This window comes from Colossoma macropomum, unplaced genomic scaffold (genome assembly GCF_904425465.1).
Source record: "Colossoma macropomum unplaced genomic scaffold, Colossoma_macropomum, whole genome shotgun sequence".
In the NCBI taxonomy this organism is placed as follows: Eukaryota; Metazoa; Chordata; class Actinopteri; order Characiformes; family Serrasalmidae; genus Colossoma; species Colossoma macropomum.
The window spans coordinates 26,889,880-26,958,781 of record NW_023494803.1 but is presented as its reverse complement, the minus strand read 5'-3'; the positions used below and the strand labels follow the sequence as shown (position 1 = coordinate 26,958,781).

The following is a 68,902-nucleotide window of genomic DNA, read 5'->3' as shown; positions in this document are numbered from 1 at the left end:
GGTGTATTCTGGATGATCCTCAAATCAGAATCAGAGAAGCAGAGGTCATGGGGCCAGTAATTCAGAAAAGAATACATGTGAAACTGCATAGACAGAAGAATTGTATTGAACACTGAAAAGGGTCCATTGGGAAGTCTGAAATATGGCACTTGGGTCACAACTCTTATTGTGTAATGGTGTGAGAAAGACAAACGCTCATACAGCCAGTGACTGAGAAGAGAAAATGAGCTCAGTTGCAGATAAAACAAAACAACAGCCTGGAAACAGATGATTATCTAATCTATATGACACATCACAAGACAGTCATGTGCAAAGGGTGAGACCACCCTCCAGTCAAAACAGCTGTTAAGTACAAGTTATTTATTTTTTTAGGAGATATGTTTGAGATGATTAGATATTATTTGCATACTGAAAAAGAAAGTAAATACACAAAGAAGATACATTAAAAAGTGGAATTCAATAAATGATTAAATAGATACAGAGAAAGAGCCCAACAACTGTGCAGGATCTGGTAGACCACCAAAACTGTCACCTTCAGATAAACTGTACTTAAAGCTTTCATTTTTGAGAGATCTGAGAAAACCAAGCTCCGCTCTTGCTTCAGCACTGAAAATTCAAAGAATCAAAGAAGAAAATTTGCAGATTAAAAGAAGCTGCTGGTGTTCTAAGAACAATGGACTGACCACCACAGAGCTCAACATCACTGAATTTGTTTGGGTTTACTTGGATTGCGAGAAGCAGAAAATGCAACCAAGTTCTAAAAAATCCCTGAAGATTTATTTGGAAAAACAAAGAAAGTCTCCTGAAAGGAATGAAATGTTTAATAAAGGCAAATGGTGGGAATGTAATTATTAAAAAATCATATTTAGTTATTGAGGCTTCTGTGTAACTTTCTGTTAAATGTTTTCTTTCCTGCTGTTGAAAATGAATAACTAGAAATACTGAGACTAAACAGACTCTTGGATCACTGGGTCCAGAAACAGATGACTCATTTTTGACACATACAACACTATCTAAAACCCAATCTTTCTTAAGAAGGGTTAGACCACAGGGGTGAACTGTTTCTATATCTTTGTGATTTGGTTTTGTGCTTAATCAAACCGAAGAATCCATTTTATTTTTCTCTCTCTCTTTCTCTTCACTGTTTCAACAGTGATGAACGACTGATAGGCAGATTATTTTTGGAGTATACCAGAGCCATCATGAGGAAACTACTAACAGCTTAAATGAACATAATTAGATTCAGTTGAATCTCCATAGACAGGTTCAGACAGGCTATCTAAACAGTCAACTTCCCACGGCCACACACCTGGCAACCTGAGCAACCACAAGACAGTTTCGTGTAATAATATTTGATTGTGTACCAATTTTATATTTGTAACAAAACCTTAAAGTGCTTTACACAGGAATATTAGTAAAACACTGGAAAGAAAAAACTTTACACTCAACACGACAGGTGTGTGAATTGACCTGCAGTGGTAAAAATGCTCTTGACAAAATCTGTAATGCTAGTATTTTGTGGGAAAGCAATAGTAGTGAGTGATACACTAGTTGGAATTCTTCCTAAGGGATTAGTTTCACAGATACACCATATGTAAGTCAGATAATGCAACATATACACAGTGCAAAACACGATACACTGATGCTAATAGATGTGAGCTTGAGTGTATGTGATGCATGTGAAAAATGACTTGATAAATTTGTGGGGAGGGGGGTGTGAAACAACATTTAGCACCTTTTTTTTGCAGTTGGAGAGACCGCTGCACATTATTTATATATTGTTCAGTTCTATTTTCATATTACAAATTGTATACACACACACACACACACACATGCAAAAAGACACAAGAGCACACACAAACCCACTTCCAAAACACCCTGAAAACCCCTGTGGGATTTTAATAAAAATGTTTCCTTGAATTATTATTTTAAATCACTAAGCAAATTATAATCATGCACCTAAAAGATTGATTAACAAAGTGTATTAATCCTCTCACTAAGGATAGGCCTTGCTATGTGTAAGTTAGGGGATTTTGGCATTGGAGAGTCCCTGAAATTCAGAAGTATCTAGAAGCCAGTGAACACTGTTGAAAGGGCAAGCTGACCCTCAAAGAGTGAGGTATACTGATAAGGAACCAGTCAAAGTCAGTTTTGAAGCCAGTTAATAAAGCAAGAGTTTAATTAATAGCCTTGAGAGGATGGGACGGCTTGGTACAGCCAAGCCGGGAAAGTTGTGATAATGTAAGAGGGAGGGGGCGATTACTTCATCACCCCCAAACAGGATATAAAAATGGATGTTTTGTGATGTTCATTGCATTTGGTTGTCCGGGAACCATCTTGCCACCTGAAGCTTAATAAAGAAGAAGGCCTTTTCCTTCCTTCCACAAGAACTCAGCGGCTGAAGTCTTTTATTTCATCTACTTTTATTTTTGGCCTTTTATTTTCAGTTGAACTTAGTGTGAGTATTTAGACTATGCTTAGAACCATTGCACAGAATAGTTTAATTCTAACCTCGTATGTCTGGGGCCTTGGGCAAGGAGAAGGTAGCTCTTGGTCCCGACACCCCCTTAACTGGTTGTTACCTTGAAGGTTAAGATGAGTCAAAGGTCGCCGGGCCTCCCTAAGAGCACTGAGGAGGCTGTGGAGTCCCTCTGAAGTCACAGCAGGATTGGCTGACAGATCCAAAGACACCAGGGAGGGACAGAGAAGTAGACATCTAAAAAAATCCACAGACCATTGGTTGATCACTGTCACACAATGTTGTTTCTATACAGAAAAATAAATAAACAAATAAATTAATAATTGAGCTTCGCTGAACTGTACCAAAGAACTGCTGTGCCTGATTTTACATAACGACAACACAATATTATTAAAATAACGCTAATAAAGTCTCTCTTTCTCCTTCTTTAATTTGTGATGTAATCTGTAATACTGGTGGCTGTAAGTCAAAATAATGCACCATATCTATATATGCAAGAAGCAAGCCTGAATGTAACAGACTCTCTAAGACTAAGTCTATGACTTCACCTGGTGAGTGAGCGATGTTCTGATCTGTCAGTCCATTTGCAGCCAGGCTCAGATGTGTGAGTGAGCAGTCAGCCTGGAACACAGAGCATGTATACACGTTACTAACCGCACATACTTACAGTGAGGTGCCTGTTTATTAGCTACAACTTCCTTGTATCTGCCCTCCTTGGCTACTTTATCACATCAATGCATTACATTCTCTGATGGTACATCTACATTAACAGTAGCCAGTAAGTGTACTTAGTGTTAAAAAACCCAGCATCCCTGCTGTGCCTGATACATACATACTAGCATGACATACACTAACATGCTACTACCGTGTCAATCACTGCTGTGCTGAGAATGGTGCACCACTTAAATAGTATCTGATCAGTAGTGAGGAGATAGGCTGCAGTCAGTAAATGGAAACCTACAAAGAAACCTACAAGGTAGCTGTAACTGGTGAAATGGCCCATGAGTGTAGAAACAAGATACAGTACTACTCAAACATCAGAGACCACCTTTTCGTTTATTCAAGTACTTCATATTTTTTGTTAGAAACATAAGCTCTTCAGACAAAAATTAGTCACAAGTATTTCTTCCCTAAAACTTTATTTGTGTCCCCTTGCCTTAACAGTAGCATGATTCATGCGTGGTAAGAACCAATTTCTTACCAATTTCTTACTTTTCTGACAATTTTAGCCCACTCTTTCACAATCTGGGTGTACATTTCAGCCAGAGTTTCTGTGTGTCTATGTACGAATTTCTCCTGCTGTTTCAAACTGAGAACTGCGACTGAGGTCTGGTGATTTTGCTCATCAGTCAAACGTGCCAGTGTTCTGTCAAGTCTGTTGCACTAAAGTCACACATAGACACCCAAAGGCTGACATCCTGGAATGTGGGAGTATCAATGCTGTGTTCTGCTTGGACATTAGGCACAAAGGTAGTGGAAGAGTGGGCTAAAATGAACAGAGACTGGTGTAATCCTTTGTCCTGGGAGTTTATATTTTACTCAAAGTTACACAAAAGCCTCTAACACTAAACATAATATCAAATCTTTTGGCTACTTTAACTATCCCAACATACCATTTTGCCATGCAAATGTAACTATCGTGTGCATCTAAAACAGATTAAGGAGGTATTTCTGAGGAGATTAGATATGAGACAGCTCATTTGAATAAGGAAGGGGAAAGTCAAAGGAAAAAACAGAAAAAAAAAGTTTAAATGTAGAGATAATGGACTCATATAGTGCACAAGACCAACCAGACCACCAAAACTGTCACCATCAGATAAACAGCACTTTAAGCTTTAATATTTGAAAGATACAAGAAACTCAAAACTCTCTGTAATGCTATGGGTTTGAACGGATGTATAGCTGTAACATTAGACTAGGAAGTAAACAAAAAAGAAATTTGTAATTGGGATAACTTGGACTGCGAGAACAAAAACAACAACAAAAAAAATCCCACAACACCAACTTCTAAGACCTTGAAGGTGAAAAATATCCCTGCAGATTTCCATGAAAAACTGAATGCAAGTATGTGAAAAAACACCTTGGCGACAATGCAAAGGCGGTGAGTGTTAACGATCACACTACATAGCTAAAACCCCAAATTTTTCATCTTTAAGCAGTTCTCATATGGCTTTACCACAGGAAGAGATTAAACAGAAACTGCTCAAAGTCTGCAATGGTATTGGCTTCCTGAAGGATTTGTATAAGAAAATGATTGATAAATCCCTCGGCGTTTTGATTGAGGAGCTCTCTACTTCTGATGGTCCGGCAACTGTCAATAACAATAACAATAGAAGAACCCTTTTTGGTGCTACATAGAACCATCTACAGCACATTCTCCGCAAGTTTAATCAGCACTTTTGCAAACAAATCCAAACGGCCACAGTCTACAAGCACGGAAATAACTAAAGGGGTTCTATTCACATCGTATGTTTTCTGGACCCAGATTAAGCTTTATCCTTGACTAAAATGCATCTCAATGTAAATCATTATTGATGTTGCAGTTTAGTCCTAGACTATGTTTAATCCATGTCCACAAAACCAGGCCATACAATGTATGTAGCCTACATTTTGTGCCATTGTTTAATATAGTCATGCAGCAAACATATTCACTTCCAAATAATGCAACAACAGATAAATAACAGGGCAGTGCTTACAGTTGGCCAAATGAATCAATAAAAATCTCAGACTGTGTATAAATTAAATTTTTAACTCTAAATATTAATGGTTGGTAACGTGACAAGTTTAGTTGTGGGTGTGTCTAAAAATACTGACCATTGTTCTCACAAGTTCTACTTATATGAATGTTTAAACATGAGTTTCTCACGACATGTGGTTTGTGTTTGTGAAATAAAAAAGTGTGAAGTTAAGACAGAACTATAAAAGAACCTCAGTCAACCCTGAAGGAACAGTGAGATCTTGGGAATTCATACAGTTTTTCCATTTCTGACGACCATCATGCTTCGAAACATCCTCATCGCCTTTTTACTCATAGACTCAGGTAAGACCAGCAATTATGACCTTTATAACAATACACACCTAAAAAGGTGGTTCCTCAAGGGTTCTTTAGTAAAGAAAAAGGTTCTATATAGAATCATGAACACTCAAAGAACCCTTTGCATGATTAAAGGGTTCTTTGCAGCGTTCTTCAGACTGATGGAGAATGTGCTGTAGATGGTTCAGTATAGAACGTTTCCAAAATAGAACAACACCAAAAAGAGTTGTTCTATTTTTGCAAGCTTGATATCATAACAACCCTTTGCAAAAAGGTTCTATAGGGAACTAAATACAACACATTCTCTATGAGTCTGAAGAATTTTGAGTGTATATGGTTCTATACAGAACCATTTTCTATATAAGAACCCTTGAAGAACTGTCTTTAGCCCAGGGGTATCCAGTCTTATTCGCAATGGGTCAGTGTGGCTGCAGGTTTTTCATTCCAGCAAAGCAGGAGCAATTGTTTACAGACTGAAAGCGCTTAATTATTAAGTGGCATTAAGTGTGCACCTGCTGGTTAAAGAATGAGAATCTGCAGCCACATCGGCCCTCTGCGGATAAGACTGGACACCCCTGCATTAACCTTTTTAAGTTATTATACAAAATAATCAAAGCGTGCAACTCAAATGACTACACCCACTGCAAAATACTAAGAGCTGGGAGGACATATGTAGCCTGTTTGTGTTGCTTTTCCAGGCTGTGCAATGCACCTGGAATACCTGAAAGTGGACTCCGATGAGGAGCTGCTCCATGAGAGCTTGGTACGCTCTTTTACTATTTTTGCAGCCACTAAGACTGACAGTAAAGCATTATGACTAATAAATTGGTGTCCATTCGAGCTGATTTATTCCTGAGTACAATGTATGCCATGTCTCATCAAACTGTACTCTAGACTGTCAGAAAAAAAGGTACTGCGCAGATACATTTTTCATTCATCAAGGTACAAATAATGTAAATGTACTCTCAAAGGTACAGCAGTGGTTTTAAGGTCCAGCTGTGTCTTTGTCCCAGAGAAAGGTACATATTTGTACCTTTTCATAACCCAGTGTTTTAAAGCAACAATAAAATAAAAAGAGAGAAGACAGGGTGTATGGAGTCAATACATCTTAAAAATATATGATTTCAATAGAATATGGTACACTTAATGTTCCCTAACTGAAGGTACTGAAGGCATACCTTTGAGGGTACCAACCCAGTGACAAGGGGGTACCACCGATAGTTTCGTACCTTTTCTTCTGAGAGTGTAGGAGCCACTGTAGTTTCAACAGTTTTGGCCACCTTATGCAAACAGAGGAGTTCTAATTAGGCCCTTTTTCTTGTTATATTCATGTTATATCTGCTCTCTTATTGCACAGGCTGTTGATCAGGCTGAGGACTTGCCTATGCCTGGAGCAGCTTTCCCAGGTAAATGCTGGGCGTGCAAGTGGGCCATGGGGAAGCTGAAACGCAGCCTTAGCAGTGATGCAACTAAGGTGAGTGTATCAGAATCCATAGTGAAAATCACGAAGTACTTCATATGTTGAAAAATTCTTATACAGTTTAAACTTTAACTTTTTAAATTGCAGGACATGATTAGGGAGCAACTGCGAAGTGTCTGTGATAGTATTGGCTTCCTGAGGTTTCTATGTAAGGGCATCATTAACAGATTCTTCGACATTTTGGTTGAGGAACTTTCAACTACAGATAGGCCAGGAACCATCTGTGCTAATATTGGCATTTGCAGGCAAGTTACAAAAAACTTTTCTGATAAAAGTGCATTACACATCAAATTACTCACTGTTTGCAAGTTTTACAAGAGACTAAGTGACTGTCTATTAAGTATTTACTGAGTAACTGTCCAAGTAAAGATACAACTTCCTTTGTATTTTTCCCATCGGAATATTACAGCTCCAAAACCCTGCTGGAATTCATCCAGGCTTTTCCAGAAGTCCCACAGAAGGTCTGAAGGAACAGACAACTCCGCTTTGATGCCTGCATGATAATATGTTGATGAAATAAATAAAACAATCATGCATAATGCAAAAGTGTATTATGTAAAGCTTAAGCTAGCAGTTTTGCTCTAATAAACTGGAATATTCTCAGTAAAACTTTGTTGTCTTCATTTCTTACCACCCAAAGTATTTGATGTGGCTCGAATTAGCATCAAAGACACAGAGGTTTGTTTGGTCATGAAGTCAAAAAAATTGCATGTTTAACTGTCAAGCAAGACTGAACACCTGTTACACAGCGATTTTTATCTAATACTCAAAAATGGTATTTTAAGAATTCTGAAAAAGGTTATTTGGGCCAAAACTCTTATTGTACTATGATGATTGTAGTGTGTGCTGAAGAGGCACGTAGCGCATTTAATGAGCACATTTGCAGACAATACCAATAAAACCACAACCAACAGAAACGGATGACTATCTCATCTTTACAACACAAGATACATGTATATATCTCATCATGTACCTCAACATTCTTAAAATGAATGTTTTTCAAAATGTTCCCCTGAATCAATGGCTAAGATCTAAAAAAGTCATTCCTAGTGGTTTGATTTGAAATGCTCCCTTCTAGAGAAACTTACCAACTCAGAATTGTCTGCAGTGAGGGTGATAGGAACCAGACATCTGAAGAGCTATTTGTTCATATAATAAAGTTATTACATGAAATAGTTCCATTATCTGATGCCTAAAGCATGCCTAAAACATTGTTTCATTATAGGTTTTTGGCTTAAAACTATTTAAAAAGCCATTTATGGTGGTGATGTACATACAGGGTGGAGTTAGGAATAACAGACCCCAAAGAAGGTGTATATATATATATATATATATATATATATATATATATATATATATATATATATATACATACATATATATATATACACACCGATCAGGCATAACATTATGACCACCTCCTTGTTTCTACGCTCATTGTCCATTTTTTCAGCTCCACTTACTAAATGGGTGCACTTTGTAGTTCTACAATTACAGACTGTAGTCCATCTGTTTCTCTGCATACTTTGTTAGCCCCCTTTTACCCTGTTCTTTAGTGGTCTGGACCCCCATGGACCCTCACAGAGCAGGTACTATTTGGGTGGTGGATCATTCTAGAAACAAGGAGGTGGTCACAATGTTATGCCTGATCAGTGTATATCATAATTATTACAGCATCTCATAATCTCTGTCATAATTATGAATTAGCATTTCATGATTATGACTTACTTTCCTAGAATTATAATTAATTACTAAATGACTCTAATTTTTTTTTTCTAGTGGTAGAAACAGGCTTTCATACAAAACTCTCATTGCACCACTGTGTAAGAGCTACTTCGACAGCCGTTCGATGAAGGGAGAGGAAGAGGCATGAGCACATCTGCAGACATTACCAATTAAACCACTGCCAACTAGAATAAGATAACTATCTAATCTTCATGACACATCACAAAATATATGTGATCATGTTCTGTCTGAAACCTCATCTTTCTTAAAAAGAAAGCCTGATAGAAGAAAGCCTGGACTATAGCAGGGAACTATTTCTGAATTGTATCCATTTTTATCATTTGTTTTGAATTCACTTCCAAGTGCTTTTCCTCCATCACTCAGTTTAAACACTAATGAAGCATAGACTGATAGACTCATTTGAGAGTACACTAGAGCTATAATGGGCTTTAGTGAGCATAATATATACAGCTGATGCAGCTAATGTAAGTTAAACAGCTAATACTGATTTAAAAATCAATCAGGTAAGCTTTCTTGTGGATGAAATGTAATGCAGAGGTCTGTTATGTAGACCCTAACCCACGGCATGGGGCCACCATAAGACAGGGGTAGTGCTAAGCAGGTATTTGGAGGTCAGTGTGTATTCTGGATGATCCTTGAATCAGAATCGGAGAAGCAGAGGCCATGGGGCCAGTAATTCAGAATAAACGACATTGCATAGACCTGCTACAGAGGAATTGTATTGAACACTAAAAAGGATCCATTGGGAAGTCTGAAATATGGCACTTGGGTCACAACTCTTATTGTATAATGGTGTGAGAAAGACAAATGCTCAAAAAAATCAGTGACTGAGAAGAGAAAATGAGCACATTTGCAGATAAAACAAAACAACAGCCTGGAAACAGATGATTATCTAATCTATATGACACACCACAAGACAGTTGGGTGCAAAGGGTGAGACCACCCTCCAGTCAAAACACCTGTTAAGTAGAAGTTATTTATTTTTCAGGAGAAATGTATGAGATGATTAGATATTATTTGCATACTGAAAAAGAAAGTAAATAAGCAAAGAAAATACATGGAAAAAAACTGAAGTTCAATAAATGATTAAATAGATAGAGAGAAAGAGCCCAACTGTGCAGGATCTGGTAGACCACCAAAACTGTCACCTTCAGATAAACTGTACATAAAGCTTTCATCTTTGAGAGATCTGAGAAAACCAAGCTCCGCTCTTGCTTCAGATCTGAAAATTCAAAGAATCAAAGAAGAAAATTTGCAGATCAAATGAAGCTGCTGGTGTTCTAAGAACAATGGACTGACAACCACAGACTCCAGAGCTCAACAGCACTGAATTTGTTTGGGTTTACTTGGACTGTGAGAAGCAGAAAATGCAACTAACTTCTAAAAAGTCCTTGCAGATTTGTTTGAAAAATGTAAAGAAAGTCTCATGAAAGGAATGGAAAGTCTAATAAAGGCAAATGGTGGGAATGCAATCATTAAAAAATGATATTTAGTTATTGAGGCTTCTGTGTAACGTTTTGTTAAATGTTTTCTTTCCTGCTGTTAAAAATGAATAACTAGAAATGCTGAGACTAAACAAACTCAACAGCTACTACAGACCAGTTTTAACTTCTACTTTTTTTAAAAAACCTTGAAATATGGCACTTTGGTTATATAGCCAGCCACTGACTATAAGAAATGGGCCTAAAATCATTGGCTGAAGCACATTTAATGGGCACATGTGCAGACTGTACTAGTCAAAACCACAGCCAACCAAAATAGGATGACTCATTTTTGACACATATGACACTATCTAAAACCCCATCTTTCTTAAGAAGCATTAGATCACAGGGGTGAACTATTTCTATATCTTTGTGGATTTGTGCTTAATCTTCTCAAATTGAAGAATCCATTTTAATTTTCAAGGTGCTTTTTCTTCACTGTTTCAACAGTGAAATGTGATATGACTGACAGGCAGATGATTTTTGGAGTATGCCAGAGCCATCATGAGGAAACTACTAACAGCTTAAACGAACATAATTAGATTCAGTGGATGAGCATCTAGTGGAATCTCCAGCCCTGTTGGAAAAAAAGCAAGCGTGATAAACTGAAAACGGACAAATCGACCTAAACATGATGTACAAATCAATTAAATGTTCTTATGAGTAGTGCTTAGGTATGTTTTGTAGACCCACTGTACAATGGATGCTTTCGAATCCAATGACACTGCAGCTGTTCACTTCTCACTGGCAAACATTCACAATGTTTAGGACAGTATTAGAGTTAGGATTTTATTAGTCTATCTAGGCTCCTCATCACTAGATGAACCAGAAAAAAGAGAAAGATCCTTCCTCATCACTTCAATTTCAAGTTCTACAGAATAGACAAAACAGATTTTCAGGAATGCAATATACCAAAAATAGAGCCACTCAATTCTTTCACTCTGTTTAATGCAGAAAAATTACAAAACTGTTGAATCAGGAAGACAGGCTAAGTCTGGAAAGGACACCTTTACTGGTTTCATAGATTAGCATGTATTATTCAGACACACAAATATTTAAATACATCTTACAAATATATGTTTGTACACTAAATCTGTACAATTCCAAGCAAATTCACAATTGAGGCACCATTTATAAACTAGAAGAGTGTCTAAAAAAAAAAAGAAAATCAAACAATGGCACCCATGCATGATGGCCTTGATGTCTGCACAGTTCTGTTCCCCAGCCACTGCACAGACACCAGAGGACAGCATGGGATCACTGCATTGCAGGGGCAGTGCTAAGCAGGCATTTGGAGTTTCGGGTCATGATGTGTCCTGGCCAGTTTTTCTGCAGGATCTCCTGGTCCAGCTTGTTTAGTCGCTGAGAACACAGCTGCAGATTCTGGACCCACTCAGACAGGCCATCCAAACAAGCAACATCCCACGGCCCACACACCTGGCAACCTGGCAAGACGGTTTCATGAAATAATAATCTTTATTTACTTTTCTTTATCACTTTAAATAAAAATAACAGCACAATTTTAAATAGGAGAAAATGAGCCACAATACCTCTGGGCATATGCTAGACTAAACAAATATTCTGAGTCTGGATTTAAAGACATCTACTAAGTTTGCATTTCTATTATTCTCTGGCAATACTGGCACTTAAATGCAGTATGAGTCTTGGCAATAGAGAATATCGATTCCATTAAGCAACTTCTGACATACATGCAGGGATGGAAGAGTAGCATGCTACTTTTTGTAGCTAACTACAAATCTTTGTAGCTAATAGCTGTAGCTGCTACCGTTTTATGAAATGTAGCTAATAGCTATAGCAAAAATTTTCGCTACAAATTTCACTAAAATCTGAACCATAGAATGCGGTCGTTAACTGGGCTGGTGGCAATTGTGCAATCATTTTGTCCTTTCAACAAAAATTAAACCACTTTGGGAGCCACAAAATTTTATGTCCGTTTTACCATCATGGCTGTAAATGTCTCAGTATGTGCTGACGTACTAGTACAGGCTAAAATATAATATAAACGAAAACGCAGACTTACTTTGCTCTGCTTTAAGCTTTAGCTCAGCTGTAGCCGCTTCTCTCGCTTCTCAGGAAACTTCTCCTCGAGTTTCTTGTAAAATGTCTCTCAATGTTCAACAGCTGACAATGCTTTGCACAATACTGTTTGCTTGTATAGTTATTTTTGTTGATTTTTATTAGGAAAAACCTGGAATGATTGACTTTGTCTTTACTTAGTCTAATTTTTGTTGGATATCACGCCTTTGTTGTGTAAGTTTGATTGTTGGTTACACTTAAACTTACTTTTTGCTGATCTTTTTGTATATTTGCAGCTTTTCAATTGCATGTATGTTTCTGGCACATGACTAAATGCAGTGTCTTTTTCACACTATCAGTTGGGCTTGTTTGGTGTGTCAGGTCAAGATTCACAAACATTCTGAAAATCATGGTTTGAAAGTGCACTACTTTTCAAAAAGTAGCTAAAAAATAGCCACTACTTTTTCTGGAGAAGTAGCTAAATTGTAGCTGCTACAAATTTTGGGAAAGTAGCTACAAAGTAGCTAACTACTAATTTTTCAGTAGCTATCTCAACCCTGCATACATGTACACCAGTAGATGGAACTTAATTTAAGTAAGCAACACGACAGGTGTGTGAATTGACCTGCAGTGGTAAAAATGCTCTTGACAAAATCTGTAATGCTAGTATTTTGTGGGAAAGCAATAGTAGTGAGTGATACACTAGTTGGAATTCTTCCTAAGGGATTAGTTTTACAGATACACCATATATAAGCTAGATAATGCAACATATACACAGTGCAAAACACGCCACACTGATGCTTGTAGATGTGAGCTCGAGTGTATGTGATGCATGTGACAAATGGCTTGATAAATTTGGGCTGGGGTGAGAAACAACATTTAGCACCATTTTTTTTTTTTGCAGAGTCGGAGATGCCGCTGCACAACATGTTTATCTTTATATTGTTCTATTTTTCACATATTACAACTTATACACACACACGCAAAATATGAGAGACACAAGAGCACACACAAATCTACTTACAAACACCCCGAAAACCCCCTTAACTGGTTGTTACCTTGAAGGTTAAGATGAGTCAAAGGTCGCCGGGCCTCCCTAAGAGCACTGAGGAGGCTGTGGAGTCCCTCTGAAGTCACAGCAGGATTGGCTGACAGATCCAAAGACACCAGGGAGGGACAGAGAAGTAGACATCTAAAAAAATCCACAGACCATTGGTTGATCACTGTCACACAATGTCGTTTCTATACAGAAAAATAAATAAATTAATTAATAATTTTGCTTCCCTGAACTGTACCCAACAGCTGCCGTGTCTGATTTTACATAACGACAACACAATATTATTAAAATAACGCTAATAAAGTCTCTCTTTCTCCTTCTTTAATTTGTGATGTAATCTGTAATACTGGTGGCTGTAAGTCAAAATAATGCACCATATCTATATATGCAAGAAGCAAGCCTGAATGTAACAGACTCTCTAAGACTAAGTCTATGACTTCACCTGGTGAGTGAGCGGATGTTCTGATCTGTCAGTCCATTTGCAGCCAGGCTCAGATGTGTGAGCGAGCAGTCAGCCTGGAACACAGAGCATGTATACACATTACTAACCGCACATACTTACAGTGAGGTGCCTGTTTATTAGCTACAACTTCCTTGTATCTGCCCTCCTTGGCTACTTTATCACATCAATGCATTACATTCTCTGATGGTACAGCTACATTAACAGTAGCCAGTAAGTGTACTTAGTGTTAAAAACCCAGCATCCCTGCTGTGCCTGATACATACATACTAGCATGACATACACTAACATGCTACTACCGTGTCAATCACTGCTGTGCTGAGAATGGTGCACCACTTAAATAGTATCTGATCAGTAGTGAGGAGATAGGCTGCAGTCAGTAAATGGAAACCTACAAAGAAACCTACAAGGTAGCTGTAACTGGTGAAATGAAATTAGTCAAAAGTATTTCGTCCCTAAAACTTTATTTGTGTCCCCTTGCCTTAACAGTAGCATCACTCCTGCCTGGTAAGAACCAATTTCTTAAGTTCCCACTCCTATTTTAGCCCACTCTACATTTCACAGTCTAGGTGCACATTTTAGCCAGAGTTTGTGTGTCTATTTCTGCATTTCTCCTACTGTTTCAAACTGAGAACTGTGATTGAGGTCTGGTGATTCTGCTGGTCAGTCAAATGTGCCAGTGTTCTGTCATGTATGTTGACCACAGTCACACACAGACACCAAAAGGCACCCTGGAATGTGGGAGTATTAATACTGTGTTCTGCTTGGACATTAGGCACAAAGTTAGTGAAAGAGTGGGCTAAAATAAACAGAGACTGGTGTAATCCTTTCTCCTGGGAGCTTAGGTTTAACTGACAAGTACCCAAAGCCTGCAACACTAAGTATATCAAATGTATTGTCATTAAATTTTTCCACTGCTACTTTAACTATTTAAACACACCATACCGCCATGCAAATGTAACTATCGTGTGCATCTAAAATAGATAAAGGAGATAATTTCTGAGAAGAATAGACATAATATAGCTCATATGAATAAGGAAGGGAAGGTCAAAGGGAAAAAAAAAGTAAAAATAAAAAATGTAGAGATAATGGAGTCGTAACAAGTGCACAAGACCAAGTGGACCACCAAAACCGTCACCATCAGATAAACAGTACTTCAAGCTTTAATATTTGAAAGATACAAAAGAAACTCCAGCTCTTGCTTTAGATCTGGAAAAAAAAAAGTCAGGTGTTCGCCTGTCCACTGTCAGAGGACTCTCTGTAATGCTATCGGTCTGAATGTGTAGCTGTAAAGTTAGACTAGGAAATAGACAAAAAAAAAAAGGAGAAAATTTGCACTAAAACAGCAAAACTGGCATTTGAGAAGTAAGGTTTAATTAGCGGATTAGTCTTGTAATTGGGATAACCTGGACTGCAAGAACCAAAACAAAAAAAACGTCCCACAACACCTGAGAGTACACTATAATAAAGCCAAAGTGTGATCACAGTAAATTCTGAAAAAACAGATTTTATATTAAATTAAGGCTTCTGTGCAATTTTTGGTTAAAAATACAAGCCCTGGAGGTAAAAACAACTAATCTGTTCTTATTGGCTGTCGTGAATTAATGAAGTGTGGTCTGGTCTCTGACTTTTCCACAGTAGCTACTGTACACACACCTAATACCCTGATGGCTCAAGCATGCAGACTTGCCTCTTTCCCAAGGTGAAATATTTAGCTGCCTTTTGTGAATTTGCCACAACATCTTCAGCATAACCAGCCAGTTCTCGGTAAAGGACACAACTTGACAAAATGGGGGAAGGATCAAATTCACACCATATAACCACAACCTAGCACTTAAGTCAACAACTGGTGAGAGGCACTGCAGCTCGTGCAAGTTCTGTTTCACACATCGTCTGAAGTTCTTTTCTCTGACGCATTCCAAACTGCAGTCAATTTCTGTTTCCTACCCACTGGCGTGACTGTTTCTTTCTAAAAAACCCCCTCAATACCTCATGGTCTGCATGGTCTGTTAAAAGGGCTAAGCAATAATACAACACCAATATGTATACTGCCTACTCAAAACTCTAATCATGACCAGAAATTTTAATTTGCCTCCTTTAATGCTATAATGCTGTACAGGCCAAAATTCTATAACTGCATATGCCAGTTCTCACTCTCAGTCACAAGTATTGTACAGGAACACAAGTGAAAAGTCAACGCTTAGACCTTCAGATGTTACAATGTCCAGGTACAACGCCAAAACACAAATATTACTTGGACAAATACAGTGTTCTCATTCAACAGCAACAACAGTGTTATTAATACATGATCTTGGTAAACTGTATTCAAATAGGCTACAGATCTTTCATTTCTAGAGTATATTCCTCTAGTATTGTATAGTAGTATTTTTCTCAGTTTTAAAATAATATGTTTGTACATGTTATGATAAAGACCTGAAGATATACAGCTAAGTGTAGCTATTTGCCCCACCTACCCATCCATCTGCTGACCCTCCAATTCACCCCAAATGTGAAATCTGAACCGGACCTAAATTGTGAAATGACGTCTGACCCTGACGCCTAGATCCCATCAGATTTGGACAAACATTTCAAGCTCTAGTAAGATTGAGATATTTTGGTTTAGGAGTAAATAGCACTCCGTGCACCTGTGTTAGGAGTTTGGTGAGGAGATCCAGCGCAGGCTGCTCTGTGGGCCCTTTACACACTGCATTAAGCTCCAGGTGTGTGAGGCACTGTAGTGGCAATGTCTTCAACACCAACTCAAACCCTGTGGAGCCCAGAGTGTTCTGGGAGAGGCACACTGACCTCAGGTGTCCTGTATCTGCATTAAGAGTACAATGATTAGAACGATTAAGTGAGAATGAACAGCCGCATGGGGACAAAATAAAAAAAGGACAGAGGGCCTCTGATCTAGATCACAAATATAGAAATAGAAATCTTGGCCCATCTTGGTCAGGTGGGAAGCTAGAATGGAACAAAAAAAATTGTACTAGCTGGATATCCTGAAGACCAACTCCCCGTTTCAATACCGGTTTTAACAAGCCTTCGTCCACTTGGACTTCTCATTTCCACTCTGGGAATCCCCAGAGCTATCTTAAGGGCTGTTCAAATACTTTATTAAATTAAGTGAAGGGATTTGCCCAGAAATCATTGCAACTTAATGCATTTCCCTTTTTAAACCTGAAAATAATGGCAGATGAAGCTGTTTATAAGCTGTAACTATAAACTACTTTTAAATGCTTAACATTTCAAAACCGTAATATTCAATTTGTTGGGCTTTAAGTGACAAACTACTCTGTCTGTTATACATAACTGCAAGTAGTGGGCAATATACATTCTATATACTGGTTGAAATTCTTTTTAAGGCATTGGCTTTGTCATCTGCAATTATTTACATACCGGTATGATCGAAATAACGACAAAAACAGTGCAAAACATGCTGATGCCCTCACCTCTCGTGTAGTGAGTTACAGTCTGAGGTAAGTTGGTCGACATTGTTTTTTCCTTTCCTTTAACTCATTAACCTATTACAGTCTCTTGTTGGCCATTAGCCTAGCATGGAGACTAGCTGAATTATGCTACCTTGTCGAAAAATCCTTCTGTATAACATATTTATAGGTAGCTCAGTACATACACTTGCCTTTATCGTGTAAAGGTTAGAAAGCAACACTAACATCTGTCTACCTGTTCATTTCTGTTTTTACTATTTTGCCAATAACAATATTTTAGAATTACTTCAGTTGTTAAACATGGTTCTTAGGGGACGTTGCTAATCTACAAGAGGAGAAGAATACTAATGACTGCTGATACATCTTCATCACTTTACTCTGCAAGCTCGCTTGTTAGCATGCTAAAGGCTACATGGCTAAACAGGAACAACAAAAACAGCATTACACCACGGTTCCACTATAAGCTTATAGCCATACAAAGCAAATCACTCACACGTTTGTTACCTTTCGCTCAAACTTCTTAAAAAATGTTTTGCACTGCAAACTTTGCATGGCTCGCCACTGAGGCTAACCTGCCAAATCTGAGTGTGTTACGTTTGAATAAGCTCTTCACTGTCGCCCCCTCCCCTTCTACCACAAGCGCCTACTTGTCTAACGTAGGTGTGGCGCACGTCTGAGTGGCGAGTTGAAGTGGGTGAGGGCAAGTTCAAAAAGAGAATTGAAACAGGGCTCAAACACATGGTCTTTGCTCTGGCACATCAATGTCTGGCAGTAACGAGGGCAGGACTTGCTTAAACATCATGTCACACCGCATTGGTAAATGTGACACCGAACAGAATATTTACCTGTGAGAGCGCTCGCTAATAGGATGCGGTGTTGCTGCAGGAAGCGGGCTGTGAGGCCACAGGCCTGCAGAGATAGAGTGGTCAATAGGGGGCAGCCTGACAGCAGACAGGCCAGAGCTTGAGACCAGCCATCTCCAAGAGGATTCACACTGAAATTTAACTCCTCCAGGCACTGAGAGAGAGAGAGAGAAAGAGAGATCAGAATTAAACAGCACTTCTTAGCTATCAGTTACATGAATTGTGTTGAATTGTGTGACCACTCAAGCTTAAGAGAACCCCACTCTTCACATTTCTGTTATGTAATGCAAAACAGACGCAAGTTAATTCTGGGTTGGGTAATCGTACTGTCCAGTGGAAAACACATGACCACAGTGTGCTGTACCAACATGTCTCAATTTGACAGCATTTGCTGCTCATCATCTTTCTGAATGACATGGTCACTTTAAAGATGTTTTAAGCTGTCACTTAGTCTAACTTTCACTTGTTTATCTATTGCTCTGTAATGCACTATTTAATGTTACATGTAATGCTCCCAAGTATTTGCATTGTATGTTTGGCTCAGTATTACTGTCTTGCCACAATTCTGTGTCTATTACTATTTAATTTCTGCCCATGTCTCATGTAACACTAACCTGAGGAAACAGGGCTATTATATGCACTTGTGCAATGAATGACAATAAGGATGACTATGACTTGATCCAAACTGGCTGATGTGATGCATATCATAACAGGACAAGGAAGACTCCTCCATGAGCCCTTATCCTCAATAAAGTCACCTGTTTCTTCAGCTATAGTACTTGGACCTGCTTGGTAGTGCTTTTAGCAGGTGCACACTACAGAAGAACGAAGGTCATATTACAAAGCTCAAAAATCCCCAAAGTGTGCATTTCAAAACAGTGGTGTGCTGTAACACACCCGGAGGACACTATCAAACACTTGCGAGCCACTGCATGCATCACACATCTAACAGAGCCATACCACATGAAAGTTAATGCTATAAGCTAAATGCTAAAATTAAAATCACAAACTATAGTCAGACATGCATAAACACACACGACCACAACAGAGCAGTTCTGGTCATGGAAAACTTAAGCCAAACTTACTAAAATGGCTTTCCTTAATAAAAAAAAAAATTACTGATGAGTAGGTTTGACTGCCAGACTGTCACTGTCATCAAAGGCTGGTAATTTTGTTGTGTTTATAAATACTAAATCTGCATTTGGATAGAATGAGTTCTGTTTGATGGCTTATGCTAGCGTAAGCGAACAGCATAGGGAACTAGCAAAACACAAAAGTGTTTTTTTTTTTTCTCTCTCTCTCTCAAACATGCCCAAAATCACACATCTATTGAGCCACATACACGATTTCCTTTACACCACATTCTTTCACACAGTGTGGTATACAAATATGTGTGTGCGGGTGTTAGTACCAATCAGGGTTTCCAGCATACAAGTGAGTGCTCAACAGACCACTAACACATACAGACCATTTTTGAGCACATGAATGGTCCCAACTATCATGAATACAGCTTTACCCTCCATAATGCTCAATTGTAGAACTCGTATCCTCTAAAGCTTTTACTAAGTAAAAAGTATAAAATGCTGTATGACGCAGTAGAAAACAGTCAGTGTCCTGGAGCACAGGGATGTGAATGCTTGCTGGAGGGAGAAAACGTCTCACCAGATCAGACCTAGAAACCTCACTTGTTCTGACCAAGGCTATTCTACCTTAGTAGTGCAAGAATGTGACAGTGGCAAAACAATGACATAAACTATTTTTAAGTTGTTCTTTCAACACTGATAGTTGGTTCTTGTACTCAAAGGGCAATTCTACAACTTTTTTACAGTGAAGTAAGGGGCTGGGCACATGTTGAGCACAGTCTTGGGATTTTCAATATGGGAACTGTGAGCTAACACACATTACTTTTCATGTACATATCTGCTAATGCAGATACACACTTAAAAAAAAATGTAGAAATTGTACCTAAATCCTCCTGGATTAGCATTAAAGGGAAATACAACATTTCTTTCTTTAAGGATGGGCTTATGACAAAAACATCAGAATACTTTAGGACATTTTCACGTTACACAATATGTACCAAAATATTTCAATTTTCTGCAGTTTGAGAAATTTCAGTTAGAAGTGGACAATATGGCAGAAATATGATATAATACTTTTCATAAAACACATTATGTTTACTTATTCAAAAATCTGATCAGTTGGAACTGGAATTCAATCATTTTTATTCAATATTTGGCATACTGTGTTACACTAAAAGTTGAGTGAGATACAACTAAGACTTAAGTCAGTCCTTAAGTCAGCTTGTATTTCTTCATTATGTATTATCTGCTATGTCTGCCTATTTCTGTACATGTTTAGGATGACTGTGACTGCATCATCTTTTCTCTGGTGTAGCCCCTTACCCATAATCTGTGAGTTCTCTAAAGATTCACTTTGCCAAATTAGAGCCACCTCCAGCCAGAACTTCTAGTGTGGAAATAATTCGAAACACATAACTTTCTTGATGATAATGGGAAAGTTATTGTCAGTGTATTAATAAAAAAGGTTACTTTAAATACCGGAAATGCAGGTTCACTCCTTCCCTCTAAAGCACTGACTGCCTTCTTAATGCCCTCTCCTGTAATCTGATTGGCTGAGACGTCAAGAAGTCGTAGGCGGGGCATGGTGGTTGCTGCAGAGACAAGCTCAGGCAGGAGGTCATCACAAAGACGGTTGGCGGAGAGACGAAGCTCAGTCAGACTGTCTTGTAGTTTGAGAGCACGCAGCAGAGGCACCAGACATGCAGGAGCCAGACTGAGACCACACACAGTCACACAAGGAGAGCCATCCTGCACCTCACACAGCCGCAACACACGTCTGTTCACCTCTGCAACATACACATAAGCACATAGTCTCATATATAATTATATTCAGAGACATGTGAACAAAGAGAAAGTGCCAAGCAGACATTTGCATAAGCTTCCATCTTGACCATGTCAACGCAAACACAAAAACGGAGGGCCTAGTCTATTGTATGTGTATGTCTCAGGTCTGTATGTGGAAAGACAGAGCTTAACTAGAGAGCTGAAAACACTCACCCACAGCTAGACTTGTACAGGCTTTCTTATAGCGCTCAGGAAGGGGAGGGAGGTCCCACGAGCAGACCTCTGCAAGAACCTACAAGCAGACCGTTCACACACAACTGCCTTACAATCAAACCATATATTCACATACAATTTCTCTTCATGCATTTACCCTTCAAAATGGCAAAATCAAAAAAAGAAATCTAACTGCTTTTCACAATAAGCATGTGTTACAGTGTATTGACATGAAAAAGTTCAAGCTGTTATTGTTGAACAAAATAAATATCCGCATTATAACCTCTTCATTGGTGTGCAGCACAGCCAGCAGCAGGTCAGTAGGTGAGAGAAGAGCACCCTCTTTCTGCAGGGAGAGACGTGGCAGCAGCCCACAGGTTTGATAATAACGCTGAGCGGCCTGCTCACACAGCCAGGACACAGTGCAAGAGTCTGCCTCACTGGAAACAAATTATACATCTTTATACGCAGCAGCGCAAACGTCAAAGATCACCCATTTTCTGACAAAACTGACATTAAGCGCAACTTATTCATTTTCAAGGAGGAGAATGGTGTTCAACTTAAAAAGAAGTAGAAAATATGGCACTTGAGCCAAAATTCTTATTGTATCAAGCTGTAGGAAAGAGAAATACTCAGACAGCATGTGGCTGAAAAGAGAAAAAAGCACATCTGCAGGCAAAACCAATTAAACCACAGCTGCCTAGAAACAGATGACTGTCTAATTTTTAGGATGCATCACAAGATACACAGCACTGTACAGTACTGCAAAGGTCAGAGCCCTTCAGTTACTTAATTTCCAGTCAAAACTGCCACTTAGCACAAGTTCATTCATTATCAGATGTATATGACAATCTCTCTAGAAAATACAAGCATGCACACACGCACACACACGCACACAAACGCACACAAACGCACACACACACTTCAGACCTGTGTGGTACAGGAATCAGGAAGACATTGTTCTGAACTCTAACTCTCATCCTGATTGGTGCAGGCATGGCAGGTGCTGTGATCTGAGGGGCAGCCTGTGTCTGTAACACACAAACCAAAAACAAACTCAGCCAGCCAGACATCACTGAATAAGTACAGATTATACAAGACAACCGTGGCTAATATCAAAGGACACCACTGTGAGTAAATATCTCACCACTGTCTGTGAGCTGTAAGTTTGCGGGCGTACAGGCTGTGGAGGGTCATCTTCAGGGGTGATAATGGGACTTGGTGACCTGCCGATTTCTCTCCTGCCCAGCATCACCATGCCAGGCAGCTGATTCATCTTCACCTGCCGTGCCTTATTGCTCTTTTTCAGAGAGAGACTCCTGTTGGAGGATGACTGAACTGCAGGGAAAGGTAAGATTGGAAAACTTACTGCCTAGAAAAACATTCTTCTGTTACAGTCACATCTCCGTTCAAAGTTGCAGTGCATATAAATTTGGCTAATTTTTTACTTCAGCTACATCCACAAGAAAACACAGGGCCTCCATGACCAGCCACAAGCACTGAACAATCTCATGTTCTGACTTAGATGACTGCACCGTAACCTGCCTAACTAAACTCTTTTTAAAATAAACTAGGGCTACAACCAATTATTTCTATAATTGGTTAATCTACTGACAATAATTTGATCGACTTATCTAACCATCTTTCTTAGACTTTTCCCCAGTCACAATTGTGATATCATTCAAAGATTTGTGTGTATTTTTCAAAAAAAAAAAAATCCTTTTATGTGCAACAAAACAATAGAAGTCATACTGCCTCTAAAGGTGGTTGATGTGAAAATTTCAAGACATTTTTAAAAAACAAACACAAAACGAATCACAATATTTAGTTTTAGTTAGAGGTTTACTAAAGTAGATCAGACAACAGAAAACAATAGTGATCCCAAAAAATACTATCAAAATCCATAAATACAGTGACTTTTATTTAACATTTTACCTCCACTGCATACACAAAATGTTTTATTACAAGGAGAGCAGAATTAGTACTTTTGCAATGTAGTTAGTGCAGCGCAGTGAATAAAACACAACCATTGTACTGAGAGTTTTTGATGGCAGCTTTAAAATGTTAACACTACTAGCGCATTTTGTCTGGGTCAAAATACTGTGATGCATATCATGTATCATGATATTTTTGCCATATTGCCTCTCCCGACTTAATTTAGCATGATAATTATAATTATCATCATGATATGGCCCATCCCTACATTAATGTACTAGAGTTGGTTTTTGATTTTAGCTAAATGTCAGGAAGAAAAAAAGAATGAATAAACAAATCAATCAATCAATCTCATCAACAACTAATTGATTATGGTGACTAATTGCTGCAACCCTAAAAAAACAGAGCGAATTTGACCTCTAATACATTTAAACACATTCTTTTACTAATATCTTCAGGTAACATACCTCTAGCAGAAGGCTCTGATGGTCCAGACACATAAATCTGGCTTCTAGAACGCATCATGCTGTCCCGCCTGTTGTCCTGTTCGGAGGATATTTTCCTTTTCTTTTTGGGCTGAGCGCTCCCCAAGTCATCTTCCAGCCAGTCATCTGCTATGTATTCGTCCTCAGGGACCAGAGCTGAAACATGATTGGCTGACACTGCCGGTGTGCTGCTGAAGGCTGGTTCTGACAGGCTTTGGGAGAGAAGGCGGGACTTGGCACTGCCTAGGTTGTGCATTGCTCTCTGGTACTCCTCTCTGCCACAGACAGGCTTAGGGGGCAACACTGAATCTCTACCCCCATGTAGGTAGGATGGGACATCCTGACTAGGAGAAACTTCACGTGGGGACAGAGGGTCTTCTGGGAAACGGAGTCTAGGCCGCACAGGTCGCAGCGGGCTGATGGAGCAGTCAGAGTGGTCAGAATCATTGCTCTCCTGGGGAAATAGGTGAAAAACTTTTAGCTACACCATTGTGGCTACAAGCAAACCTGCAAGACAAACACACCAGGGCAAACCTTAATCAAATTATATAAATGACAGTATTAGTGAATGTCTGGTCCCACCCCAAAGAGAACATTCTGCTCAGTCCCTCTGGGTTGGTGACGGGGCCCAGTTGATCGTCTGACTCTGGGGGGAGTAACAGCTTCTGGTGGGGTCCGTGTACTAGGCAGGGCATGCTGGGAAGTGGGGTGGAGCTCATCCTGCTGCAACAGTGGCTCTGAGCACTCAGCATCGAAAAGCTGACTGTCTTGCAGGACAGGCCTCGGAGACACAGCTGCAACTACGAGAGAGAGAGAGAGAGAGAGAGAGAGAGAGAGAGAGAGAGAGAGAGAGAGAGAGAGAGAGAGAGAGACAGACAGAGACATTGTTATGATATGAGAAAATTACAGGGATGGAAAAGGGAGTGAAATGAGTTCAATCCAGCAGATACCACTCGAGGGAGTAAAACAATTAGGGGTGCAACAATATGCAAATTTCACAATACAATATGAGCTGTTGATTTTGCATCACAATATGTTACATTACACACACACACACACACACACACACACACATACATATATATACACACACACACACACACACACACACACACACATATATTCATATTCGAGTGATGTCTTAAATTTATTACAGGTATATAAATTCCAGGTGCTCTGCAGTGGAGTTTTTTTTGTTGGTTATCGCTTTTAGGAAAATCATGAATTGTGCAGCATGAAACCTAACTGTATCTGTAACTGTATCATCTTGCAACCCCCCTATCAAAATATTTACTGACAAAAGTTCTGCAACACTAAGAGCCTTGTTTAACCCTTTTCTAATCCAGTGGGTCATGACCCTAGTCCTGAGGACCCAATGCTCTGCTCATTTTTTTTGCTTTTCTTACTGCAACACCTCTGACCCATCACACAAAGAGTTTGCCGATCAGTTAAGAAGTCAATGCGCTAGACGAGGGGAAAAGCACAAAAAGGTGTATAGTGCAGGATGCCCAGGACTGGGATTGGTAACAACCTCTTCTAATCCCTGAACAAGCCACTCTTTTCTCCTCATTCTCTCTCATCCTCTCTCATCCTCACCTCCTCCAGTCTCTGCCCGCTTCAGGAATTTCTCTGTTTCTGTACACTCCCGTACTGTGTCCTGATCCAGCTCTCTACCATATGTCTTCCGCCACTGACACAAGCTGTCCAAAGGTGTTTCCCCCTGAAGGAAAGACACACCGTAAGCACATTCAATGAACCTAAGTAAAAGAAAATCTGCATTATAACACAGTATTATTCATACCACTGTACCTCATCTATACATTCAGATATTAAAGCAAAAATGATGGGACACAAAATGGCTGTTTCTCTTACGGTAATAGCAAGCTGACAGTGTTACAGGTGTGTATCTATATCAGACCTTGTTATTGCGAACATTGACTGAAGCGCCCCTCTGGACCAGCAGTCGTGCCACCTTGAAGTTCCCACAGATGAGGGCGTCATGCAGGGGTGTGACCCCATCACACTGTGCACCCCCAGGGTCATTAATGTTAGCTCCTCTGTCCAGCAGCAATGCAACAATCTCTAATAGACACAAGGACAAAGTAGATCAACTATACAGATCCAAGAGAGAAGCACAGCAAGGTGCTGTTTTTAAGTCTAAAAATATTGTATTGCACTGTTAACTCAGTAAACTGAGCAGTGTTCATCAGGTTCACTTGGTACCTAAATGGCCGTGATTGGAGGCCTCATGGAGTGGAGTCCAGCCACAGTTATCTCTGGGGTTTAGGGGATGACCCTGTGGTAGAAAGAGAAAGACAAAGTGAATAGCCATTTCAGCCATGACCACTCAGAGGCTGATCTGTTGGACTCATGTGATCAGCTCAGCTCACCTGCTCTACCAGGTACTGGACCTGCTTCAGGTTACCTTCAATACAGGCTCGATGGAGCACAGTCTCACCCTTTTCATTCCGCCTGTTCCACTAAGAGAGAAGAAGAGGGTAAGTGAGAGGAAGACAAATGAAGAGAAATATGAGAGAGAGAGAGACTGCAAATGATAGGGGTATGAAAAAAGGCAGAAGGTGGAAATTAATAGATAAGAAGAGAAAAAGTTTGAAATGTTCACACATACTGTCACAATTAGGGAGGATGTCTAAGCTCAGTGATTTGCTTGATGATAGGTGGGTGTGTGTGACAGAAGGAGGTGAAACATGATATTATTAGTTAATATTATTAAATCAAAAATTGAAGAAGTTCTAGAGCCATGCAAAAGTCATTACATTGTGATGCAAGATAACGGCAAAATAATAATTATATGTTTTTAAAAGATGCAATATGAAGAATTGTGCTTAAAATGACCAGGGACATAAACTAACAAGGAAAAAGAAGAAAGGTAGATTTTGATTTTAATTTAACTTTAATTTACTATGGAAGAGGGTTCTCTCTTACCCTTCCAGTTTTCCTTCGGCCAGTCACAATCTTATCGTAGCCCTCCATGTCGTCATCTGCCAAGAGAAATAAAAGACATTAGCCCTCTTTCCCACATTTAAATGAATAATTACATTTAGGACCAAATACTTAAGTATTCATTTCCCCATTTGTTTACTTACCAGAGTCTGAGAGCTGGATGTCACTGTCCAGTGGTTCGCTGTTCTGCAACTGCTCTTCCTCCTCCTCATCATCGCTCTCCTCCAGCCCGTGGCCCTCTGCTTCACACAACTCCTGGAGACGAGCCTCCGTGGCGTCAGTATCTGCTGAATTGACCCGCCTCTGCACCTGTAGCCATGCTCTTAGAACCCGCCTCTGTAACCGAGGACACACAACACAAAACCAAAAGGAAAGAAAAGGAATGACTTCTGCAGTTAAATATGTGATAAAAATATGGTAAAAATAACTAACAACCAGTTTGGATGGTGGCTTTCTGTTTGTTTTGGTTTTTTTTTAATATACATTACTAAAGGTTAGAATCGGTACTGGTCAAACTTGCAGCTCATAAGTAAATAAAAACTGGTCAGTACAAGACTTAGAGTAAGAGAGTAAAAGAAGGATCACTGCAAGCCAGTGAATGTTTTCTTGCTGACTTGCTGGCAATAAGAATTCTAAAGAAACGAAAAAGAAGTTTGGGAGGCCGCACAGTTCTTGACTGCTTTGACTGGGCATGCAATGAAACGTAACAGGACAAGTTTGTCAGAACATGAAAGGCCAGACTTTTACTCAATGGTTGACCATTTTAACAATTCCTGTGTGGAAATTTTAGACCTTTAAATCAACAGAAAACAAGGTATTGCGGTAATACCGTCTGGAGCTCCTCATTTCTGTTACAGAGCCAATTAGAAAATCTTGATGAATGCTTTTTGTGATTGGTTAAGAGGACTACACTACACTACCTAGAATATGGAAGAGTGACTCACTTGTAGTTTGTTTTGAGCTGCTCTTTCAGCACAGCTCAAGGCAGCAGTGTAACTACTGTCCAGTTCCTCCAGGCTTTTGCCCGAGTCCTCCTGACAGCTTGCAATGTTCAGCCAAGTCTCACACTCCTGACACACAAACACAGATACTCAAAAGTTTGCAAAAACAAAACTTCCAAATTAAGCTTTTCTAGCTTTGTGAACCAAATACTCTGCATTAAACATGCTTAAGAAGCAAAGCTCAGTGGATGTGTATTATAATACCTCTTTGGCATTGCCGTGCCGCAGCTCCAGTTCATGTCTGTAGTGTTCTATAGCTTTATGGTACTGCCGCAGGTCTGAGTATGTTGCTGCCAGGGAAACGTGGATGACAGCCAGCTCTCGTGCAGGCTTCCCTAAAGCCTTCGCACACGACAGCTAAACACAAACAAAGCATGCAGAGACAAAATATTCAGGCAACACTGTCTTGCCATGCAAGCAGTATACAAATAAACACCAAGAACAGAAACTTTGAGCCTCCATTACTGGGTTTGCAAAGATGCCCTATGCCATAACCTTTGTGCAACTACATTAAAAGTTCCTGTAGATCCAGCAAGCTCTTACCTGGGTGTGGTAAGCATCCAGAGCCTTGGTGTAGCAGCCTGCTTTGCAGTAGAGGTCCCCCAGTCCCTCTGCAAGCCCTAAGGCCTCTTGGGAGAGCTTATTACTGACGTTTGACATAGCATCCTCCAGCTCACAGCCACGGATTGCTACGAAGTCAGCATCAACATGTATTGGCAAGGCCAATGAACTAATTAAATCAAACATACAGAACCAGTTTCCCAGACCAGAATTAAGCATAGTCCTGGATTAGAGTGCAAAGCTAATGGCAAATCATCATCATCATCATCATCATCATCATCTAAACCGCTTATCCTTCTGGGTCGCGGTGTAATGGCAAATCTCCTTTAAAAATTAAGCTTAGGCCTAAATCTGGGTCTAGGAAATTGGCCCTTGGGACTTTTCAATTTTATTATTCAAGCAGTAGAAACATTCATTCATCTTCATCTAAGCCACTTGTCTTCCTTGGGTGCTGGAATCTAGGCCAGCGCTCACTGGTCGGAAGTCAGAAACACCCTAGACAGGCCACCAGTCCATCACAGGGCAGACACACAGACACACACATTCACTCATACACTCGCACCTGTGGGCAATTCAGTAACTCCAACTAGCCTGACTGCATGTCTTTGGACTGTGAGAGCAAACCTGAGCACCTGGAGGGAACCAACGCACACAAGGGGAATACATGCAAACTCCACACAGAAAGGACCCTGGTCAGCTGGCCAGGGAATGCAGTAGAAACAAACACTTTCAAATACTCCAATTTATACAGAACAGTCAACACCACCACCTCAATAAAAAATGAAAATGTGTGACTCTTCCTCTCACCATAATTTAATTCTCTTTTCACTGCCTCCCTCTCTGCAGGCTGTTGGGACCCTAGACGGAAGGCCTTCTTCAGAGAGCGCCGGGCAGCCAGGAAGTCTCCCAGATTCAATAAAACCTACACAGATATCAAATATATGACATTTGCTGAGAAAGCAAAACCACCTCAGCTTTTGTGTAATCCTGAAATAATTCTTCATGTCTGAAGAACACTGCCCTATCACGGTGCTGACCGGTACCTTGCCAATGTTGTAGAAACATTCGCTCTCGCTAAATTTGTCGCTCATCTTCCGTGCACACTCTTTGCTCTTCTCAAAGCACCGAATGGCAAGGGAATGCTGCCCATTTCGAAAGTGGATACTGCCCAGGTTAAAGTTTGCACGGTAGAGATCCTCTGGGAAATTGTTCTTCCTAAGACAAAGCAGGACCAGAGTTAGGTACATAGTACTGCATGAACAAAACCGAGGTAGAGTACTGAGCAAGTGCAGACTGGCATGGGCTCCAAGCAGGAATGTCTCACTCTGAGATGTAGATGCTCTGGCGGATGAAGTCACTGCAGCGCTGCGGATCTTTTAGGCCATCGCACACAAAGCCAAGGTTCAGCAGGAGACGCGCTTTCATTTCACTCCGCTCCCGTGCTGAAACCGTGCCTGCAGCACAGACACATATAAGATACATCAGCCCCAAACGCGCCAACACTAAGTACTAGAAATAACAACCACACAGTATAGCTAGTGGTAACACATTCATCTGTTCATACGTCAACAGAAACAAACAATGGGCTGACTAGTGGAGACTTTTAGCAGCATTTGTCAGTGAGATATTCTTCAGAAGTCAAGCACTGGTCAGCCACGCCATAATAGGTCATAGGAGAATACAGGAATTATAGTCTTATTCTAAGGAACAGGCAGTCTGCCAACATTTTGGAAATCTGCAAACAAAGAAAGTGTGACCTAGCTTCCTTCCAAAACTAACAAGCAAATTCACAACTCTTTCCCTGAGCATTAGACTCTCCACTACTGTCTCCTTGTCTCCTAGTCACTTCTGGCATCACTGGAATTTAGCAGGAAACAGGAACAAGACCTTCCAGACGTTTGTCCACGATAGCCAAACTCTTCTTGAAAGCATCCTCGGCCTGCTTCAGACTGTCTCGTGACTGGTCACGGTCATGAAGGAAGAGGTAAGTCCGGCCAATGGTGGCCAGAGCTCTTTGTTCCTCAGCGGCATCACTGACTGAGCGAGCCAGGTCCAAATGCCGTCTCTGATGCTGGAACAGAGACAGGCACCATTGATTTGAAGTCATGAAAAACATCAAAGACATCACCTATAACAGGTATTCTCAACCTTTTCCACTTCAAGGTCCATGTCTTTATCACTAGGAGGCATGAAGTCCCACAGGGAAAAAAAACACTGCTTAAAAATTAATTTTTGAGAAATTTTCAACACAGCAATTTTTGTGTGCCACAATATGCAATGTGTATAATTCAACATTAAAGGTTGAATTTGGGTAAACATAAGCTTGTTTTATACCTGAAATCAAGCAGAGTAGTGGCAAATTAAGTAGGGCTTGGTAATATGACAATATATGTCACTGTCGTGATAAATTATGTCACAACACAATATGCTTTTCTAAACACATCGTGCACATTGTTAGTACTTGTAGAACACTGTCTGTTTAATTATACAGAGAGCAAAATTAGTCCTGTTTAACTGGATTTAGTGCAACACAGTTTGACAAATATTGAATAAAATAATTGTATTTAGTTTTTTTTAAAGTATTTTTTCTAGCAGTGTAGCTTGCTTTTCTCTATTCCAACTGATCAAAATAAAAATAAATACTTTGACATATCACATATCATGAAATGTTTTTGCAGTATCTCAGTACTGTATTTTTGTCATGTTTCTAACCTCTAAAATCAAGCACTTTTTCACTCGCGAGTGGACGACTGAAACTTCAGGGAAAAGGATTTTGGTCCTGGAACCAAGTGGGAAAAACTTGCTTTGTGTGTAATTATTACATGGCTTGTAATTCATATTGTTTACCATTGGAAAACATCTATTTCTTTCTTATTACTAAGAATTTTTTCCATCACCATCCCCCTATGGACCACTGGTTCCTCCTCAGTACCGGCCCAAGGACCAGCAGAGGGTGCTGGTTGAGCAACCCTGACCTAAAACTCATCACAGGTAAAACCTGACAGGTCTTTTCTCACCTTCAGAGCAGCTTCGATGTTTCCAAGTTCTGCGTAACATTCTCCAATCTTCCTATTGGCTACTGCACAACCAATCACATCGTGTAACGTCTCTGACAAGGCCAGCTCCTGCCGATGCTCCTCAATGGCAGCCTGGTAATCACCTACAACAGAAGAAAGTAAGAGAATCAAGCAAACGACAGATAATCTTGAGAACCATTACCAACTATCCTATAGTTTGGGTTCCTTACCATTTTTGGCTAAGAGCTCTCCGAGCTGATTGCAGATACTTGCTTCCTCCTTGAAATTACTGCTGTTTTGGGCTCTGTTTTTGGCTTTTTGTAGTTCTGTTAAAAACAACGGATGGAACATTTTTACACAAAAGTTGAGGTTGTTTTCTGTCTGATCTGACAACAAAACAACTCCCAATGTAACGTTACGCTGTTACAAAATCAGAAACTACACGATCGCTTGAAACAAGCTATTATTATGATCACCATACAGACAATCATTACACAACATAACATCAGTTAACGACTGCACCATTTAAGGTGGAACGGCGAAATTCGAACAAGAAGCTGACTTCAGCTTCGTCTTAACGCAGATGAGTTATTAAACTGTAACTTTACTCACGTCTGATCTCTTTTGCAGCACTCATTGTCCCCGGTGCGCAGCGGATGCTAGCCAGTTAGCTAGCTGGACAGGTAATACTGACAAATCGGTGAAACATAAAGAGAAAACATTTGCACTAGCATGTGAAAGAAACTTGTAAATTCTCCGTCGACTTCCAATCAGTAGTTAGTTTAGGTTTTAACAGCAATCCATCGTTTCTAAATTAAACTATTATTCACTGCGCAGCCGAGATCCACAGTCGGCTAAGTAAACGCGAATTCTGTTCCCAATACCGCGCCAAGAGCTCTGCTGCACGCTGATTGGCTACTGACGCGGAACAACACAACGAAATGCTCCTCTCCCTGAGGGCCAACTCGAGAGACCATACTGGTAAGGTCATTTGACCTCGCACGACTCTTTTCTAAAGAATTCAATTAGAGAAATATTTCTTGCGGTTCTGCTTTTCTCTCATTTCAAATTCTTTGCATTGTTTAATAGCTGCTAAATAATCTTTTACGAAGCTGAAGTCAGCTGCTTATTCGAGTTTTCAGGTTCCACCTTAAATGGTGCAGCCCCAGAATGTAACTGCTGGACCTTTTAAGGTGGAACGGGTAAAGCCAACTTCACCCTCCTGAATCCTTTGTACCTCTGTGATTGTGATCGATACAAGCATTTGTCAAAGCCACTGTGGCCACTGTTTTAAAACTTTGGGCCATAAGTACTGAAAAACTTAAAATGCATGATTTTGCTGGTGCAAAATGAGTAAAGCCAGGGATGCTCAGTCTTGTTATACTCATCATTGTAGAATCATAGTACAACATTGCCCACGCCTCGAATTGTACCAGCTGTATCACGTTGACAACATTCACAACAAAATACATGTTTGCATTTGAGCTCTATTGTGTGTGATGTCTTAATTAAATTTAGATTAACCTGCAGCAGCACCCTTTCAAGTGATCAAGGTAAAACTGTGAAATTGTGTGACAAACTGAAACAAAACCAAGACAAACTTATAAAATAGCTTCCAAAATAATTCTTTTAATAAAGAGTCTCAACAGCCAAGTCAGCATTCACTTTCATACAAAACACTGTAACCTGGACAAAGCTCTTTAAATGGAGCTTGCCCCTGAATATTGCCTTTTATTGCACATGTTCATTTTTCAGTTTATTTCTGAAAATCGTAACCCTTCAGCAGTAGCAACAAATGTGAGCTTTTTATGCACCAGTAAACAGTGATGAAGTGTCTTTTCTCTCATTCAGAAAACAGGTTCACATTAGTCATTTTCAGAAAAAATTCACCACATACACAAAAAAATACCCTCATCTGCAAAACAAACTTTCTTCAGTATTTCTTCCATTATAAAATAAAAAAGTGGCCATGCCAGGATGAAGATCTAGTGAGTGAGAGAACAAAGTACTGCTTGTGAGGATTTGTATTCACATTGCCAGGTTACAATGAAAAAGAGTCCTGTTCAAAAAAGCTTGTCTCCTCATCATCGGCATTTCACCAAACAGTCTGGATGAGTCACATTTCGTAGCACCGTCAGACTTGTGATTCACACTGATGGTCCTGTTTCATCTGTTTCTGCTGGTGGACTGAGTTGTTCAAGAAGTTCCAAATAGAGGCCAATTCGCTGGATCAGGGGGGCATTCTTTTCTGCTCGCAACAGCCTTGAGTATACCTGCTTATAGAGCTTCACCTGTTCCTCTTCTTTACTGCTACTTTACACAAACACAAACACACAATACACAGAGAAGCAATATGTATTAAGAGATATTAGGGCCTTGTTTTATTTTCCTGAATAAGCTATTAACTTTTCTCTCTATACAGATAAACATCCTGGTTTACTCCATCTACCTGCACTAAAGGGAACTTCATAATTCAATTGTTAGGATGTAAACAAAGTCATTCTGTGTGGTGTGAAATGCTCCGTTACAGAGAATCGTTAAAAGCAGTGGTGACAGGATCTGAACCTCATAAAGTTATTACATGAAATACTTGTTCATGATAAGGTCTTGGTCTAAAAATCCATTTTGAAATCAATTCCGTTCAGTTCAAATAAAATGGTTATATTTTCACTGTAGACATCACAACCCCTGTTTCTTATCACCACCACTGTAAAAAAAAAAAAATCTGAGTAGGTTTTCCCAAAATTAACTATTTTACATCAAACCACTCTGAATGACTGTTTACATCTCATTGATTGAAACTGAGTGGAATTTCTCCTTTCAACAGATGAGTAAAGTACCAAAATGGGTATGAGTAATGAAGTAATTTGTTTGATTTAAAGTGGAGAGCCAAAAACTTAAAAATATTTCAGCAGATTTTGATTATTAAGATGTGAACAAATTCAAACAGAATGGTTTGATGCGAGATATATAATTACAAAGAAACTTTGAGTAAAAGATTACTCACAATGGTGGTGATAGGAACCAGACGTCCGAAGTGTTTAATACCTCCAAAAGTTACCTCATAGAAAGCTATTACATAAACTGTTATGAAGGTGCTGCCTGATGCCGGAGACATTATTTTACGATAGCTTTGAGATAAGGTTTTTGCTTAAAACATATTTTTTTGGTTCTCATCACCACCACTGCAAAGAAAGTCCGAGTCAGTATGTTTTTCTACAGGGCACAATTTCACATCAAAACACAGAAGACTTTATTTACATCTCCATGACTGAATTATGCTGAAATTGGTAAACTTCCCCTTTAAAGAATCTTAAGATTGTTTAATTAAAACCTGAATCTAAACAATAAATCCAACTGAACAAACACAATTTCTCTAGGCTAGCCATCTTTACTTCAAACATTAGCTGATTCCTAATGGCACTTAATGGTCAGCAGTTCAAGTTTATTGATAAAATACCAAAAAAGTAATATAACAAGTAAACAGTTCTTTCTCACCTGGGTTTGCGTTTGCTGGTGGTGCTGAGTTTGACCAGCTGCAACAGCAGGAAGGAGAAACTGGGCTCAAAGACACCAATCAGCTTCATCACTTCCTCTGTGTTCAGCCCAGAGGAAGCGGGGCTATCAAAGGCCTCACTGGATTTATCAGGATTAACTGTGTCTTCTGGTGCTGCTGCCTACAAATATATATATACATAAAAACACAAAAAATATATATATTTAACACTAACACCATTAATTATCTTTCTTAAAGGACATAGTGAGGCCTCTTTGTGAATGTGTATACCTCTTTCTGCTGTTGCTCCTGAAGCTCTTTGTGGATTAGTCTGAAAGCACTCCGTGTCTCCCTCATGATCTCCAGAGCACCTGTCAGAGTTTTCAGTTTCACCGCACTACTACTCTGTCCTGTAAGAAACAAAATATATAACAATGTTTAAATGTATTATAAGCTAACCTTATAGCAGAAAAAAAACATCTCAAGTGCTATACATATGAGGGCAATTTCCTTTTAACGGCACTACAAATGCAGATAGAAAGACACATGGACGTGGATAGGTAGGTCACACACATAAAGGACACCGACAATGAAGTTATGGCTACATGATGTTGGTGTGGGAGAGCAGTGAGACTGACCTGCCATGGTGAACTCTGCAAAGGCCACTCTCTCTAGCAGTGTGCGGAGCAGCTCACAGGGTGCATCACTCAGATTGAGGAACAGACGCACTGCTTTCGAGTAATGGAGCTCTGCTAGAGACCTGTGCTGCTTCCGTAAACTCTCATCACCAACCTGTCACAGACACAGAGTGGGGAAAAAAAAACGTATGAGACTAAGTATGGACACATGAATGAGCCTGACTGTTGATGTGTAGGTGAAGGAGTTGATGTGGCTACCTGGTTACGGTAGCAGCTGTGATACATAGAGGCCAGTCTATGGTGGATGGTCGCTGCTCTGTACTGGTAGAGTGGCTGACGAGCTGACTCTGTCTGGAGGTCACAATATCTTAGAGACTTCATCATAGCCTCTGTCACTTCCCTCTCAATCTGAAACAATTAAAGCAGCACCATAAATAAACCTTTCAGGTGCTGTAATAGCACATGTAGTATGCAATAAGGTGAAACTGTGTGTGTGTGTGCGCGCGCACGCATTACCTGCTCTTGGGCTTTGCGGGACAGTGGAGCATAGTCTTGCAGTAGTGTAGCCAGAGTGAAGTATGTGGTGGAGAGCTCCCAGTTAACAGAGTCCCACACTGCTGCATGGCTTTCTCTGCTGCCAAGACACTTCATGGCCCTCTGATAGTAATCTACAGCCTACAAACAGAGATGGAGACAGCTGTAGTAAACTTTACTCAAAAACAGACCACAACACAGGAGAGGTTTCATAAAGTACTTTCTTTTTCAATGAAAGCCAACCTATTTTTACTCCAGAAAAAAAAGCATTTTCCCACTCTCAAAACCAAATGTCCTGGTTTCTCTACAAGCCTGCCCCCACCCCCAATCACATATTTCTACCAAATTGTCTTGCACAGTGTAATCTAAAAATGCACAGATCACAATTATCCAATAAAAAAAATCAAATCAAGCTGATCTCAGATTGTTTCTGGGGCAATACATTCCAGAAATGTGGTCATCCAGACAACATTTCAGAGGCGTTTAAACAAGAGCCATTCAGTAACTGTTGAGATTAGATTTGGCCACATCATTTGTTCAGGAGAGAAAATAGGGGGTTCTTCCTCCACATTACCCTACTAGGGTGCATAATTTCTTCCAATAACAATAGTAGAGAATTCACTTTTTCTGTGTATGTGAAGTGTTATTTTCCTTCTTTGGGCTACAGTGTGTGTACCTTGTTGTAGTAAAGAGCCTCTTCAGGTGAAAACTCTCCTCGGCTCTCCTCCGTGGTCATGGCGCAGTGGGCCTGGGCACAGATGCGCATCAATCTGCCGATGTTACACAGCAGCAGGGCTTTATTTACAGAGTCAGAGATGGCCTCAAAGTTCTGCATACCCTTCTCAAAATACGAGAAACTTTTCTTCCACAGCTCCTGCTCTGCTGCACTCACAGTCCTCCGCACTACATGACAGAAGGGAGGAGGGAGAGAAAAAATATTGCAACACATTTATTCTCAGCAGGTCTGTGGATACAACCTTTTCAAATAAGATCCTGAATAACTCCTGAGAAAACACAGATAAACACTCACCCCCTTCTTTCTCTGTCTGCAGAGCCGCAGCTTGGTTCATGTAGAACACGCCCATCTCATTGCGGATGTTGCCGAGCCGCTTCAGAACCTGAGCCAGTTGCTCTTGGCCCAGGTCCTTCAAAGCCTCAGAGTTTAAAAGGTCATGGGCAGCTTCATAACACTTACTGCTGACAAACAGCTGGTACTCTGGGTCAGTGGCCAGGTCAGTGGCCATGTTAAAGGCTGAGAAAACACAGGGATCATTGGTAGGGTAAACACCAAGTCAGTCACCATACATCATAAGAATTCATGGAAATAATTACAAATACATTAAAAAGTAACAAGAATGTATTTTTTCAAGAAGTTAATTTAGTTAGTTGATATCTTATGAGCTAGTTTGAAGAACCAAAGTTTGTTTCTAGATGTCTCCCTGCTGTCCTCAGCCATGGATTTGTTAAATTCTATCACCAGCACACTTAATTTAACACCAAGAAGTATTGCTTTGACAAAACAAGTATTGGATGATAACTACAAATAATACTGGGCTGCCACGAGGATAAGCAGAAATGGTTAAACAAACACATTTGCATATATAAAGTCAGAATTTATTGCATTATTATTACTTTTATTTGTTGTCATATATGTGTTTCTGAAGAAATAAATGCTTAATGACCATGTAAACAGCCTTTTAAATATATTTCTCTAATTTAATTTGCTTAAAACAGAGCACTATATGTATACATAAGTTGTGAGATTACATGTATAGTATGTTTCCAGCATATGTCCTCCATACACATGATGCATAATTAAAAGGTTTCTCTGATGGATAGAAAATGTGATTAATGAAATCCAGAAAGTGTGTGAAAAGTGAGCTGTAACCTTGGCAGGAGCTCTCACGGTGCAGGCAGTGAAGAATCTCCTGGTCCTCTTTGGTCTGGTAGTTGTACTCTTCCAGATAGGCAGCTCTGTTTGAGGCATTCTGGGCTAGCATCAGTTGCACATCCCCACACAGAGACAGACACTGACTGTGAAACAGCAAAACACGCGGGTACAGCCCACTGCTTATAGCACAATATGCATCTAGACACGGTGGGGAGGTAGGGAGGAAGAAGGAAAGAGTGCAAAGAGAGAGAGAGAGAGAGTTAAAATAAATGTTAAAATATTCATGATTCATGGTTTGAGTGGCCAATCTCATGTCAATATCCTCTCACCATGGCACTGTAGGGCCAGTTTGATGTAGCGCAGTGCACGACCATACTTCAGCAGGTTGGTGGCGGCTTCAGCCAGCATGTAATAGGCTTTCGAGGCCTTCAGGAAGAGCTGCAGTTTCATTTGGTGCTGCCAGGAGCCAGGCAGCATGCCTGAACGCATGGGTAACTTGAGCCCCTCACCACATGGAGCAGCTATGCAAAAGCACAGGAGAAAAAATAATTTAGTATATTGTAGAAAACTATGGAAAAAAGGAGAGAGAGCGCAACACATACAAGAAATGGACACAGGGAAGCAAAAGAACAACAAGAAAGTGAAATGCAGAGCAGTGTTTTCGAACTTGCTGCTTTGGTCACTCCCAAGTCCATATTTTGGTGTACAAGGTATTTGGTACAGCTGTGCTGGAAACTTGGGTAGAGCTAAAATATAGACTGTCTGGGAGTCACAGAGAATTGTGTTGCTTTCTAGTTAAAATTCCATTCTTGTGAGGCTACAAGTCTAGGAGCTTGACAGACCTCTATCCAGCAGCAGAGCAATCTCTTTCTCCACGGCCCTGGCCCCACTCTCTTCATATTTCAGAGGAATGGGAGTGTTGGGGTCAGCCGCTGGCAGGTCACTCTCCTTCTTTATGCTGCTATCTACTGCTTTCAGCCCCTGTTGCACATATAGCAAAAGTCTGTTCACTGCTGAAAATCTGTGCTCTGTGCACAAATAAAAAAGAAAGACAATGCCCATGTGTGTGTTATCCATGTACCCTTACCTTTAGGACATAGCTAAGGACCAGTCTACATTTCTCTTCTTTGTCTTGGGACACAGGAAATGAACAGTTGGGCTAGCGGAAGACATATACTCAGATTAACATGAAGAGAATGATATGGTCACATGTAAGTCTCTATCTGGAAATGTTAATCCAGTGGTGTCCAGTTTTATCTACAAAGGGCTGGTGTGGCTTCAGGTTTTCATTCAAATCAAGCAGAATCACACCTGATTACACTTGGTTAATCAATTGGTTTGATCAAGTGTGTTTCTGTTTTGCCTGAATAAAAACATGCAGCAACACCAGCCATTTGTGGGTAAGACTGGACACTCAATCTATCAATCAGTTAATAGGGAGTTCCAGCAGTTTTTCCAAAATGTCTAATGAAACTTAATATGTAAGTCATTCAGAGTGGTTTGATGTGAGATGCTTTGTTCTAGAGAAACGTTGTGAGTCAGAATCACTCACAGTCATCGTGGAAGGAACTAGATGCCAGAGATTATTGGCTCTAAAAGCTCACTCACAGAAATTTATTACATAAAATAGTTATAAATGCACTACCTGATGCTGAAACGTTGTTTAATGATTCATTCAATGTGGAGAAGTACGTGTAGGGTGTTGTAAGATAAAATAGTCCCAGAAGAAAACGTTTTATGAAGTTTTCAAAAAAACTCAATTAAAAACTCAGAAAACACGTGTTGGTTAACTGGTCATTTTGGATAGTACATAAAATAGCTACATTTGTGATGTAGACATTGCGCCCCCTGGCTCCTATCACAACCACTGTAAGAAAAGTATTCTGTAGGTATCTGTACAATTAACTATTTCACGTCAAACCACTCTGACTTTGTTTAGATCTCAACAATAAAATTAAGCAGAATTTTAAAAGAATCAGTGGAATTCTCCTTCATTTCACCATCTATTTGTACAGATGACAAAATAACCCAATGACTCAAACCAGTGGGTCCAACCCTGAACCTGGAGTACCCCTGCCTTGCACGTTGTTTTTCTGTCAAAATACACACTGAAAATGACACACTGAGAACTGGCTTGTTAATAAGCAGATTAGCTGAATCAAGGCGCAGGGCAAACACTAAAATGCGCAGGGCAAAGGGTTCTCCAGGACCAAGGTTGGGAACCACTGGTTTAAACTAGTGTTCTGTTTTTTTTTCCCCAACTCCAGTCTTGGGGCCCCACTGCCCTGAACAGTTTCAGATTTTCACTGTTCTAGCACACCTGTAGGGCAGGAGATCCTCAGGACTGGAGCTGAAAATCTCTGGTCTACACTATAGCTTCTCTTAAGAAATGAAAAGGGATTGTCCTGGAAAGAATGAGAGTAAACATACTCTAATTTTGTGGGTGGACTTGTACTTTTCAGGAACAGACAGCTCCCCTACAGACTTAATGACGGCCACAGCTTTACAGTCTTGCAGAGGTTCAGATGTTGTGTAGGAACAGCTCTCGTCTTCCTCTTCATCATCCTCTTCATCCTCACTGTAGCTGTCTTCTGAGCCTCCATTCCGCAGAGACTCTCCATTGCCTTCTTCCTCCTCGCTTGAGTCATCCAGGTGGAATAGCTCTGACAGCATGTAGTGAGCTGAGGCAATGATCTAAACAAATAATGAGAAGGAGAAAACAATAGGTCACTGCCAAATTGAAGATAAGCAGAACTGGGGGGAAAACAGCTATAATGGAGGTATAGTGAGGAGGAAAAAGTGTACCTGAGGGTGTTTCTCTTCATCCAGCAGTTTAATACAGTTGAGCAGCAGAGTCCTGATGGTCCCATAGTGTTTCCTATTCTGAGCCTTTTTCAGCATCATATTGCTGGCCACCCTTCAGAATACAGCAAATCTGTTAACATCACTTACAGTGAAAACAACTGCTTGCAGATAGAGCAAAGCACTACAGAGTGCATTATGTGAAATTATGTTCTAGCTGTGGTACATACTTATAAAGCAGCACAGCTACAGGCAGAGTAAAAGGATTCTGACATTTCTCTTCAGGTGCCTCCTCACACAAAGTAGTCAAGTCATACAGCTTAACAATGTCACTTCCGCTGGCTAGAAGAGAACAGAAGTGAGATCACTAGTACTTTAAAGACAATGACAAACACTGTAAAGCTTTCAGATGTTTAATAAATCTATAGAACATGTTTAATAAATCTGTAGTTTTTTCATTTCTATTTGAAACTTATGCCACTTGGGTCATAAACCAAAGATATCATCACTATTAACACTAACCCTTAAAAAGCCAATAGGTGTGTCCCTCTTTGGTACAGTTGGACTTGAGAAAAGAAAGTATATTTTGGGCAATGTCCTTCACAACTCGAGTGGAAAACGTAGAATTCTCCAAATCTGGGATGTCCTCAGTCTTTATCATCTCATACTTCTGTTACCAACAAAAGAAACATGATGATGCAGTTTTTAGGCATGTTTGCACTTGTATTAACCTGTAAGAAAAAAAAAATACTGAACCGAGCAAGATTTTACCTGTACTATTCCATTTACATGGAAGCACATGACAAGCTCCGGCACATTGCACATCAAATTGTCCAACCAGTAATCAATACCAGTGAGAATGTTGATTGGTTTGTTGTTATCCCTTTGGAGAAATACAGGAACGAAACCATTAGAAACCTGGCCTAAACTTGTACTTTATTTTTCTTCCTGAAACCCAGTTATGATGTGTGTGTGTTTATCTATTAAACATAGTTTCAACCAATTTTTTCGTTATCATTTTCCAACACTTTTTTTTATCCCTTAGAATTAAACAGGCTGTTTTCCATGATATGGGCCCTTTATTTTTTCAGTTCCAGGTAACATAATGGCAATTTATTACATTCATTTAAACAAAATGTCCAGTATCTTATAATTGCGTAGAAATAGAAAACAAGTCTTTACACAAACTAAAACATCTCATAATAATAATAATAATAATCATCATTATTATTATTTATACAGCACCTTTCATACATTAAAAAAGCAGCTCAAAGTGCCTCACAACACAAAGTAAAAACAACAGAAAAAAAAACAACTAATAGACAGAAATACTATCTATTGTCCATTTTGCAAGATAAAGCAGCATACATCTGACATTAACTCTGACCTGAGCCGCAGGCTGACAGCTGGGTAGCGTCCTCCCCCAAATATGGGCATGTTGGACCCCACTAGCATGTGGATGTCCTCAAATGTCCAGAGGATATTCCGTACAAAGTCATTCTTTAAGCCCTGTACCAATAAGATAGAGGTGTTCATTAAAAGTAACATCAAGTGCAGTGTAATCAAGCTTTTAAACAGTAACACAGCCATTATTCACAGACACATTTGCTCCTTAAATCAAGCATTTCAGACACCGTCACTGTGGGCTACTTAAGAAACACTGTTACCTGGCTGTTCTCTCCCTCATTAAACAGTGTGGGCAGGTTCTGCTCTTTAAGAACAGAGGTGACATGTCCAAGAGCATAAGTGTTCCCCACCCGCTCCTGAAAGACAGAAAAGAGTAAAAGAATAAAAACACGCAGCTAACACACATTCTACTTCTCTCTTAAACTCATATAGAGGGAACCACACTAATACACACAAAGGAAACATCGCTCATACCTCCTTGGGAATAGTGGACTGGTCTGCTTCAGTGGTGGAGCTATTGAACGTAGCAGGCCAGGATGGTCCATATTCCGCACTTTCACAACCCTCCGCCTCAGCACAGGCGTCTGAGTCTGAAGGCACAGGCTCGGCAACATCATTTCCATTTATACTGAAACACAGGACAGACTTCTGTTATTCTCTTGATTGTTAGTGGCATTAATTAGGAAAAATAATACTGTTGTATTTAATCCGTTATTACAGATGTTTAAGGTGTTTTAGCTCACCTATAGTAAAGGAACTTGGAGAGGATGGCCTTTTCATACCAGTGTTCTTTACTTTTCTTTTTTCTCTGCCACTTCTGGTCAATGAGCCTCTGGTAAAATTCTTTTAACCACGTCCAGTCTCCAGTCTACACAGTGGAAAGAACGAAGAGAATCTTACAGATTAATTTAATCTGGCGTAGTTGAACAAGTTCATTTAAGTGTAGTATCACTGTTCTGGATGGGGAAGTCATTGGTTACCATAAGAGAGGTAAACTGAGAATCAGCTGAAGCAGGTTCTCAGCTGAAGGGAATATGATCACCTGTGATGACCGCATAAAGAGTTCTTGAATGTCGAGTTCATCTAGCAGCAAAGTCCTGCCCACCCGATGCACTGCCATGCTCACATGAGACTTACTGTACGGGATCTTCAGCAGCTTTTTTATGTTCTGTAAGAGAGAGAATCACATACTGCAAGTGATTATTTGCCCAGCATACATAAGAAAACAAAAGATCTTTTAGATGAGCATAACAGTAAAACTCACCTCTGAATCAGATACCACATCAACATCATTCCCGATGGAGTCGATGAAGTCATAGGCCATGCCAAAGCTTGAAAACAAACAAACAAACTTAAGAAAAAGCACTCCATGATTTAGTGTTTGAAAACCCATAGCCAGCTCCCAAAAATGTTTCTCTTTCTTATCATATACATCTTTTCTAATGCTTCTAAAGCTTGCCATAGCATCTTTGTGTTAATGCAATAACAATGAACACATACACAGGACCTTTTTTGTCTTGATAGATGAGTCACTGAAAAAACAGGTGGAGAGAGAATCTGCTTTCAAAACGTTAATGAGACGCTGCAACATGTCATACCTGGAGAAGGGCTTGCTTTTGCTGCTGGAGCCAAGCATGGTGGTCCCAGCAGAGCCGAGCTGGGCGTTCTCTCGCAGCCAGTTGGCTGGGGGCAACTTAAGATCTGTCTTCTCCTGAAGCAGCGCATAGGTAGCCGGAGGCGGTGCCGCAGAGTACTTCACCACAGCACGACTCTTGACCTCGTTGTTGCCAAGGCATACGACTGCCCCCTGAACAACAAACGGCCAGCAAAGCTGATAAACTAAAACTAGAACAACAATGTATTGACTGTAACTACTAATTAAAACAAACTGACACCTAACAGGAGGCTGCTTTAGGCCTTTCACTGGTCTGTCAGAATCTGACTGTATTGCCAGTTTAGGTGAACTTGTAGATGTGTATATTAGCCTACATCCAAACTCAAGAACATTCTCGTTTTAATTACTCTCGCTTCACTTAAGCACTGAATAACTTAAAGAACCGCACTGTAGATCTAACATAACATGATGGACCTCAGAACTCAAGAGATGTGACCAAAGGTAAAGCAGTACAGCATAAAGCTTTTACTTTAGTACATGTAACTGAGTAAAAACAACTGGTTACTATTCACTTCAAAGTAAACTACAGACCTGAGACGTCAGTGTAAAGCTTAATAACACAGAGATCTCACTTTATATATGTTAAAGTGAAAACATTACACAAGCAGACTCCACTTGAACATCTAGTCTGACAGCTACAGGCCAAGGAGGCAGAAGTCAGCTTCTTTTTATTCGCCAGTTTCTTGTTCGAATTTTCCCGTTTCACCTTAAATGGGCCAAAATGTAACTGCTGAACCAAGGTGAACGGAAAATTTTGAACAGGTAGCAGGCGAATAGGAAGCCAAGTTCAACCTCGTTACAGTCCAGCCTGCCTCAGGTAACGTGACCACTTCTACAGCTAATCACAACTTATTAAGTTTCATGAACGCTGGTTAACGTTACTTGTTTCGTGTCTTCACTGGCAGCGCTGTCAGGATCCAGTTCTTCATGCGTGTGGTCTGTAGATACAGACGAGACCTTTCCGTGGTCTGGAGAGCTCATTTTCAGCAGTGCTGCAACAGCTTCAGGCAGGCAACTCTCCGAGCCATCCAGAAACTCCGATGAAGTAGCTAAGACGCTCTGGCAAGCGAAGCTACAGAAATATTCGTAAGATAAGATCCACTTAACGTCCAATCTGTCTGGCTAAACAGGTAAACAAGTGTCACCCACTTACTGTTTCTGCTGTTGCTGTGTGGCTGAGGAAGCATTAAGTCGCTAACTTAACCTACCCATCTTTGGTAGCTAAGTTACCTAGCACGCTAAGCTACAGACTGCATTTTTTCAAAACTGTCAGTTTCGTGAAACGGAAAACTAAACGTAAACAGCTGAATTAGTTTAGCCCCGTGCACACTTTCAGAAGTCGTATCGCTTCTTTTTAGAAAACCTGTCTCTCGCTGTGATAGAGCAGCTTATCAAACTCACATTTAACCAGCACAGGCGCTGAACTTACGTTACCCGGAAATACATATGACGTCGGAAAAAAGTTCTAGAAAAAAAAAAACATTTCTAGAAAATTATGCCAAACACAGGAAAAAAATGCTTGCCTTTTTTTATTTCATGCATTTCCTGTTTTTATCGTCCACTTTTTCGTAATCAATGCTGAACTGTTCAACATTTTTGAATAGTATTTACTTTGGTTAATCTTTTTTTTTAACAGTGAACCTTTAGTTATTTACATTCTAATTAAGTGTTCGTAAGAAAAGTCAAACAGTCTAATCGAACATGATTTACTACATAACCAAGCACAAAGGTGCACTTTGCATGTAAATATTTTCTATTCTATTCTCAAATAGTTAAAGGCTTGTATTCTGTTGTCATGGATACAAAGTGCCCTGCAGAGGGCAGACGTTTCATCAAAGAGATTTTTTAAAGTATTTGTCTACTCCGCACTTCATATTAATCATATTCTTTAATCTTATGAATTCTGTTTTAAGCAGGCAACATGACTAAAGGAGGCAAAAGATATGTTAATATGGAGAAAGATGGCATCTGGGTGAGGAATATTTGCTATTCTTTGTGCTGCACATTATATATTATTATAACAAACGTGAACTTAAGATGTAGACATTTTTAAGAGATGCAATGATAAAAACACAAGTCCTGTGAAAGATAAAAGGTCTTTATTCATTTATTTATTTACTGCAATTATTTTGATTATGATTATCTTTGTTTTAAGTTTGCCCATGTTGATATGGAACAGTCTGAGAAAACACGAGAAGCATGTACGAGCACAGGATTCATGCTGGCCCAAGGGGTGCACCAGCCCATGCCACTAAGAGAGAGATATCCCAAAATGAATCTTGAAAAGGTTAATAACTTTGTGACAGTTCCTTTCTTATTCAGCAGGAGTTTCCAGACAGCTGCTGTGCCACAGTGAATACATACAAAAATCTTAGACCATCTGAGAAAATGATATGTAAAGCTGTTTGTCTGGGCAGTAAGTGTTTATTTGTTAAAAATTAGAAAACATCCAGATACACATTAATACAGTACCCTAGTGTATTAACTTGGCCTTTTCCTTGAGGAAGTACAGTATTTACAGTTAACACTCAGTATCATTATATTAATAGGTTTTTTAGAAAACAGGAAATTCTTGCTACTGTATTTATGTTTACTCTTGAATGTAATGTATATTGGTTTTATAGGCAAAAATGCACTTACTGCTGAGATAAACAGCTTTAAACACTTTTCATTGCTGCCTAATGCTTTTGCACAGTATGTATGTGCAATAATTGTTAGCAGTTCTGTTAAGTGAGATGTGAATGGAAGGAATTTTTCTGGTGTTAATGAACATAGGCATTATGTAATGTTTATGATAATTAGGCTGTTCACGTCTTAAATGCAATGTTTTAATGAAATTTATTTTTCTCCTTTTTTATTTATTCCTTTTTTAGAAAGCAGCAGGAAGAAACTATCCATTTTCAGAACATGATAACCGAGCTACACTGCAGAATAAGATTGATACATATGATCATGTAAGGCTTTTGACATAGAGACTGTTGTAGAGGAATATATGTGTATTAAAAACAATGGATTAATTAACAATAATGCCTGATTGGCAAACTGGATTGGCTTTCACTTGACTGAAATATCTGTTTGTCATTATGTATGAGTATTATTATTATTATTATTATTATTATTATTATTGTATTTATTTATTTATTTTTTTGTATGTGTGTATAGGGTTTGGGTCGTAGGAAGTGTCTGGATGACCGCAGCCAGCACAACTCTCATTTCTGCCTCTGTCATGATGGCAACATGAGTGCAGTAGGGCTGGAGAGGGAGAATCATTCTGCCTATCAGACAGACTTTGTGCCCAGACAGGGCACGGGGAGTAGAGAGAACACAAACATGAGGCGCTTTCCGAGAAGCCATCTGGAAAGGTCCCGTCAGGCTGCAATGGTCCAGGCTGGGGAATGCTACATATGGTTTGGAAGGCATGATTTGGACCACCATGTGCCTCTTAATGTATTAGCAGCTTCTAACCATTCTTCGTCCTCTTAACTGATGTAATCCTGTCCCAGAAGAATACATTAAAGCAAGAATGAGCATAAATATGACACTGTTTTCCTTGCAACTGCTTTGTGCTTCCCAATTCTGATAAAAAAATATATAAACATAAAAAATATATATAAACAGCACTGGTATAGGACTGTGATGACCCTGGCACAGCCTACATGCTAGCACCACATGGCATTCTGCTCCTGGAGTACCCCATCCTACAGTTATTTGTCTTTTCTCTGCTATAAAGCACACACTCAGCAAGGACTTGTTATTTAGCTGATTAGTTGGGTCAGGTGTACTATACAAGAAAAAAACAAACAAAAAAAAAATGCAGAGCAGGAGAGCTCCAGTACTAGATTTGGAAACCACTGCCCCAAGCGGAACCAGAGAGTTATTACAGCTGGCATATCACAACAGGCACCCGGTCCAGTACAGACCTAATAGTTTCACAAGCCAGACTTCTGCCTATTGGCAGAGATTCTGGTACTTGTCACTGTAATGTGTGGCCAAGAACCACCTACCTTGTCAGAAAGATGCTGTTTGACTGACATGCCAAACCACCAATCACTGCCCGCTGTTTCAGCATGGAATGTAGAGGGAGGAGATTGGGACTGGGAGCTTGGCATCTCCCAAGAGCCACTTTGCATGGCCATACTCTCTAAGCTTCTCACCTCACTGAGCTGTAGCGGCCGCCACAAAATTAAAGTCAATGTTACACAGTTAAAAATATATAACAAGAAAATAAAGTTCAAATAAAACCAAAACAAATCCAACAGAAACCCATTAAACTTACAAAATCATATCTGGGTTATATTGGCTATGCAGCAGAGACTTTCTGTATATAATTAAAAAACCTGAACTCATTTACTTGACTTGACCGAAATGGAACCCAGTGGCATTTCATGTGGGTTCTAAAAGTGGAAAAAAGCGTTGAGCCTCATTCGTTGTCAGACCTCTGTAGTCTGTCTTTGACAGGCTGCGCTCTTTTATGCTCTGATAACAGACTTCTGAAGATTTTGATATCCACCGTCCCCTCTCCTCCTCTCGGTTGTTGAGGCTCAGCTTGCGGCCACCACGCCACCGCAGAAGTCTAAGTTATTACTCTTTTTCTAGTATTGGAGATCGGCAGTGGCAGTAAGTCACAGTGGAGGATGCTAGCTATCTAGACTGAACCTGGAAGTAACCTGAGGATCTGGCAATGGTAGAACCATTGGCCAGGATACTTAGCAGCGTTCCCTTGTAACAATAGCTTTATTTGCCTTCATTGTCGTTACATTGATAAATTGGTCCCTACCTTAAATGTGCTGGGCTAACTGAAGATTCTAGGCTGATTTCTTTTGCATATTACTAAAAGTAAAATATCCAAAGTTATTATGAAAAGTGAGTCTAGGCTTTTCGAAAATGTTCCTCTGTAATTAAACAATGTTTGCAATCCCAAAGAAATGTGTGTATGTGTGTTTGTGTTACGAGACCGCAGTATGGCGCTTATGAGCTTTGTGGCGGTAAAATGTCCCAATCTGGCAACCCGCGGAAGCACGCCGCTCTCTCTCGCCAGCTTGCTTTTTCATTGGATAGGTTTAAGCTAAGTAAGAAACAACATGGCGGTCATGCCTGAGGAACAGGGCGCGAATAGTTATTTTGTTAGAGAAATCGAGAAAAATGACGGTTCAGTCCTAAAAATGTTCCAGTGCAGCAAAGGCGACGTGGGCTGCGTAGTTTGGGACGCGGCTATCGTCCTCTCAAAATACCTGGAGACGGAGCAGTTCTGTAGTTCGCAGACATGGTCCTCTAAAAAGGTTGTGGAGCTGGGGGCAGGCACTGGAGTGGTAGGCATTATGGCAGCTTCTCTCGGGTGAGTTACAGCTGAAGACGAGTGTAAAAGGAGTGTAAAAGCAATGTAAACCCGCTTTACCCTCAATCCGAACCTTTTAGCTAGCTAGTTGCGGTGTTATCTCATAATATCCAGTAGCTCGGCACAATCTTTGTTGGTTGAGATGTAAACAAAGTCATGCAGAGTGGTTTGGGGTGAAATGCTCCGTTCTAGAGAAATGTGCTGTCAGAATTGTTCACAGCGGTGGTGATGGACTTGAAGGACACTGACGAGTTTAATCCCTCTGAAAGCTCACTCACAGAAGGTTATTACATGAAGTGGTGAAATACATGCTGCCTGATGTCTGACACATTGTTTTATGATAGTTTTGTGACTAAGTTTTGGCTTAAAACGTATTTTAATCCATTTCTGTTAATTCATTCGTGGTGGAGGGGTATATGCAGGATGTTGTAAGGCAAAACAGTCCCCAAAGAAACTTATTTTTTCAGATTTCCCCACCATGTTTACCGTAATCAACATTACATGTAAAACCTCAAAAGACGTGTAAGATCACTGAAGTTTTTGGATCGTAAATAAAATGGTTTTACTTGCGTTGTAGTCATGGTGACCCCTTGTTCCTATCACCACCACTGTAAAGAAATCTGAGTCTTAAGTTTCTCTACAATGGACCATTTCACATCAAAGTGCTCTGAATTACTCTGTTTACAACTCAGCCACTGAATTATCCTGAAATTTTGAGGAAACAGTGGAATTCCCCTGTAATGTCGGTCAGTGGTTTGTGTCATGTTTCTCATGGATTTTCATCTGCACCATCCAAGTGTCTTTTTTTATCATACTTTTATCAAAGCTACAGCCTTCTACTCATAATTCCACTATTACCCCAATGAAGATGGGCTCCCCAGAAACATAGAATCGTAAGTGTACGATTGTCAGTAACAATAAAAAGTGTGCGAAGGCTGTGTGTTTTACATGTTGACTCCTCTAGTACACATGTTCACAGTTTTGTGGTTTTCTTGAACCTAAGCCTTGTCATAAGCTAAATGTTGAATCCACCCTGAGCAGAATCAGGTATATTTAAGCAGGAAATACAAGACAGATGTGCAGTGCAGGTTGGTTACAAAACAGGATGGAAAGAGTAAGGGAACTGCTGAAACATTTTATCCTGCTTTCCATGTTTTCCACCCCCTGATCGTCCCTTCCTGATCTTCCTGATCTGGCTAACTCCAGTGTTTTGGCCCACACAGAGCAAATGTCACAGTAACAGATTTGGAGGATCTGCTGCCTCTTCTTGAACTGAACATCCGGGAAAATCAAAGCCTCATCAGCACAGGCTCAGTTACAGCCAAGGTACTAAAATGGTTTGTACTCTTCTACTAGCGCTTGATTTACATGATTTAAGAATTTCTTTGCTTAGCATGGCTGAAGAAAAGCATCTCCGATACACTGTCATTATGGTTAAGCTGTTATGTGTATTCACATCTAAAATGGTGACCCCGTAGACTTGTTTGTTTACCTGCTGTAGTACTGACATTTAAGCTTTACAAAAAGCTGTTAGCTAATGCAGCAGTACATTACATGCAAGTATCCATAATCATCAACCCTCTGGATTTCTTAAAGGGGTGAAGATGTGACCGACTTCCTCCCACATCCAGATTATATTCTAATGGCGGACTGCATCTATTATGAGCAGGTAAAGCATTGTTTTTTATATAATACTAAGTATGGACATGAAATGCTGCAGTATTTATGTAAGTTATAACCATTGATTGACTCTTAACCCGGCAGTCTGTGCAGCCACTGGTAGAGACTCTGAAGCTCCTGTCTGGACCTGAGACCTGTATCATCTGCTGCTATGAGCAGCGCACTGTTGGAGTGAATCCTGAAGTGGAGAGGAGATTTTTTGAGGTGAGTGCAAATTGCTGATGGGGTACATGTCTGAAAAAAGAAGGTGGAGTATTTAGGAATATGCATGGATAATAAAGACATGCAGAAATGTAGAAAACATTTGGGAGCTGTTAACTAAGAGTGGGTGATATGGTGAAAATATAGCAATGATACTCTCTGTATAATTTTTTCTGCTGTTAGTTAGAAATGGACAAAGTGTACCAGTAAAACTGCATGAAAACAAAGTAGACAGCAATGATTTATTTTTTCCATTCATCACTTCAAAGAGTAAACTGTTTACAAAAAAAAATCAAACAATTGGTAAAAATAAATTCACAAAATAAGATATTGGTGTAATGAGTTGGCATCTAAACATCTACTTCTTACTATGCAATTTATGCAGTGACTGTCCATTGGGAGTTGTTAACAGGCTCTATAATTGGTCTAAATCTGTTTTTTTCATGTTGCATGCAGTGGACCTGTTTTCAAGTTGTACATTTACTCAGAAAAGCGTATTGTGACGTAATAGATAATGATATTTTGCTGTTATACATTTAACATGCCATTCAATCGCTGCTTCTGCATTTTCTTTACTACCCATTTTCTATAGCTACTGCTGCAAGATTTTGAGTCCGAGAAGGTTCCAGCTGAAAGACAAGATCCCGAGTTCAACAGCCCAGACATCCACATCCTCCATCTCCGGCGCAGACCTAGTTGAATGGTTTTGTGTGTGTGTGAGACGCATCAAGTGTATGCAAAAACTGTGTGCCTGTGTGTATTTTGTCAGTGTTAAAGAGGGGTGAGTGGTTTGAGAATCATGAACTAAATGGTTCTGTGTTTTTAACCTATTGATGCTATTTTGAAATAAAGATTTCAATTGTCTTTTTTGACAAATGGCATGCGTTTCAAAAAGCCTAGTTTATACTAAAATAGTAAATGTCATATTTCTACTGCGTTGGTAGTGTGTGCTGACAAGTTGGTTTGATATGAATGATGTTAAAAATAGAGCACTGATATGAGGCTGAGCTATTTCTCCAGGCACTATGGCCTTATGCAATGCTCTTGGTTTCCACAAGTGATTTAGAGACTCTCTTTAGAAACTGACTACATTTAGAAACACTGCAGAGTTTTTCCCTCATCAGAGTATCCATTCCTTTCCTTCATTCAAAGTCATTTGGAAAATACTTGTGAAGAAAAAGTTTCCAATTCTCCTACTATAAAGAGGACCTTTATGCTTGAGGTTTGCATATTCACACATCTGTCCATCAAATGATCTTAATTTTTTTAGGATTTGCAAATATGGCACAGTAAAATGTGTATGTTTATTAAATAAATAATCAAATGGTAGATTGAGATCAGATTACATCACAGAAATCTAGGTAACTAGGTAAAGAGGTTCAGAAATTCCTACAACTGTATATATTTTTCCTGAACACTCACATATTGTGAACCTCCAGTATATGTCCATAGTGTAAAGATTCTTGACATTTTATAAAATCCTTTCATTATTGTATATTTGTTTCATTTTCATCATTGCTAATCTCACTGACGTAATGAATACGGCAGTATAATAGCCATGAATATTCCTTTGTCGTTTCATGAGATCTGTGACAAAAAGTTTTTTATGTCAATAAATCACTGTGTTTTTGTTCTCCATAGTTCTAATTACATCTTGCTTGCACTCAAAACAGAATATCCCACCTCAGTAACACTGAATTTGTGACTGGGTGGAATAATTCTGGCTGCCTGGCTGTTCACTGTTTTTAAGGTTAGAGCTTCTAACATCAGTTAACATCAGATTTCTCTGTGAACATTGAAAAAAAAAAAAAACACTTCTCTGTCTATTTTGCGTGATTGGGTTAGATGAGATTATGCTTTACAGACACTGTCAGAGGTGGAGAAACCAACAAATTAGCAATGCTGAATAAAAGCTAAATTTACCATTTTTTTTGTAAAACTGCTTCTTTCAAGACTTCAGTGATGTCCCTTATTCTTCATGGCACTGAATGTGATGCTAAGTTATTTTTATGGCTCAATTCACTAGTGTGACGGGGTGGAAAGCAAAACGTAAGACAATGGGTAAATTATTACACTTTATTTACAAACATGTTTTAATTTTTAAAATTAATCTAAACTCTTAATGTTAACACAACTTTTATTTAGTACTATCTGAGATGGCGCTACATTTACTGTCTATTTGGACATATAAAATGCCTGCATTTCAATACATAAAAAATATTTGTAAAAATCCTTTTCCATTGCAATAAAAAAGATACATAATGTTAACAATGGACTTTGAATTCAAGTTTTTAAAAACATTTATTTTTTCATTTTTGTCTCTAATGTAAGACTTTGGATATTGTAGACTCTTTTCATTGACTGACCCTCTTACCATGAGGAGAAAAATTACTTACAGAAATAAAATTACAGACACACACACACACACAGCATTTCTCAAGCCAGGTGCAGTGCTTATCTCCAACAGCAGGAGGCAGTGGTTAACCAGAACTAACACGTGGAGCCAACTCAGAAAGTCTCAATATAACAAATGGCCTGCATCAGCTCTGCATTGTGAGTGAGGGAGGAGCTGAACATTTTTTTTCAAGATTCTAGTGCTGAATTGTTATGTTACATGTTATACTCATAAATGATTTTCCTTATTTCTAGACTAAACACTTTCATCCTCAAGTGTCTCTTTAGTTCTCAAGTGACTGTCTGCGCCCACAGTTTGGAACCACAAGCAGTCAGGACGTCAAAAATTTACAGTTCTGTGTTTTGAGGCTTGTGTCTCTTTTCCTGTAGCCTAGTCAACCAGATGGTGGAGAGTGTGCTGTGTTGGTGGCCGGCGGCCGTTGGAAGGGGAATTCTGCTCTGAACGCTGGGGAGATTAGTGCAGAGATTAGGGCTCTTTCACAGGCCCAAAGCATGAAGCATGGCCCACACTCCCAGAGGCTAACACAGGCCCCTCAACGCCTTTCATTAGAGTGGCTGTTTACACAGCAGCACAGCTACATCTGCCACATGCACCAATCTGCAACAAAGCTCCCGGTGGATTTCACTTCCTTCCCATGTATGTTCACAGGTGAGGTCAAACTGTGTGAAACTCATCTATTTATGACTCACTTTTATGTTGAAATCAACAATCCCATCTTGTTTTCCTTTTACACGTATCCACTAGATTTATACTGGATAAACCATGCATGACACATACTGGCATCTGTCAGTAAGCCATCTGCTAAACTTTTTCCACATCATTGCTGTTAGAAGCGCTAAATGTCATACTCTCACAGAAAGCTGACAGGGTCTTGATGTCTTCCATACTTGACTACAATCTGGAAAGTTCCAACCTCAAATGCCCTGTAAAGTTTTCACAGCTTCTTCTAATGAACTTCAACATAAATAAACACATTAAGATGCTTTCTTTTGTCTTTGAACAGTCTGTGAAGCTCTTTGAGCTGCATTATATGTGTGCAGGTTTATTTACTGATCATTCTACCAAATTGGTTCAAAGTCAGAGTTCAAAACATTTTTCAGACATTTATCTGACTTGAACTTTAGACTAAAATACTTTTGTTTCGAGTGACTTTATACCTTAATTATGTTTTATTTTAATTATGTTAATTTTAAACGATTGAATATTCCATTTTATCACTACCAAAACAATCAAAACTTTACCAAATGTTTCGGTAGTGACTGTTTCGATAGTGACAATTTTGAGCTAATTTTGAGCAAAACTGAAAAATGCTAGCCAGCATTTGACTAGCAAACACAACAAGTGCAGGAAATATGTGTTTATGCAGGCGTGTGGCTAAAATAAGTCTCTGCCTATGGATTAAAACCCTTTGTGTTTAAGTAGTGACATGAAAATGTGGGACAGCATTTTATGAATTTTTGGAAAGTTTTTTTTATCTAAAAATTACACTCATAACGTATCTAAGTCTTTCAACTTCATTTTAGAAGAAACATAAGAGACATAAAACATAAAAAAAGTATTATTTTTACAAGTGTAAATGTAAATTAAGGTTTGGGACAACCACCTCCAATAGAAAGTACTATATAAAAGATGGTTTGTATGTATTTAGCTTATTACTTTTCACTTTTAATAACAAATCATAGTTTTGTCATTTTATGTATAATAACAACTTATAAAATGTATATATACTCTAAACAAGAAAACAAAAAGTACTTTCACATATTGTCACTGTCCAATGAAAACCATGTATCTCCATTTTTGTCAAATTTTAGTTTTCTACATCATTTCAACGCACCAGCTGTCCTTTACGTTGTGTTAAAATTTCATGATGAATGGGCCAATAGAAATGCTCTAAAATCACTTGGAATAAATCCTCTTTACATTAACTTACATTGAAAGGCAAGAGTGTTTTTGACTTCTCCTGTAAAGTCACTATTTTGGAGATACTTGTTTTTTCTTTGGACAGTGACGATATATTTAATATTGTTAGTATTTTGGCAACAACAAGAAGTTACTCAAGGAAAAACAGTATACTCTAATCATTTGTTTGTGGGATTTTCATTATGAATATTAATTTTATTATAACTTTAGTTATTTTAGAATTGTCTCGGTTCATCCTTTTGGACACATCTACATTTTTATTGCCTTTTTATTTTATGAACTTGTGAAGTTGCACAGTAGTAGCATATTACAGTCCTTTTATAAATGTATCTGCCACCATGCTGGTTTTATATTACTAAAAACACTGATACCAAACCTTCGAACAGCAGTGCATAGATTCTATATGTAGCAGTGTTTCAAAGGAAGAATGAGTGTGCATTATGTGACGAGTCAGCACCTTCTTGCCATACATCAGCCACTCTCTGTGGCCCGGAGAGCAGGGTGAGGTCATTCAGGCTGCTGGGGTTAAACCCCATTAACAGCCCAAGCAGAGCCATCTGTGCTGAGTGACTGCAGTGTAGACTGCTGCTCACACTGTCTTGTGTGCTGTCTGTCACATCATGCATGTTACCAGATTAATCAGATTAATGACTCTCCTGTATATACTCCTGTGATACATATACATATGACTTTCCTCATATGTATATGTATCACACACATATGCAATACAGGAGACTCATTAATCTGATTAATCTGGTAACATTTTCTACTCCCACCCACCCACACTTAATGTGGTTCAGTAGAACTGCAGCCCTAGCAATAGATAAGATTAATTGCTATTTAGATCATTGCTATAAATAGTTATAACATCACCTGAATACCACTCCCCACATACACATCATCCATATAGCAAGAAATGTGGGCAACCTCGTTTCTCTTGGAAGAAAAAAAAAAAACACATTAAGGAACATTTTTTGGCCATGGAGGGTGTCTTTAAAGCCACTCCTCAGTAGTTGAGGAATAGAAACGTAATAAGTAACTTGGGCCACACAGGTGCATAAATCCTACATGAAGGCACCTCAAAGGCTACAATGTTGGCGTGCTGTTTCCTCACTCTGCAAATAAAAGCACAGCTGAAGATTTTCCCATGCTCAGAATGTTCCTGTGCTCACCAGAGAGAGGAAACAAAGCCTGAAAAAAGCTATGTGGGAGAAACCATAATGCATTTCACAAACTGCAGAGAAGCGGTTCAAGCGCTTGCCAGGTGAAATGCTGCGGAAACAGACAAGCCTGGTGCGCTTCTTTCACGAAATACATCGGAAAGGCATCATCCATTCATGGATCTGAGCAGGCCATTGTAATCCTTAAAAAGCCTTTATTCTGCAGTTGAACAGTAGTGCCTTATGGTAAAGTGAGCATTTGCGGAAAGTAATGTATCGCTTGCTGGGCTGTGAATTCACACTATCCACTGGGCGCACACTCTTGACTTGAGATTAGCAGGAACAAATCATACTACTAGATGGTATCTCGATTTGGACCATTTAATTCCCGTGCAAGCTGTGGGTGTGCAGATGTCCTGTCCAGACGTGAATCATTGTGCCTATATCACATAGCTTTTCCTCATGAAGATGTGTTTGTCCATTAACTTAATCTCCTGAGCAAACCACAGCCTATTAATAAATGGTATCAGTCCATTACTTCCAGCTCAACACCAAACAGCAGGGCATTTGTTACCATATACAATATGTAGAATATATTTTCTCTACTGTATTCTCCCTCTGCTGTGGTGAGGATATATTAGCCTAATTAGTTTGACACAGGGCTGGTACTGAGAGCCTCTAGGGATATATGAAAGCAGTGTGTGTGTGAGAGAGATATTTACTTTTTTTAATTTTCTGGTTCTGCTTTAACAGCTAAATCCTCCTGTTTGTCAGTCGACCACTGTAACACTAGAGAAAATATTTGCATGCGGCTCTCTGTTAATCAGGATCGGTGGGTAACCAACAGGTGGCAGTGTATGGGGAAAAGTAAAGCACAGAAGTAGACAGAAGTAGACACAGTAGGTTTACTTTATCACGTGAGCATATGTACATTTAAGTATGTAATGAGATGTTTCCTGATTGCCATTAAAGAGAGAGGAACTTACAAAGGCCAGGCTGCTCAGGAGGCCTTCACTACAGCTCTGGGCCCAGTTTAACAAAAGTAACAGTAGATCATTTTAACTGGTAGAGAGAGGGTTCAGTGTGCTGCTCGCTTTACCATTTAAAAATCGTCTTTTACGATTTCAGGAAACCCCGCCCTGATCTTTAGTGCTTTATGTTAAAAAAAAAATGCTGATATGATTTTAGTTCAGTTATGACGCATTTTAACCCCAATCATAACTCACTTCCTCAGCAACAGTTGCTAAGGGAAACCCACACTTCCTCTCTTTAAGAGTGAAATGTTAGACATCAAAAGATATGTCAAATGTGAAAATTACATTATGATAGAAGCTAAACAATGGAGACAGGAAGACATGCGTGGATCTAAGACAAAACCCAGTGTGTTCTTATTTTCTCCCCTTTAGCATGCTTGCCTCTACACTGTAACTAACTGCTGTAATTTATATGGCAAGTATTTAAATTAATATAATGCTCTCTTAAAGTCAACCTGAAATCAGAATGTCTTAGTTCATGTCTCTGGTCATGTTAAACACAATTAATCATATCAAATCATTTAAAAAACAAGCTGTTTTTCTGCACTCAAATCTAAATATAATGACTTTTACTTCTAACTGTAAAGTGGCTTCTGCTTTTTGATTATATCATCATGCATCAGCAAATAAGAAAAAAAACAATAACATCATGATTCACCTCTTCTTCCCCCACCCCTACCTATCATAGAGCAAAAATGCTCAGAGACCCTCCCTGATATGGTGTTATGGTACCTTGTTTTACTATGACTCCTTGTTGCTGATGTTCATTCTTGTACTGTATCTTCTACTGTATAACTTACAATAAGATCCTGTAAAAATGAACTGTAAAACTAAGGTAGGTAAGCTAAGTGCATTGTCTTAAATTCTTCACCATTCAGAAAAAAATCACAATAATGTCATGACAAAAACATAGAGTTGATTTCCCAGACAGGGATTAAGCCTAGTCCTGGACTACTCAGCATTCTGAATGCAGATTCTCCATAAAAAGGAAAATATAATTCATGACTAGGCTTAGCAGTTTGGGAAACCAGCACTTAATTTATAAATAAAATCGAAATGCTTCAGGCATCGTATAAATGTGAGATAATATATCTTCTGAATAGATGGTCTATATCAGGGGCGTCAAACTCAACTACTAAAAAGCGCTTGAATTAAAAAAATTCAACAAACCTGTGGGCTGTGTTTTTATTTCATTTTTACTTAACATTTTGCCATGACCCCAACTGGCCATTGTTTATTCAAAATATGTCAAAACTGCAATAGCAAAAATAGATACTGAGTACTTGAAATATTCAAAAATAATTTTAAATAAAAACAAATTGTTTTGTATAAAACAATAGGCTACATTAGCTACAGATAGCTGTTAAACCTCTTTAAATGTCCCCAGTGTGCTGTAGGTTTTCTAAAACTGCCTCTTCACTTGAACTAGACATCTGGCATCTTTTCTTTTTGTGGTGCTGTCCAACAGATCATTGTTGGGGGAGAGGGTGGGAGTGCACATTATGTTGCAGTGCATGCTGGGGACTGTAGTGCAGCTCATGGCGAAACAGGCTAACATTAATAGAAAATTAAAGTAAATTTGTGGGCCGAATAGGATTGTGCCATGGGCCTCGTGTTTGACACATGGGGTCGATATACAAGCGGTGGAGTCTTTGTTTTGTGCATAGTGCTATAGTCGTCGGTAGAGTGTTGTAAGAGGCACCTGTAGTTATGTACAGTAAAGTACTAGCAAATGAAGCTAGAATAGCAATATAGCTATAGCAATAGCTATAATTTGTTATCATTTCAATTCAACTGTAGTTTTACACTTACTGTACTCTTTAGCTGTAATAACATGCCCAGTATTAATGTAGATCAGGGATGGGAAACTCCCATGCAGGAGTGCTGGATTTCTGTACAATTTTGTGATTTTCCTGTTCGGACACACCTAATTCAACTCACCAGTTAATTGCCATATTTGGTTAGTTTGTTAGTGCAGGGAAATCACCAAACTGTGCTGGACTCTGACCCTCAGTTCTCTCACCTGCTGTAAATATACAGGAGCATATAGCATGTTTACAGTATTTATTGAATTTAATGCTGTTTAATCACAGCAAAATGGCTTTATAATCCAGTACTGTATATTTACTGTGCTTTATTTATAACTAAATTGCCAGTCACATACTGTACATTACAGTGTATGTACCAAAGCAGTATGATTTGAAGACTGACAAGCACTTGATTGGACATGTGTTGGGGAGGTCAGAGTGAAATGCAGACAGGTCATTTACACAGGGATACTGTATGAAAACTAAAGCCAAACAGAACACTGAAGCAGCTATAGTAGTGGTAGGGTTACAGAGACAAGAGATGGCCCAAAGGATTATGATGCAAATGAAAAGGCAAATTAATCTGGTATCATAAGGTGTTAACTTGTGTGGTATAGAGTACATCATGGTGAGAACGTATAAGGGAGGGGGTCCACTCTCACACTGTGACTTCTAATGAGATTATTCCACGTAGCAGGAAAGGAGTTGTGACATACTGTTTTACATCACAGACCATCTGTGCTTCCGATTGGTGGACAATGACATCATATGGAGTGATTCTCATGCCTTGCAGCAGACTGGCAACTGCTGGGTGTGAAATGTGCACACACACACACACACACACACACACACAAATAGTGAGAAGATGATCTGTTCTCTGTTAAATCACACTGTATTAACAGATCTGGCAGTGAGCATATTGGGACTGCAGTGTTCCTACCATTCAAAATAAAACAGCAAATTCCATTTGCATGAGGTTGTCCATCTGCATCCAGGCACACATGCATCAACAAATACACACACTCTCTCACACATACCCGTGTTTGTTTTTATAGCTTGTGAGGACATGGGTTCATACATAGGTCCCATATGTAATATTTATATTGTTACTGTCAGAACAAAACCTTGCCTCTCCATTTTTGTGTTTTGTAATTTAAAATTTGAAAATGCCAGTTGGCCTTTACATTGTGTGAAAATGTCAGCAATATCTCCAAATTCCTTGGAAAAAAATGTACTTCCATTAACCACAATTCAAAGTTATAAATGGTTTTTCTTCTCCTGTAAAGTTACCATTTTGTAGATACATGGTTTTGTCATGACAGTGATGATATGTATGTACCTACAGTACTGTGCAAAAGTCAGAGACCACCCTTTATTCATTTAATTTCTAGTCAAAATGGCCATTAAGTACACATTATTCATTTTTCAAAAGAAGACATAAATATATATTTAACAAAAAATTACACAGACACCTCAATAACTAAATATAATATCAACATTTCCAGTATTGAATATGTCCACCCTTTGCCTTTATCACTCGCTTTCAGTTTTTCAAAGAAACCTGCAGGGATATTTTTCCACAACTCCAAAGTTCAGTCTTAGAAACTGGTTACATTTTCTGCTTTCCACAATCCAAGTAATTCTAGTTACAAATTTAGATTAATCAGTCCATAAAACCTTACTCCACATCTGATGTCCAGTTTCAGTGTTCTAGTGCTAATGTCCTACATTTTTGTCTATTCGTTTGTATTAGTAACATAAATTGATGGCTAGACGTCCTTTCAGACCAATAGCGATAAGTTGGTGTCTTGCAGTAGAAGGATGTACAGACACACCTGTGGACTTTCAGATCTTAAGCAAGAGTGGTCTCTCAAAGATGAAAGATGGTTGTTGGGGTTCCATTTTTCTCTAACTTTTAATAGTTTTTTGAGCTCTAGTTTTGAAACTTCTGCTTTTTCACAAGTGGATTATCTTATATCTAATCTCCTCAGAGATATCTCCTGAAAAATGAATAACTTGTGCTTAAGGGCCATTTTGACAGAAAATTGAATCAGTGAAGGGTATTCTCTGATTTCTGCAGAGCACTACATATATAATAAGAGTTTTACTTACTCCTAAACCTAATCTAACTTTAGGAAGCCAAAGTAAATGCTTTTACCTGTTAAGTGTAAATATCATTAAATATGCTTTTGTAAAAAAAAAAAATAAATAACACCTCACAAAGTCAGGGCCATTTTGTTTATTCTGATGGGTGTGCACTGTTTTTTTTTTTGGATTTTCCAACAAAGTCAGGACATTTTTGTCCTAAAACTGTACAAAAACAAGCACGCCCCCTTCACACACTCATAGATGTAGTCCATATGGCACAGATCAGTAAAAAGCACATTGTCAGTGAGAGTGTGTGCGTGTCATACTCTCTCTGGGCCCAGTTGAGTCAGAGTAGATGGGGAGTGGAGACTTACTGTCATGGATGTGAGACAGAGCTGTAATCAAAGCCTGTGCTGACTCACCAGGGACCTAAACACTGAGGGAGCGTACCTCCACACTCGTAATAATGGAGCACTGTCACCTACTAGCCAGCTCGGCAAAACCTCTGCCCTTGGCGACTGTTCTCCGATCAGCCCTCCCTCGCTCACATATGGCTTCTCCATTATGACCCAAAGCAGCAGTGCTGGCCCTGGATCAGCTGTCTTGGCCTCCATGCCTGAGCACAGAGGAGCCATTGTTCGGCGTGGAAAGAATGCTCCAGAAAAAGCCTCATCACACTCCCGATTTAAAACACAGTCTCCAGAATAGAAATGAGAATTGGGTGATTAAAAATAGGCTGCGAGTCAAAAGCAGACGCTCCTCAGATATTTTAGCAGCTGATTTCAACCAGGCTGACCCCATGTGTGTGACTGTCTGCGCGAGAGAGTGAGGGAGAGTATGAGAGCAGTCATAAACTATATTGGTAAAACAACAGTTCTGCCAAAAAAGAATGTGGAATCTTCAACAGGAATGCTCACATTTAAACCAAAGACAATGAAGCAGATCATTTAGTCTGCAGGATTTGTTCATCTTCTCACCAGCCCCACATTAGTTGTGACTACATGACCTATTATCATTAGATTTTGATTCACCAGAGAGGCAGGCTGAGTTTACATTTCCCTGAGCCACTGCTCAGTTTACCATATAAAGTGCTGGGTACATATGTATATCACTGGTGTCTGTGGGCAAATCCTCATTAGAAGCTGTCATACACAGAGACTGTGTCAAAAAGCCAGAGAGCTGATGCGTGGGAGTATTACAGAGCCTGATGCTGTGTTTGTGGAAGTCTGTTATGATCAACCCATGACACTCGGCCCATTATGATTCAACCCACATTCTGAGTGAACCAGTCGAGTATCTATTCAAACAATAATTTCCCCACATTCAGCTTTGCTTGTAATCGGCGTATAAAAATGACACTCAGTGCTGACCGGGTGACTCAGTGCTGACCGGGAGTTGACACATTTAAGCAGGATCTACCCTGCTATTTTACTTTACTTTATTATTTTATTTTACTTACTTGTGAACATTTGATCCTTCAAGGATTTTTGACAAAAAAGTTTTTTTTGTACTATAATAGTTTTTCCTTTCGTAACTTCAGAAGGAATGTTTTTAGCCACTGAATGTACGACTTTGTAGTTTCCACTTTTCAGTCTGTTTTAGCCCTTCATAAGACTTAATAAAAGTTATAGATAGATGGTGAGAGCAAAACAAATGACTTTCAAAGCGCCATCCAGCACATGCAGTACTACGTTCTCCATTTTCTCCATTCATAATGCACCAAAGCTTGGCAACACAGCACGGCCTTTTCTCAAGTCTCTGCCCAAAAAAGGGCCAAGCATTTCAATATCATATTGGAGACAATTGCTCCCAGTCGGATCTCTCTCCCTTTGCGTCCTCAGCGTTAGAGCAGAGAGCCAAGCTCTCCTCTCACTCCCTGTCTGATGCAGCTGTTCCAACTGAGCTCTTTGCGGAAGACTATTGGCATTGTACAGCAAATATAAATCAGCTCTTGTTCCGTTTGTGCGCACACACACAGACAGAATGCTTGCAATAGTGCAAATCACAATTAAGAAAACAAGGACTTCAAATCTTCAAATTAAATGTACAGTGTATACTGTGCTTGCTGGCGTCATTTTGAAATATATGCAAAAACTACTTTGGAAAATGGAGAGGTTATCCACATGGTGCGGGTCTTGATTTCTAATGTCAAATTCTTTGCAAGCCCTTTGCAACAAGTTCACTACTGATGGTGACTGTTCCCCTTGCTGTTCTGTGCACATTGTGAAGCGTAATATAAAACAATCACCTCAGTGCTGCTTGTTTTTGATTGCACTCTTTGCAAATTATCCAGGGTCTGTCATCCTGGAGCCTGGAATTGTTTTCAGCCAGTTTAGACGTGAAAGAGCTGACCCTAAATGGGTTTGAGCAGCAGTAAGTAAGCAGACTCCATTGCTGCCTGCTGCAGGGATTCAATGAACACAGATGGCTCCATTCAAGCTTCTGAACCACAACAGGAAGAGAGCTAACTATAAACCACTTCCTGTGTCAAATGAAGAGCAACGACATGTTGTGTTTATGAGCAGAACAGGACAGTTTCTGCTAAAGTTCTGAAGAGACATCATAAAACCATAGAACCACGGGGAACTGGAATGCAGGAGTCAAATTCCGACATAATAGGGTGAGAATGATTTGCTGTATGCCTTTCTGCTACGTTTCTTGTACACATTAAAAAAAGTCCCTCAACCTGATAATTAGGAAACGATTTCATGAAGAGATATATCAGCAGTCCCAACCATTATTAGCTGTCTACTGCAGTCGATGAAGAGAGGTTGATGTGCTGGTTAGTAAGCACACGTGTTTGGGAGACAGGCCTGCCTCTTCTACTGCAGCTGCGCAGTCTGGATTGCCTAATCCACTGGGTGTGCTTAATCATATGCATACACAGAGTGGAGGGGGGGAGGGCAGTTGAAAGGGGCAAATCACCGTGCCTGCCACTAGCACATTTCCATGAGCAGTAGAGACATGGTACTACACATAAACCACAGTGTCTATCCTCTCAAAAGTAAAGATGCCAAAGTTCTTTAGGGCATCTGCTTTCGGTTCAATGGATAGTTTTTTTTAAAGAATGAGTGTGTGGAAGCTCTTTAAAGCTTAAACAACATCTGCATAAAGTACACTCGCAGAAAAAAACAGATGAAACTGTCACTGGGGTGGTTCCCTCAATGGCACATCTCAGTACCTTTAGTCAGGGAACATAATTGTATCATAATCCATTGCAGTTATATTTTATAAGCTGTACTGACTCCACACACCCTGTCTCGTCTCCAGGCTTTTCATTTTATTGTTCTGTTTTAAAACATTAAGTTATGAAAAGGTACAAATACGCACTTTTCACCTGGGAAAAACTTGGACCTTAAAACCGCTGTTGTACCTTTGAGGTACGTTTATATTGTTTGTACCTTGACAAACAAAAATATACCTTTATAAGTACCTTTATTTTTAACAGTGTAAAAGGTTATGGACCAGCAGGGGCTGGTTGCACCAAGCTGTATGTAAATTTAAACACAGCCTAGTCATAACGTAAGTGTTAAATAAGTTTAAGTTTATGCATTACTAAATCTAAATGGCTTGCACCACACACACTAGTTATTTATACACGCAATATTTATACCTCCCTCTAAGCAGGTGTAAGTGCAGAAACTATATAGATAGCACAAAGAAGACCAAATACATTACTTTCTCAGTCAACTAAGCTCAAAACGCTAAATGCTGTAAACATGCTGTGATTTTACTTATAGTTGTGATCATTACCCTGTTTTTAACTCTGAACATGAAGCTAAAAGGCTGCCCAATGTGTTGCTTATGAGGTTTGATTTGGCCTGTGAGAATGTTACCCTAATACCACTCAATGAGAGAACATATTTCTATACTATATGTAACAATAAATTGTAATTTTCTTCTTAAAAATTGCATTTTTCAAGTTTTCTATTAACAAAATATAGTGTAATTTTATAAAATATATTTTGAAACTAAATCCGTAACTTACCTACTTTCGTTATATGTATATTGTTTTGTTGGCCCCTAATATAAAAAGTTTGGGCACCCCTGTTCTATAAAAGGTTTTTCTTCAGGCCAAGAACCATTTAGGAACCTTTACGTTGAAGAGTGTAGGGCCCGTTGACCAAATAATATTGTATTGTTCTTTTCTAGTTAAAAATAAGAAAGCACTTAGGAGGACAAGCACTTTCTATTGGTTCAGTGCTCTCCACCTGCACTAAACCAGCAGGCCTAGTGTAAATGACTCAATCAAAGCAAGTGGTAGTGCTTTCGTCAGAATGTTCCCGCAGCAACGGGTCAAGCAAACAGGACTTCTTGTGAATGTGCCTTGCGCATGTTGAAACGGCGAAATGGGTGGTTCAGCCTTGCACCCATGGTTACGCCCTTTAACTGGCATGAGCAACCACACGAAACTCCTTGCTCACAAAACTCCATTGAGAACAGTGGGCAGATACAGACTAAATACAATGCTTCAGGTAGAAGAGGGCACGTCTCTAGACAGTTAAGATGATGAGTACTTAATAAAGAGAGCGGAGCAAGTCTTTGAGTGGAGACAAAGCTTAAAAACCCTTGGTACAATAATGAAAAGCTGTAAGGTTAGTAGTGTTAGTGTCAACCAGAGTCTAATGTAATGAAATAAACTGTAGGTGGGAAGGAGGAACAATGGGGACAAGAACATTTAGAATCAGCTTCGCTGCCTTAATGATCCATTCAGGAGTCATTAGAAGAAATCCTATTGGCTGGAAAGCAAGTGCATCACCATCTTTTCACTGCTGCAACAATAAGAACCCCCCCAGCTTTCCCATTCATTCTCTTTCCTCTGCTCATTTTCCCCTCAGGAAATCCAGCATCAGAATTCCAGACATTCCCCGAGGAATGCTTTTCCATACCAAAATTCTTTCCAAGTGCAGAGCGAGGAAGAGTGAGAAAATGTGTGTATGACGAAGCTTGTTATTTTGGAAGCACTTCAACTTTTTGCGGCTATCACAACCAGCATTAGATATTGTCACACACTAATTATTCTCCCAATTAAATGGTTGAATTAGCCTTTGCTGTGTTTGTGATTTACAGAGTGACATTCACTCCGAGATGTGCAATTTCTCCTGTACTGCCATTACAAAGAACACAGAAAGCTGGTGACCTTTGGCCTCCTTCTATTTTTCTCCTCTCCCTCTCCCTCTCCCTCTCCACCATTTTCACCTCTGTTTCTAGTGTCATCTGAGAACATCTGTAGCTGAGCACGGCCAAGGTCAGGGTTAGGAATGCAAACATTACAGAACACCCATTGCTACATTACAAACTCAGCCATTCTGTGTGCTGTAGCCTACAAAGCAGAGACAAAGGCTGTGCCTAATAAAATGCTGTATAAGCTTTATAAGCATCCTTCTCTAAAGGAGACTCCATGCAACCAAACCTGTCCAACAGTAACCAACATGATGCAAACTGGAGCCAAACCGAGACACATTTTCCACACCTCTGACTGACAGGAGGCCGACAGTGTAGGTCATTTGATAGGGGGCATGGTTCCTCGCAAGGACACAAACTCTTCTAAGTACACAAACAAGTAATAAGAAGCAACTCAAGTCTATCATTCTGTTTAGTTACGTTGAAGTGTGCTCTGCACTTGTAATACGGTAATCTGTTCCCCAGATTGCCTTGCAGTATCAGCTCTCCAGGCTTTGCTGTCCTCTAACTGGGCTGCCTTTGAGGAAACACTCCCTGAGCAAAAACTATGAAATCTAACTAATCCCGTGTTTGCCAAAAACACGGCACAGTCAACCCGTCCCACAAGCTCCTCAGTGGCATCAAACCAGGCTTTGTGGGAGAGTAAACACCCCCGTTGTTATGTTTAATCGGCTTTAATGGAAGGACTGAAGCAGTCCTCTGCCGCGACTCCACAGTGTCTGCTGCATGCCTTCCTCACACAGCTGCATGACCTGATTCATCCCTCCATTCTACTACAAACAAGTGTGGACCCATTCTTCCAGCCAATTCTCTCTCATGTCCTCATTTGTAGTGTGAAAAACTTTATAAACAACTTTATATCCCTCACTGTAACACAACTCACTTGTTAGAAGAGTCAGTACCCAGTGCCTATCCTCAAGAACTGTTCTGGAGCAGCCTGGGGTTTTGTTTGTTTATAGGGTAAGTGGAACAATGAAGTTCGAGAAAAGGATTAAGACAGTCATGCATTAAGCATTTTGACCCCTCACTTAAGGTAGAGGTTAGAAAGACACAGCACAAAAGTACAGCTTATTTAGTTGGACAACTTTATTTTCCTCACTAAATAAAAGCTTTTGATATAGTGTGCAAACGCTGTTTACACTAGTCACTCCTCAATCCATAAAATCCATTTATGAAAAGTAAGCTGAAAAAAAAGTTATGCAAACAGCAAAAAATGTATATATATATATATATATATATATACACATACACACACAGTGGTGTGAAAAAGTGTTTGCCCCTTCCTGATTTCTTATTCTTTTGCATGTTTGTCACACTTAAATGTTTCAGATCACAAAACAAATTTACATATTAGATAAAGATAACACAAGTAAACACAAAATGCAGTTTATAAATGATTGTCTTTATTATTAAGGGAAAAAGAAATCCAAACCTACAGGGCCCTGTGTGAAAAAGTGATTGCCCCCTAAACCTAATAACTGGTTAGCAGCAACAACTGCAATCAAGCGTTTGCGATAACTGGCAATGAGTCTTTTACAGCGCTGTGGAGGAATTGTGGCCCACTCATCTTTGCAGACTTGTTGTAATTCAGCCACATTGGAGGGTTTCCGAGTATGAACCGCCTTTTTAAGGTCATGCCACAGCATCTTAATCGGATTCAGGTCAGGACTTTGACTAGGCCACTCCAAAGTCTTAATTTTGTTTTTCTTAAGCCATTCAGAGGTGGACTTGCTGGTGTGCTTTGGATCATTGTCCTGCTGCAGAACCCAAGTGCGCTTCAGCTTGAGGTCACGAACAGATGGCCGGACATTCTCCTTCAGGATTTTTTGGTACACATCAGAATTCATGGTTCCATTTACCACAGCAAGTCTTCCAGGTCCTGAAGCAGCAAAACAGCCCCAGACCATCACACTACCACCACCATAGTTTACTGTTGGTATGATGTTCCTTTTCTGAAACGCTGTGTTACTTCTACGCCAGATGTAATGGGACATACACCTTCCAAAAAGTTCAACTTTTGTCTCGTCAGTCCACAGAGTATTCTCCTAAAAGTCTTGGGGATCATCAAGATGTTTTCTGGCAAAACTGAGACGAGCCTTTATGTTCTTTTTGCTCAGCAGTGGTTTTCGTCTTGGGACTCTGCCATGCAGGCCATTTTTGCCCAGTCTCTTTCTTATGGTGAAGTCATGAACACTGACCTTAACTGAGGCAAGTGAGGCCTGTAGTTCTTTGGATGTTGTTGTGGGGTCTTTTGTGACCTCTTGGATGAGTCGTCGCTGCGCTCTTGGGGTAATTTTGGTCGGCCGGCCACTCCTGGAAAGGTTCACCACTGTTCCATGTTTTCACCATTTGTGGATAATGGCTCTCACTGTGGTTGGCTGGAGTCCCAAAGCTTTAGAAATGGCTTTATAACCTTTTCCAGACTGATAGATCTCAATGACTTTATTTCTCATTTGTTCCTGAATTTTTTTGGATCGCAGCATGTCGTCTAGCTTTTGAGGATC

At 39.6% G+C, this 68,902-nt stretch overlaps 4 protein-coding genes across 7 annotated transcripts; 2 read left to right on the top strand and 2 right to left on the bottom strand.

Moving 5' to 3' along the window:
• Positions 1 to 11,167: 11,167 nt before the first annotated feature.
• tonsl (tonsoku-like, DNA repair protein) lies at positions 11,168 to 31,998 on the bottom strand. The gene is made up of 28 exons (XM_036594240.1): positions 31,742 to 31,998; positions 31,360 to 31,455; positions 31,130 to 31,272; positions 30,000 to 30,183; positions 29,437 to 29,566; positions 29,156 to 29,327; positions 28,920 to 29,034; positions 28,095 to 28,240; positions 27,756 to 27,908; positions 27,495 to 27,620; positions 26,694 to 26,886; positions 26,533 to 26,588; positions 25,977 to 26,066; positions 25,810 to 25,882; positions 25,505 to 25,668; positions 25,183 to 25,306; positions 24,169 to 24,386; positions 23,569 to 24,040; positions 22,314 to 22,504; positions 22,097 to 22,197; positions 21,450 to 21,606; positions 21,167 to 21,245; positions 20,648 to 20,955; positions 18,069 to 18,240; positions 16,420 to 16,595; positions 13,757 to 13,830; positions 13,316 to 13,449; positions 11,168 to 11,665 (listed from the first exon to the last, which is right to left on the bottom strand). The coding sequence occupies exons 1-28, from the start codon at positions 31,764 to 31,766 to the stop codon at positions 11,478 to 11,480; spliced, it is 4,260 nt and encodes a 1,419-aa protein (XP_036450133.1). The 5' UTR covers positions 31,767 to 31,998; the 3' UTR covers positions 11,168 to 11,477.
• Positions 31,999 to 32,738: 740 nt separating this feature from the next.
• edrf1 (erythroid differentiation regulatory factor 1) lies at positions 32,739 to 45,036 on the bottom strand. Of its 2 annotated transcripts, none has more exons than XM_036593543.1 (25): positions 44,455 to 45,036; positions 43,496 to 43,704; positions 43,162 to 43,228; positions 42,940 to 43,065; positions 42,641 to 42,765; positions 42,372 to 42,525; positions 42,158 to 42,253; positions 41,878 to 41,999; positions 41,262 to 41,373; positions 41,013 to 41,160; positions 40,721 to 40,832; positions 40,494 to 40,605; positions 40,119 to 40,382; positions 38,776 to 38,847; positions 38,531 to 38,669; positions 38,018 to 38,209; positions 37,686 to 37,886; positions 36,828 to 37,049; positions 36,474 to 36,700; positions 35,780 to 35,938; positions 35,522 to 35,671; positions 35,264 to 35,417; positions 34,917 to 35,035; positions 34,628 to 34,806; positions 32,739 to 33,442 (listed from the first exon to the last, which is right to left on the bottom strand). In XM_036593543.1, the coding sequence occupies exons 1-25, from the start codon at positions 44,551 to 44,553 to the stop codon at positions 33,277 to 33,279; spliced, it is 3,726 nt and encodes a 1,241-aa protein (XP_036449436.1). In that variant the 5' UTR covers positions 44,554 to 45,036; the 3' UTR covers positions 32,739 to 33,276. The 2 variants fall into 2 exon arrangements, with proteins under 2 accessions (XP_036449436.1, XP_036449437.1); XM_036593544.1 differs by having other exon boundaries at positions 32,739 to 33,439.
• Positions 44,578 to 47,133, top strand: tex36 (testis expressed 36). 2 transcript variants are annotated; one of them, XM_036593545.1, is made up of 5 exons: positions 44,578 to 44,702; positions 45,486 to 45,544; positions 45,728 to 45,859; positions 46,446 to 46,526; positions 46,735 to 47,133. In XM_036593545.1, the coding sequence occupies exons 2-5, from the start codon at positions 45,494 to 45,496 to the stop codon at positions 47,053 to 47,055; spliced, it is 585 nt and encodes a 194-aa protein (XP_036449438.1). In that variant the 5' UTR covers positions 44,578 to 44,702; positions 45,486 to 45,493; the 3' UTR covers positions 47,056 to 47,133. The 2 variants fall into 2 exon arrangements, with proteins under 2 accessions (XP_036449438.1, XP_036449439.1); XM_036593546.1 differs by having other exon boundaries at positions 44,592 to 44,702; positions 45,489 to 45,544.
• Positions 47,134 to 48,631: 1,498 nt separating this feature from the next.
• Positions 48,632 to 52,428, top strand: vcpkmt (valosin containing protein lysine (K) methyltransferase). 2 transcript variants are annotated; one of them, XM_036594081.1, is made up of 5 exons: positions 48,632 to 48,907; positions 50,131 to 50,244; positions 50,504 to 50,576; positions 50,681 to 50,791; positions 51,381 to 52,428. In XM_036594081.1, exons 1-5 carry the CDS (start codon positions 48,654 to 48,656, stop codon positions 51,486 to 51,488), a joined length of 660 nt encoding a protein of 219 aa, XP_036449974.1. In that variant the 5' UTR covers positions 48,632 to 48,653; the 3' UTR covers positions 51,489 to 52,428. The 2 variants fall into 2 exon arrangements, with proteins under 2 accessions (XP_036449974.1, XP_036449973.1); XM_036594080.1 differs by having other exon boundaries at positions 50,672 to 50,791.
• Positions 52,429 to 68,902: the final 16,474 nt, after the last annotated feature.

Bases quoted from the DNA above. Each gene is read 5' to 3' on its own strand.
- vcpkmt (XM_036594080.1), top strand. From the start codon at position 48,654: ATGGCGGTCATGCCTGAGGAACAGGGCGCGAATAGTTATTTTGTTAGA. The intron at 50,245-50,503 runs GTTTGTACTCTT...GATTTCTTAAAG, and splicing joins ACAGCCAAGGTACTAAAATG to GGGTGAAGATGTGACCGACT. The intron at 50,792-51,380 runs GTGAGTGCAAAT...CATTTTCTATAG, and splicing joins TGGAGAGGAGATTTTTTGAG to CTACTGCTGCAAGATTTTGA.
- edrf1 (XM_036593543.1), bottom strand. From the start codon at position 44,553: ATGAGCTCTCCAGACCACGGAAAGGTCTCGTCTGTATCTACAGACCAC. The intron at 41,161-41,261 runs GTAAAATCTTGC...TGTTGGTAACAG, and splicing joins ATGTAAATGGAATAGTACAG to AAGTATGAGATGATAAAGAC. The intron at 37,050-37,685 runs GTTACAGCTCAC...GTGTTTTCTCAG, and splicing joins CCGTGAGAGCTCCTGCCAAG to CCTTTAACATGGCCACTGAC.
- tex36 (XM_036593545.1), top strand. From the start codon at position 45,494: ATGACTAAAGGAGGCAAAAGATATGTTAATATGGAGAAAGATGGCATC. The intron at 45,545-45,727 runs GTGAGGAATATT...CTTTGTTTTAAG, and splicing joins TGGAGAAAGATGGCATCTGG to TTTGCCCATGTTGATATGGA. The intron at 46,527-46,734 runs GTAAGGCTTTTG...ATGTGTGTATAG, and splicing joins AGATTGATACATATGATCAT to GGTTTGGGTCGTAGGAAGTG.
- tonsl (XM_036594240.1), bottom strand. From the start codon at position 31,766: ATGAGTGCTGCAAAAGAGATCAGAC. The intron at 29,567-29,999 runs GTCTTGTTCCTG...TCTGTGCTGCAG, and splicing joins CGTGGACAAACGTCTGGAAG to GCACGGTTTCAGCACGGGAG. The intron at 24,041-24,168 runs GTGGGACCAGAC...CTATTTCCCCAG, and splicing joins AGCAGAATGTTCTCTTTGGG to GAGAGCAATGATTCTGACCA.